Raw genomic sequence first — 72,089 nt, 5'->3', positions numbered from 1 at the left:
CTGGGTTGAGCCTTCCATGCTGAAAATGTTTTATGTGTCATTTGATACAGCATCCAGCTATTTCCTGTAAGGATATTACACCTGGAAGTGGGTTACTGCTTTTGGCCTGAACAGTGCTAAGACTCAGCACTCCAATTTACCTACTGGTTAAAAGGTCTGACAGTTCCACTATATATGTTCCCTGGCGTGGGGCTTTTTTCTGCTGAGCTGCCTGACGTCTTTTTCAACTGAGAAACCAAGCACAATCTATGAGGGTTTCCTCAATTTCTCTGTGTCTTCCCTGCATATATCTTCATGTAAGGCTTGGATATTGATGGTGGAATGTACTTTGTTCCTGTTCTGGGTCACAATGGAATTCAGTGGCTCAGGTTGCAAGTCCCTAGCTGCCACCTTGTAAAACCCACCTGAAAAAGAAGTCCTGTTATTACTCGGCTGCTTCCTGCTGATGGTCACATTTTCACTGAAACTGGCTATGTGGTTCCTTGTGTAGGTAATTATTCATGATACTCCCCCCCCCCCCTTAGGTGTCCCTTCTTGTCTGTATTTGAGATTCCCTTGAAGGCCAGTCTCAACCACATTTCCCATCAAGTTTTACTGGCTGGCCTTCTGTTCTATGGCATCTTCCTCTGGTGCTACGGATTTTTCCAACAACCTTTTCTTAGGGGTCTCTCATGGTTCCCCCTGGGGTTGGTTGCTGCACTTGTAAGATAGAACTGACTTTCCTCCATTAAAGCAGGTTTCCTTCCTCGAATAGAATTGATCACTATGGACATTTCAATCTAGAACTCTACTAAATCGACTCTGGTGGTATGTAACTGCCCCGCACCATTTTACTTATTTTCACAAAGGGTTCAGAGAGCTCTGGATCAAGAACTGTTATTCTATTTTTTTTTAATCTGATTTTCTATGCATTTTTAAAATCATGCTATGCAATTCTTCGATGGTGAATGCATTTTAACATTGCAAATAGTTTCTGTTGGCTATGTGTTTAAGTCTTTTTCCCAGAGTTGAATGGCTAAGGTAACTGTTGCTAAAATGTATTCTTAATTATTGTCTGTCACATGTATGCAAATATCAGAAAGAGCTGGCTCATAAGCATCCTTAGTGATGGCGGGAAAAGGCACTTCAGGCCTGCTCGCACATGTGTACTCCTGCGTTCGGAGGTGTGAGTCGCCTTCTCCTTGGACTCACAGGGCCTGGACATGAAGAAGCAATCTAATGATTACCTGCTTTGCTCATCATACTCTGCCCCAATCCACTATGCATAGCAACCTGGGCTGTCATGTTCAAGTATGTACTTCACCTGAAACTTAGATATGATGAGCTAAAGATAGTGGGCCTCATTACGACCCTGGCGGAGAGGGTATTACGCCAGCGTAGTGCATGGCGTACCTCTCCGCCATACTACGAGTTCCCGTAGCGCCATGGTGATTTTTACGGCTGCTTTTAGCAGCCGTAGAAATCCATGCCGCTACGGGACCTTCGTGTTAATTACGCCACCGTAATTTACGGTGGCGTAATTAACGCCTTCCCCACTCCCATTATGCCCTATGGGGCAAAAATGGGAATGGGGAAGTGTAAAATGGGGATTGGGGACTTACCGCCCCGCCAAGGTCGGAATGGGGCGGTAAGTCCGCCAACCCCCATGGCGGTATTTTCCGATTTCCGCCAGGTCCATGGTGCTAATTGCACCATGGACCTCCGCCTGGGTCGTAATGAGGCCCAGTATGTTTGCTCCTCATCAGAGCACGGTATTTTATCTTCCTGTGTTTGCCCTTTATCAGTATTACATTGTATATAGTAACTGTCAATCAAATGCATTTTTTATTTAATGTTCTCTTAATAGTAGTGTTCTTCCTCTGTAATTACATTTTATCTGAGATATACCGTAAAAACAAATGTAATCAATGCACTTTGTTCATCATATTCTTCTTTCAGGAGCCGATGGCACAGGAGTTCTTGGTCTCATGTGGTGTGCCACAGGGATCTTTTGTGTCGCCAACATTGTTTAACATATTTACGCTCCCCTATTCGATCAACTGGATGCAGCTGGCATAATCTGTGCAAATTATGCAGATAACACACAGTGCCTGGTGCGGCATTCGGGGGACTACTCCATTGACTCCACCACCGTGAACCTTACCTACAGTCTCATGCAAACCTAGATGCGTGCCAATATGCTGGCACTCAACAAATCTAAAACTGAGTTCACGGTTGTAGGTACAGCAGCTCAACTGCGGAAGCTAAGCCAAAAATATTGTCAGTTCAATATTGCAGGCTGTACCATCAAGACTCTATCCATGGTTAAGATTCTCAGAGTCACCCTGGATCGAGATCTGTCCATTAAGGCACAGGTGAACAGCTTGGTTGTGTGTATATCATACCATCTCAAACTGCTGGCACAACTTCGGCCCTTTTCTCCACTTCTTCCACCTTCTCCTCTCTAGTTCCAGTCTCTACATTATGTGACTGCTTTCACCAGATGTGAACTCTCCCCGCTCATCCCATGCCACTCTTACACTGTAGTTTTCTTCTGTCTCTTTGAATTCTACTTCCTCTTACTCCAGCCTCCACTTCAAGCTTCTGCGTTTTCTCCACCTCTCCCTTGCCCTTTCTCTTCATTGGCTAAAGCCCTCACACTAATTCCATCCTCGTCCTTGCTCTGTCTCTCTTCACAGCACCGCTTCACCTACCTCACTCCTATCTCCATCAACGTAGTTCTGACTCTGCCACTTGTATACCCAGGTCTTTCCAGGACTGGGGAACTACTTGGTTTATTCTGTCCAATTGCACCCTAATGGAATGTGATTGGTTTGCAGGGAATTGACCTACTCCTGAACATGTATGCTTTGTGTGTTTGATCACATGTCAAAAGACCTGTGGCTCTACAGACTGTGATGATAAATAGGGGATACACAATCTTGCAATCGGGTGGGCCCATAATGGTGGCTGCCATATTTTGTCAGGGCTTCTACCAGCTCTCCTGTGAGTCCCTTGTCTCCCCCTTAACCATCATTCTAGCCTCTCCATTCACAAGCATCTTCCCCATCTGCCTAGTGCAGAGAACAATTGGTGTGTTTGCCTCACCTTGTCAGTCCTGTTGTTGGACAGAGCACACGTATGCCAGTTCTCTGCAGTGTCCTCTGCTCCTATAGTTTTCAGATGTGAGTTCTCTGCACTTGACACCTCTTTGAATGGGTATATGTGCTGGTTAGGGATGGTTGAGAGATTCGGGGCTTCCATATGCCATCTCTTGGGTCAGCATCATGAAGTCAGATCTGTTCCCCAGCCCAATTAGTGTTTTTTCACCCACACGCCAAGCTGCTCACGTGTGGCATAAATGCAGATCACATTAAACATTGCTTTGAACATTGGTTAAAGTCACCTTGCTCATTGTTTCATGCATATTAATTACGTTTTATAATATAAATGATTATTATACTTTTTTAGCGTGTGGGACGGGGAACGCTGCATGTCTGTGCTGATCTGGTCAGTGTATATGTGATTTTTGGGTGTATGCTTGTGGATGTTCTTGCTTGTGGATGTGTGGAATACAGTGCTGTACGTGTTCGTCTGCATGTGTTTATACTCCATATATGTGTTTTTGTAGTGCGTGCATGCACACATAGTTTAGCTGTGTCTTTAGTATGGGAATCGGTTTTGTGATGTGTTTAGGGGGCGTGGTATTCGGTTGTTTTCCTGTTGTTTGTAGGTTTTGACCTCACATTGCCATTTTTCTGCATTCTTTCTTTGTTCATATCTTATATGTCGTTAGGTGTCCCAAAAGGTGCATATGTGTTCTTCACATGTAAAAGAGTATTCTGACTTTTTCCTCTTTATTATGGACATTTTGTGCCAACAACATGTATAGATGGTTGTGGATGCTTACAAATGGGAATCAGTCGGATCTGCTAATTACAATTTTTCAAATTTAAGTATAGGCGTGCACTAACAATCTCAGAAAATTGCATAAGACATTTCTAAAATAAATATTCTGTTACAGTATTCTTTATTTGTCTTGGGTGAACCCCATATTGAAGAAAAATGGTGTTTTTCAATTTTGTTTTATAAGGAACACATGCATGGCATTACCCCTAAATAGGCTGGTGTGTTCAGAGTTGGCCTAACCATCTTTGTGCCACATATGGTGACGTTCTATGCAGTAGATCAAGTGATGCAGATGACCAATGTTCACACTTTAGATGGGTCACGAAAGTTCAAACAAAGCCCCACAATTTGTGTCCGCAAATGGTTTAACATAACTAACTTAGGACAAGTTTGAACGTCGATTTGGCAGTGAAGAAAAGGAATACCAAACGAAGTTTGCTACTGGGAACAAACCAAACAACAGCACCTTCAGTCTGTCTGGTGCAGACCTAGCCAGCTGTTTCAGCTGTGAGAGAAACATTTCCCAGAAAAACACCCGGACAAAACACTATTAAACTTTTCCAAAAATGCAAAGTCTGATTTGTTTTTGTTTTCAAAATGTACATGCAGTTTCATAAAACACCACCAAGGCTATGATCATATCAACACGTATTCTCACCATGGGGAGTCCGCCCCACTACCGTTACAGAAGAGCTATCTAAAAGGCCTAAAGTCATCTTGCCAACTGTTCCGCGCTGGGTAGAATAGGAAACGGACAAAAACAGCAATATATTGTAATCATATTCTTTGTTCTCTTGGTTCCTAAAATAAACACATTAAAAAACACATTACAATTATTTGAAAGTATTCAAGTTACGAATAGCTAATTACCCAATGGCCATGAAAATATCGCTTTCATTCCACATAGTGTTATTTGTCGCAAAATATAGGGATCGGGCAGACATTAAAATTCAGATTCCTCCACTTTAGTTATGAATAGTGAACGATATTGTCCCTGTACACAATTTTCAGACAACATTGCATTATCCTATTTTATGATATTTCTTGTGTGTTGGGAAGCATGCTTCCGTCAAAAGAGTTCTGTTCCTTTCAATCAGATACACATCTTGTGCTTTTCCGAGGCTTTCATCATTTAGCCTTGAAGTAGACATTTTCTGGAACCATACAATTGCATGTAAGCAGAGTGTTCACAAAAAATCGAAACAAGGCAGACCAAAGCCTTGGGGTAAATACCAAACCAGAAGCAACATTTGATGGCTGAATTCCTTATGTGAGTGAAGATGGAAAACAGCTTCTGGTGTTCAGTTGTTCGCTGGTGAGATTTGACATGGGAGATCTTAAGGGTGTCAAAACAGTTTATCAATAAAAAAAAATCTCATTCAGAAGAAAGGATGATTTATTGCAAATACATGGCACATGTGGACTAAAATGGAGCTAAATAACCAGATTGTAGTGGCAGCTATTATTTTACTGCAGAACAAAAGGTATTTAATGGCTTTTGTTACAGAGGCTGCAATCCGGTCCCATCGACAGTCGCTCAAGGACATCATTTGTGGGTTACTAATGTAGGAAGGTTTCCACCGTCAAACTAAGGATTAACCCTTGCAAATGTTCATCATTGAAAAACCTGAAATGGCACACATGGAATTATGCATGACTTCTTGCGCTTTGCACCTTTTTGTAAATATATGTAATAGGTCCTGGAATTACTTGGAGACCCATAACTGAACAATGGTGAAATATGAATGGGTTTATATCGAACTTAAGCAGAACGTAAAGTGTTGCTTTGCCACAATGGTTTTCTAGGCTGTACGGTATGGCTGAGTGATCTAAACTATGCCACAGGCTTTCTGTGACAGAGTGTAATCTGGTGATTGTGGGGAAGCTCTGGAATGTTTATATAGTTATTAATTTAAAGTGATGCAGGTTATTCCGCTTTTGAAAGGGAAGTCTGATAATAAAAGCACCTCTTGTGAAGCTCAATGCCAAATGTATAGTGCATGCATGAGCATTTACTTCACCAGTCTCCTGACAACTGTAGTGCCTGCTCCTTAGTGGCACAGCACAGGTTCAAAGGTCACATGTGCATACCTGACAGCTGCTGTGGCCAAACATCACTTCAGACAGAGTCTGTAATTAATATCTGCACCTCAGTTTCAAAATGTAGTATTTGCTGCATATATGCATCTAGTGAACTCTAAGAATAGCTCATACATGGTGTAAAGGCTCACTTCCTGAGTCACCAATGCAAATTCATAAAATATGACACCTCCCAGTAGGGAATGAGACTAGGAGAACAGGTTGCAAGATTAGCAAGGTTTTTATATAAATTTGGCATCCAGAGAACTCTGCTGCCCCGAGAGCGCTCTGGCAAACAATACAGTTACATAGAAATATAAAGAAAAAAATCATCATCGGTGATGTCATTAACATCGGCGGTTACATTAGTACAGGATTGGTTAGGGGGCGATGTAACATATATTTCTTTAGGTTCTGCTTTCTGCAGATATTCTGCCCAGTTGGCGGGAAGGTGAACGTCATGAGGTCCAGCTGCCTTTGTCCAGGAGGGGTGAGGGTTAGGTCATGGCGAAGTGGAGTTGACACTAACTAAGCTGGCATGAGAAACTACCACTAGACGTATACTAAACAACAATCATTAGTATACCTTTGAATACATCTTGAAAATCTATACATTGCATACATGTGATTACATCATCTTTCATTGGGACTTTTATGGGGTACAAGGCTTAGGGGGTTTGTCCTCCACGATAACCAGGGTGACTGTGTGCCTTAGCACATCAAGGCGAGTGGGGAGTACAATCACATATGTTAGTTTTAGGGCACAATATACTGCAACAGAGGTCTGCTTTTAGTGGGGCACTTTGGGGTGGGCCGCACAGCAGGGTCACACTTCTGGTACATTGAAAGAATACCTTAGGAGGGCACAGGGTTACATTGGTAGTACTTTTCCAACAGCGGGGGCAAGAGGGTATGAGCAGGTTTGTGGGGCTGGATGTGCTACAGGGCATGGTTCGAGCCAGTTCACACACAGATAGTGATCACAGTAGAAGAGTGAGGTGATACAGTTTATCATTTGTTGCAAGTATTCCCAGCACATCCGTGAGAAAGGGATTTGTGAAGCTTTTTCAGACAATGGAAGAAAAGGTGGGGGCCATGAGCATGCTGTGCGCGGTGCTGCAGAGGGGAGAGAAGTCTTTTCATATTATCGGAGTGAGGCATAGTCCAAAGATGGATTTGAGGGTAAACAAAATGCAAGCCAAGTGTATCCAGCAATATCCCCAATTATGCTAATGTTAGCACAAGGGCAATGGAGGCAGCCCCTGCCTATTCGTAAGCAAGTGGTCCATATAGTGGAGAATATGCAAGGGGGGTCCAAACGACCCCTTACTCCAACACATTTCCCCCTTTAGTTACATCTAAAGTAACAAACTAATCCTTAGAGTGGTTTTCTTTCCGATAGTACTCTTCTTCTTGCACTGCCTCATCCCATGCAGGCGTCCCTTTAATTGGCATCCAAGCCCTACAAACACTTCTTAAACTCTGGCCTCTTCTAGCATATTAATCAGGTGTACAGGTCATATATATTCCCTCATCCCCATCCAGATATTTCCAGACCTCTCTATACCATTGTAGTTCCTGTGGTTCCTTAATTGTGGAGTGATATAAATTATCCACCCTATCCCCAGGATGACGGTATACTGCCGTTGTGTGGTACTTAGAGGGACCTGACTCCCCAGTTTGGATTTGTGCATCTTTCATGTTTGCTACCATTTTCGGTTTGCCCATTGTTACCATCATCATTGCAGAACTAGGCATTGATTTTGCACAACATTGAATGCCCACCTGACACACACAGAAAAATAGCACAAAAACGATGAGAGGAACAAAAATGTTCATCATCACACTGAGCCAAGACGGTATCCAATTAAAAATGTCGTCAAGCGTTGCTTGGCTCTATTCCTACTTCCTTCTGCATTCTTTCCCCCAAATTATGTACAGCGATGATGACGAATGTACAGCAGGCACTCCCAATTTTTCAGCAACGCCGCCTTCCATTGCTGTGAGGACATCCAGGACATACCGGTTCGGCATCATCATTAACCGTAGTGCATGGAGTTCCACCTTGATCACATTGAATCCCTCTTCAGTGTCATTGGCCAATTGGATTAGCTCCCAGCAGACGATCTGCAGCCATTTGGCATTTGCTTGCACCTGAAGACCTGGTGCCAGGCGGGAAGCAAAAAATGTCTCGACGGAATTGAAGAGTTTATATTTATCTGGAATTTCGGACAGGAGCTCTGATGATTGGCTGTAAATGTATTTGAATGACCTTCTTTTGCTGGACACTCTGTCTTGTAGTTCGTTTTCAGACAGAATGTTGTATGCGGCAGGCTCTGTTGTTGCTGGCTGAGGTGGTGTCGTTATGCCAGCCGAACCTCTCCACCCTTGGATATTACTTTCTGGAATCACCATTAGTTCCAAATGCAGTGAGTCCAGGACGCTGGTGCCCCTCCATGATGGCGGAAGATGCAGGTATGCTTGCTTGCCACATACCCAATACACGTCCATGAGTGCTACTGTACCCTTTTTCATGTCTCTAGGATGATGATCATTTTGTTGCATTGTCTGTTAGAGCCCATTTGTACCTTCCCTTCGCCATGGAAACAAAGTTCATGTTCAATTTCTTTTTGTGTTTTGATGGGTTTCTTGAAAGCTGTAACCCACGTGAGCTTTGCGATGTGTTATGACCAAATCGGAGTGCATGTCATTTTGACCCATTGAAAGTTCTCCTCAGTAAGACCTTGCAGCGCCTCTGCCTTGCACCTGATTGTCTCATCATGCCGTTTGTTTTCTGTGAACCATATCCCTCTGATAACGAAAAATGGTTCTTTGATACAAATCACTCCTTCTGGCTTACTCAAACACGTTTTTACATTCTGTAGCAATTCTATTGTAACTGTGTGTGACTGGAAGGTGCTTCGAATCCTACACAATATGAGATGAACTAAACATTGGGCATCCAACAAGGGCACTTCTTGAGGTATAAGGACTTTGGTTGTGCCAGAGGCATGAGGAATGAGAGAGCAAACATAACAGCTCTCATTCGTTGCTTGTTTGGCTGTTGCACACATGTCTGAGTACCATTTGTTTGTTTGATCTGGGTGTCGGGGGTCTTCAATCTCATCTAATCCTAGGCCATGGTCATGATAGCTTTTCCCTCCTACCCCCCTTTTCTGTATCCTCCTCCCCCTTGACTATCATCTAACATGTTCACTCTCTGGTACTTTATGGGAAAGACGTTAGCCCACATTGCATCGCTCAGTTCACTAGCAGCTTGCCAAGATTGTGATACTAGGTTCTGTGGTTGCATGTACATTTGTATACGTCAGGTCAGATGCACCAAACAGGGTATAATCACCATCATATTCGTTAGTATCATTATCATTATCAAAACGCATAGCAGAAGATGGAAAAACAGGGGTTTTGACAGTTTGGTTTTTACACAATGTTTTGAGATTATCATTTGAAGAGCCATTATGAGTCCAAATCATCTTGACTCTCCAGCCCATGTAAAGCTTGACCCCTTTCGTATCAGGTTCACCCACATGTTCTTTCTGGAGAGGAGCGCCTGCTACCTTTTTTGAAATATTTGAAAGGAATTTGGGGTTTGTGTATGGGGCTTCTTTTGGTACTCTTGTTCAGAGAGGAATTGCCATAGCATTTTGGTGCTGGACTGTCCATGTGGGTGGGACAAAGACTGATATGCAAATGGATATTTCCCATCGGTGAAAGGTACAGTGAGCAAAAAGTGTGTGCTGCAAACTCTCATCTCAGAACAGGTTATCATGCCATGTTCTTTCTGGAGAGGAGAGCCTGCTAACTTTTTTGAAATATTTGTAAGGAATTTGGGGTTGGTCACCCTGAGTTACCTGTGGGCAACCAGACGTGGACTCCCTGCTCACTGTGCTTAGAGAGACAAAGCTTCACCTCACTGATGAGGCCCAACAAGGCTGAAACACGTGTATGGGGCTGCTTTTGGTACTTTCGTTCAGAGAGAAATTGCCATAGTATTTTGGTGCTGGACTGTTCATGTGGGCGGGACAAAGACTGATATGCAAATGGATATTTCCCATCTGTGAAAGGTACAGTGAGCAAAAAGCGTGTGCTGCAAACTCTCATCTCAGAACAGGTTATCATGCCATGTTCTTTCTGGAGAGGAGCGCCTGCTACCTTTTTTGGTAAATCGAACATAATTTGTGCTTTACCCCCAGCAATGAGATCACTTACTTGAAGAGGTAATTTACAAAATGGGTGCCATTACCTGACTTTATTACATTGCATATGCCCCACTTGGAGAATACTTCATGCACTAAGAACCTGCACACTTTGCATTGGGATGGGGGCATGGCCCATGGCCCATCCTCGACCCACCTTGAGAAGGGGCACATTATATCTCACCCCATTATATCTTTCTCCCATACCGGCATATTCAATATGGAGCTCTCTGAAAGGTCCTACAGGGCATGGCAGTGTTCCCCTTAATGTCCTGAGCGTTATACCTGAACTGTATCTCTGGCATGTTGTGCATTCTATTGTTAATTTTGATAAATGCTCTTGTAAATTGGGGACGAACCATTCCTCATGAATGTCTGTTGCAATGTGTTGTTTTTTTACTTGTGTTGGAAAATGTAGCTATTGAAATGCTATTTGTAATAGTTCCACAGGCATGACAAATTTCCCTGTCATTTCTTGATGCCATATTAAATCTGTCGGCGACAGTTTGCATCCTCCTTTTCCCCATAACTCTTGCTCTTCTGGAGGTGCACGTCTTTGTAACTCTATCACATGCAAAATGGGTGTGCAGTTGTATCCTTCCTCTTGTACTTTGTGACTGGGCATTTTTACAATACATTCTAATGGTTGGGGACATTAAAATATGCTGCTTCTTTTGCAGCGGCATCTGCTGCTGTGTTCCCAAGCAAGATCGCGTCCATATTGTTGGTGTGTGCCTGGCATTTTACCAATGATACCAGTGACGGTTCAGCTAGTGCTTAATTAAATCATTCAACAGTGCTGTGTTGTTGTACAGGTGAGCCATCTGCTCTGCTGAAACCTCTTCTTCGCCATCGTGACAACCCTGAATGTACCATTGTTGTCACGTATGCTGAGTCAGAATAAATTGTCACTGCACATCCTTTGGCCGTATGCAGCACTTCAATTAGTGCAATCAACTCTGCTGCTTGTGCTGAGTATGTGATGGGAGTCGTTTCTGCACCATAACTTCGTACTCCTCCCCTTCTATTCTTACCACTGCTGCTCCTACATGTTTTTCTCCTGTCTCACTGTCGATTGATGCTGACCCATCCACAAAGTATATTTCCCTTCCTCAAGGGTGTTTATGCTTGCTTTTGGGATGTCATCTCCCTCCCCCTCGTATGTGGCACAATCGTGTTCTTGCATATCTTCAGTATCTACAGTACAGAGATCTTTAATGAATGTAGCAGGGTTTACACTTTTACATCTAACTACATGGATGTTTGGGCTGGATATTATGATCTCGTAAGCTGTTGCTCTTTGTGTTGTGAGTGTCGATTTTGATCTTTCCATAATGGCAAATAGTGAATGCTCTGTATACAGTGTTACTGAGCATCCCATTGCATTGGTGGTGCTTTTCTCTATTGCGAAGGCCGTTGCTGTCAGAGCTTGTTCGCACACAAAGTGGCCCTGCATCACTGAATCTAGTGTGCTGCTGTAGTAGGGCAATGGCTTGTGGCCTAGTGATGTCTTTTGTGTTAGCACTGCTGTCATCAATATCCCATTGCAGTGTGTAAAGAGGTAGAACTCCTGGTCATAATCAGGGTTTGCTAATACTGGGGCGTGTATGATGAGATCTTTTAATTGGAAGAATTATGTCATCATTTCCTGTGTCCATTTTATCGGGGTGCTGTTCTTCTGTGCTTCTTCTTTCAATGCGTGTAATAATGGGCTTGTATAGGCTGCATAATCCAGAATCCATGCACGGCAGTAATTGCATATGCCAAGACATTTCTCCATGTCTTTCACTGTTTTGGGGATTATTGCATGGCAAATTGCTGCCGCTCTGTCAGGTATGATTCTTTTACCATTTTTTGAAATCAACTGTCCCAGGTACAACAACTCTGCTACACAGTATTGAAGCTTGCCCTTGTCCACTTTGTACCCTTTCATAGCTAATAAATTCAGCAATTTAATAGAGTCTGCACTGCACTGTTCCTCACTTTTGCTGCAGATGAGATCATCCACATATTGAATTATCGTGCTTTCTACATCCATGTTACAAAGGTCTCTGTGTATACAATTCTATTAAAGATGCTGGGGCTCTCACAGTACCCTTGTGGCAATCTACAATGTTCATATCTGTTTCCTCCAAGGTTGAAGGCTGTGAGATACTGACACCTGGGGTCGAGTGGCACAGAGAAAAAGGCATTTTTCAAATCTACAACTGTGAAACACGTTGTTTCCTTTGGGATACTACACAAAATGGATGCTCTGTTAGGTACTAGAGGAAATTCATTCTGTATGATGTCATTAAGTGGCCGGAGGTCCTGTATCATCCTCCAAGCCCAGCCCCTTGCTTTTTTGATTGGGAAAATTGCCATGTAGCAAGGTGAATTTGATGCCACTATTATACCCTGTTGTAGTAACGCATTTATAGTTTCTTTTATTCCTTCCTTTGCTTCTTTTGATAATGGGTATTACTTCACTCTAGGTGGAATTGCACCTGGTTTAAATTTTATTTTTATGGGCGCGACCTCTTGCAAAAGCCCTACATCGTGTGGACCTGTTGTCCATAAATCTGACAGCACCTTTTCCATATCCTCATCAAATATAGTGGGTGGTGCACTGACAGTAGCCATGAGGGTGTGTTATAAGGCAGAGGAAGAGAAAGGAAATTAGAGTCAAGTCAGGTCCCTTTCCTGTAGGCAGCAATTCAGCCAGAGAGTAAATGGGTGATGTCATGATAATGAAGCTTGTGCATGGTAGGGTGCTTTATTCTATTACTGATGACTTTTTCTGATCTCTGTTTTAAAAAAAAATATATACTGTATAGGAGCTGACAGCTCAAGAAGACGAGCTGCTGTATGAGTGGGCATATTAAGAAGGTTGGAGGCCCGTAAGAGAAAGAGATAGTTTTATGAGTTGCACCTGTTGTGCGTATATTGGAGGAAGCTGTTGGCTGTGTTGGAAACAAAGTTATTGAAAACTGTATTAAAGTTAAAAAAAAAAGAGACTGAAGAGTTCGGAGCGACAGGCTGAAATCAGCTGGCAGCTGTCAGATGAACCAACTGTGCGGCTTCACTGGCAGCTTTGCTCCTAGCCCCCACCTCTCAGGAGGAGGAGCCATTGCAGCAGAGTGTTTCTCTGTGTTACCAGGCATTGAGAGAGGCCGGGCCCATGCGGCCTATCGGGAACAGCCAGCTGACGCAGGAGACGTAACAGATGATCGCCGGCCAACTGAATGTGAAGGAAGGGCCCCACCTCAGGCAAATCAATGCGATGTGGAGGTGCATAATTGAGACAAACAATTAAAGTAAACAGAGAGAAAGTTAATGAACGTTATGAAGCATGAACGCTGAATGGATCGTTCGTTGCAGTTGGTCCCAGAGGTGTGTAGCAAAACACAGAGGGAGAAAGAAAGAAAACAACCTCCCTAACAATTAACAAAGTAACTGAACTGAAGAATACTTGCCCTAAAACCCAGGGTAAATATTCCCACAATGGAGAAAGCGGAAGAAGAGAAAGTGGAAAATGTTCAAGTTCTTTTCTAAGACTCAGAGTAGATAAAGGTTCAGAATTGGAGATGCAGATGATTTAGATGGGGAAAAGAACATATAATAATTTATGAGACTATAGAAGCTGAACAAATTTTCTTCACGTTATCTTCTACTCGTCCACGCATCGACTCACAGGAGGAGGAGAGTTAATACCAGAACAAGAGAATTCTTCAATTCTTCCAGTATCCTTTTTATGTTGTTTGTTGAGAAGCTATAATTTAGTGAATTAAATACCCTTAAACTTCATAAGTCTGTCTAGTGGTCTGTCTCCCGCCTTGAGGTTGTGACAGGGGGTTATGTATTTCTCTGTGCTGAATCATTATGTCAAATGGCACACTTATCTCCATTATAATTTCCCCATCTGTATCATTGTCAGTGTACACCTCTCGTCATCAGTCAAATCACGTAAAGCTACATTTCGATCTATGCACAACACTGTTCTCCATTCGCATCCATGCCTGTCCAGTCCTATCACTGCAATACATTTGCTTGATACCTGTACCCCTTCCAAATCAACGGATATAATTGTGCCTGGCCCAACATCTGAGTTTACAATGGGGCGGAATACAAAATCTGATGGCACTCTCCATTCGTTGCGTGTTATCTCGGGCACCACTCTAGCAAGTACATGTATTCCATAAATGAACATGTCAATATTGATGGGCACCCCTGGTACTGCAATTTAATTTGTTATCGTGCTGATCATTAACATGGCCCTTACTGGACATACCCCTGGGGTAGAGCCCAGGGGTATGTCCCCCTTTCTGTAAAGGAGATGGTCATATTCAATTTGCTCAGGAGGTCCCTTCCCAACAAATTTGTTGAGCGAGTCTTCATGGTACAGTAGGGGTTCTCACACTGTCTTCCCTCCCACCGTTATGTCGAAGTCTTTTGTGTAAGGAACTTTCAAAATAGCCCAGAGAACCCCTGCATTTCCAAAAAATTTCCCGAGAGCGGAAACCGGCCTTCAATGAGGCATGTTTTTCAACTCCCGAATCCACCATAAAGATGAACTGTTTGTTGCCTACCTCTGCAGCCACCAGTGGTTCCTCTTCTGCACGTAGGGTAGTTGATAGGACTGGACATGCAAGTGCTTTCTATGGGATCTCCTAGTCTGGATATGTTTCTGTTCCGGGCACTGAAAAGACATTGTCCCCTACTACAGCTATGCCACAAAAAGATGCCGGTGCGCCATTGGCAGTTGTTGCAAAAATATTTGTGTTTGCATTTCCCATTGTGTTTTGACGTGCTACTTGTTGCTGCATGCCTTGCTGTTGGTGCTGCTGCCTAGGTACCATGTTTTGGACTCTCTGTTGGGGTTCATTACAATACTGTCCATGTTGTCCACTCCCACCTATTGGTAAACCGTACGGGCTTCCTGGATGTGGGTGACCAAATTGCTTCTTGTTTCCCATGGGAGGGGCCCTTGGTAATATCCCATTGGTCGCATTTGGCATTCTCTTGAAAAATGCTCCCATCTTCCACAGTTCCAGCATGACCCTTGGGGTCCTCCCCTTATTCCTTGTCCTCCAAACCCTCTGTTTGCCATCCCCCCAAATCCTCCTCTCTGTCAACGGTATCCACCTCATCCTATTGTGGGTCTGCCCTGCCACTGGGGTCCTTCGTAGTGTTCCTCTCCTGCCTATTGCTCTTGTCCGTTTGCAGACCAAGTTGCTGCCATTCTTGCTGGTATGTTTCCTATCCCCTCCTCCCCATCTCAGGGCCTCTCCATGGATAGGGCTGCTTTAATCACAGCAACCTTCACCAATTTATTCTGAACAAGCTTTGCTTCGTCTGCCAGCCTTCTCTGGGCTATCTCTTTTTCTCTTTCTTTGATCCTCCTATAATGATGTACTATAATGCTATGAATCTCAGGACACCCTTTAGCTTCTATCCCATCTATTTTATCCAAGGCCTTCTGCACCTCCTTTGGGAGCCCTCACTTAATTATAAAGTAAAATATAATCTGCTAGATTGGTCCCAAGCCGTCCCCATTTCTGATCTCCACAAGTCGTGCACCCGAAGAATGAATGGCACAGCCTCTTCTTCCTCACCCATAGTGCATTGCATCACTGAATGTAAATCAGTGGTGTCTGGGAAGGTTCTCCGCAATGCATCCCACACCTGCGCCCTCACATTGTTCAATGATGACCCATTATTATTATTATTATTATGGTTACTCCCGGGAAACCTGCCTTCACCCACACTCCATCCGCCTGATCTCCAACTGCAGACACTAACAAAGGTTTTACATCTCCTATTGCCAAGGGCACCCCTGCTGTGTTTCATTCTCAAATGTGTGTATCCATTTTCCCACTCCAGCCAAACGCGGAGGGAGCAGTATCAACAAGTTGTATTTGTCCATCTGTGCCCATGTTATGTAACTGGGCCTCCCCGCTCCCTTATGTATCAGGGCCATCTGTAGTTTAGCCTTACTTCCTTTTTTACTTACAACTGCTTTCTTAGCTTTGCTTAATGACATGTTTCCTACCCTCTGCCTCAATCTCGCTTGCCATCTTGGGAGCTCATCCCCATCTTCCGGGTCCTCCCTTAGCGGAAGATGAAATCCTGCCGCTGCTACCCCTTTTTCATACTCATCCAGATCACTCCATACTTCATCTATCTCTTCGTCTGACTCTCTCTCTCCACTCCCTTCTCCCTCTTTGTTGTTTGCTATTTCTGCTTTCACTATTCTTATTGGCTTGTCATTTAAATGGAAGGAAAACTCCTGATTGGCACTCATGTTCTGGTCCTTTAGGCACATTACCTTGTGGCGGTGGGGAGGGTGTAGACCCCCATGCTGTGCTGGGTGGAGGCGTCAAATCACTGGCTGCAATGGTGGTACCTCTCCTCCCCCTGGCAACATCTGTGCCCTGTCACACAGTTCTCTTAGCCGTGTTATTTCCATCTGTGTACTAGCAAGTTGTCTTTCTAAGTCCCCAGTAAGCAGCACTATGTCTACTGGAGGGGCACTCGTGGGCCCGTATCATCCTCTTGGTATATAAGGTGGCAGCGCCGTGGCAGCTGCGTTTGTTAGGGCACTTGACGTGGGTCCGTACCTGGGGTCGCTGTACCCTACTGCAGGCCTCATTAATAAGGGGTAGAGCCTAGTGAGGTCATTTTCTCCTGTCTTTACTGTACATTCTTCCACTGTTACTCCCTCTCCCCTCGTCGGGGCGGCAGGCCCTTCCGAGGACACTTCCTTAGTTGTGTCACTGCTCGCGGCTGTTTCCTCTAACATTCTCCATAAATGTAATACTTCCCGTCTATTTTGCAGTTGCTTACCTTGGTACTTTTCTAACAAATGGGTTGCCATCAAGTCTAACACTCTTTTCTCAAAGGACCCTCCTTCTGCCTTCTGGACATATTTGGGAGGAACCCTCTTTTTCTCTCTGTAAGCCATTGCTCATGATATTTCTGTATTTGTTCACTATACAAGGTGAGGTGTTAACAAATATGCGCTAGCGGTGTATCACCCCCCATTATATTTTACCTCAATAATTTTTGTCTCTATTTCTTATACTAGGTATATTACAAAATGCAATAAAATAAACTCTTTCCAGTGTTATGTTCAGTATTTGTTTACCCACACCACGTCGAACATCAACACCCTTGTTTACTTACATCTTAATTTATGGAACCTCAAAAAAGATTTTACATCAATACTTATTCCATAAACAACATAATACACACATGCTCTATCGACGCCCAAAAACAAATGACTTCAACAACATTGAACATGTAACATGTAGTAACTTCTATTAATTGCCCCTCTGTTTTTTTCTAATCTCTAATTTATTATTCTTATATTCTGATTCACTCCCCACCTCTGAGCCCCTTGGCTTCCTCCTTAATAACTTTTACTCACACTGAAAAAGAATATTCTAAGTTACTACTCTGAGTCTACTAAATATATGAGACTCCTACATTTTATTTTCTTTATCTTCGCACCCACTGTTTCCCCACTTTACCCCTTATTTTTGAGAATCTTGCAACCAGTACTTACGTCCCCGGGTTGGTCTGAGAGCCTCCATTCACAGTCTATCCACAATCAGGGCCGCACCCCAACAAAGCCGTGACCCGCCTCGGTGAGCAGTTGGGTATTTGCAAAGATGGCGGGGACCCTTGGAACCTTTCTTTTTGTGTGCGCACACCGGTCAACCGCAGAGGCAATGGTTTTGCAGGGGGCATCGTGGATCTCGCCGCATGGCACAGGGGTCTTCCTTGGCGCACCCTTCTCGATCACGTCGCGGCGGTCACCAAATGTAAAGGCTCACTCCCCGACTTACCTATGCAAATTCATAAAATATGACACCTCCCGGTAGGGAATGAGACTACGAGAACAGGTTGCAAGATTAGCAAGGTTGTTATATAAAGTTGGCATCCAGAAAACTCTGCTACCCCAAGAGTGCTCTGGCAAACAATACAGTTACATGGACATATAAAGAAAAAAAGCATCATCAGTGACATCATTAACATAGGGGGTTACATTAGTACATGATTGGTTAGGGAGCAATGTAACTTTTATTTCTTTAGGTGCTGCTTTCTCTGGATAGGCTGCCCAGTTGGTGGGAGAGAGAGCGTCACAAAGTCCCGCTGCATGTGTCCGGGAGAGGTGAGGGTTAGGTCATGGTGAGGTGGAGTTGACATTAACTAAGCTGGCATGAGAAACTACCACTAGACATATAATAAACAACAATCATTAGTATACCTTTGAATAAATCTTGAAAACCTACAAATTGCATACACATGATTACATAATCTTTCATTGAGACTTTTATGGTGTACGAGACTTAGGGGGTTTGTCCTCCGCAATAACCAGGGCGACTGTGTGGGCCTTAGCACATCAAGGCAGGTGGGGAGTACAATGACGTATATTAGTTTTAGGGCACAATATACTGCAACAGAGGTCTGCTTTTAGTGGGGGAACTCTGGGGTGGGCCGCACAGCAGGGTCACACTTCTGGTACATCAAGAGAATACCTTAGGAGGGCACAGGGTTACATTGGCAGTACTTTTCCAACAGAAGGGGCAAGAGGGTATGAGCAGGTTTGTGGAGATGGATGAACTACGCGGCATGGTTTGAGCCGGTTCACACACAGGACAGTGATTACAGAGGAAGAGTGAGGTGATACAGTTTATCATTTGTTTTGCAATTATTCCCAGCACATCTGTGAGAAAGGGATTTGTGAAGCTTTCAGACAGTGGAAGAAAAGGTGGGGGCCATGAGCGCACTGTGCGCGGTGCTGCAGAGGAGAGAGAAGTCTTTTCGTATTATCAGAGTAAGGCCTAGTCTAAAGATGGAGTTGAGGGTACACAAAATGGAAGCCAAATGTATCCCACAATAGCCCCAATTATGCTAATGTTAGCACAGGGCAATGGAGGCGTCCCCAGCTAATGCATGAGCAAGTGGTCCATATGGTGAAGAATGTGCGAGGGTGGTCCAAACGACCCCTCACTCCCACACAATGGTTATGATAGAGGCGATGTGTATTTATGGATGCATAGCCTTCTACACTGCTCCCAGTGAGAAGATAGGCAGAATGCTGTTTCCTTTGACTGCCTGCTGCACTTTAACCAGGCTCATCACTGGAGGTGAAGGCACCACTGCAGGTGGCAGCTAACTCCCTGGAAAGCAAAGTGTAATAACGACTTGCCTTGTCCAACTGCAGATGGATTCATGTTTGCACAGTTTCAAACAACCTTCATAGCCCATTTTACACCCATCAATTGGACACCCAGAGTGGTTCCTTTGGCACTCCACAACTTTAAACTGTTTCACCTGCATCTTTGAACTAGCTCAATGCTTGATCACATCATTAGCACTAATTTCCACCTCGGTTTGAACACCGTTTCACTTGTGTGAAAGCCTTCATAGCTGCAGTTGTGCAATGCATTGACCTGGAACCATGCCCCAACCCAACTTGGATCTCAACTAGAACCACTGAAAGCCGTTTCATCACACACCAACTCGATCCAGCCATAACATAGTCTTGGACCGACTCAATACTTATTACAGTCTGCTGTTCACTTTGAACTGCACCGCTTTTAATGCCACAATGAACCACACAAAACCTAACACATGCAAAATAATATAGATATTTACAACAAAGTACTGCACAATATATGGTCTAAAAAAAGTAACCACATGAAATACATTGATTTCAATTAATCACACAATCGTTAATTTGTTATTAGAAAATAATCATAAAGCACATCTAATAGCAGCAAATGTTAACGATAATTGTTTCCCCTTTTCAATATGTATACAGAAATGTATATGTGATAAAACACTTGGATCATAAAACAAAATGACTAAAATATATATCCCGTAAATTAGGACATGAAATAAATGTTCAGGACGTTCAAGCATCTCAGTATTTCAATATCCTCTACACATTTTTGGTTCTAGGTCCCAAAATGTAATGCGTAGGAAATAACTTATTTGCTTGAAAAATGTTTTTCCAATTCATACTCCCAAATTTAAACAAGTATCTCGGAACAATAGCCAGTCTTTTCTCCTCTCGATTCAGCTGGTAAAACAATGTATATACATGTTACTGCTTCTCCTGTGTCACACCAAACCCCCACTTACATAGCTTCTATTTTACTGCCCCTAGATTAGTTAACAATAACACCAGTGAGATATTTATTTTAATGCATAATTTTTTCACATCTATACGCCCAACTAGTAATTCCATTAGATAGCTTGTTTTCCACAGCATTCTTGATATTGGTGTAAACAGAAGCTTGTAGTACAATAATACCCAATCTCCATTTGATCATAACTTGCAGCCGCAACAGTCCCAACTCATACTTTTTCACAGCTATTGGTGTACAATTAGGCAGTAATAAAACCTGTCTCAATAGGAGACCGTCCAACACATTTCAAAGGGCAAATCTTCAAAATGAAGAATTTCAGGGACATACACCAAACATGGGACCACAATCATTTTATAATAATTTATCACAGGAAGTAATGAGAAACAACAATATTTAGTGTTAATTTTCTTCACAATTAGAATATTCTAAAGAAATATTAGTAATAAAACCTTATTATTCTGTCTCTTGTAAACTGGTAACCCCAAATATGTCAATAACAATAAGGCCCGAACTGCTGGTTAAATGATTCAACAGAATGTTTTTAAAAATAATCATTCAGATATGCAGTGTATCAAATGGTGATATCACTAGAGAAAACAAATTTGGAGGCGTTCTCAGACTTTGAAAGCAATCAGACAATATTGAAAAAGTAGAAAGGGTAAAAAAGGAAAACATTTATTTTGATAATTGTGTTACGAAAGTCCAAATTGGACCAAAGAATCAGTAAAAAAATACATATGAAATCAGTGAAAACATTGTGACACTTATTAGACAGTCTAGAATTGTACAATAATCCGAAAAACAGAACAAATAAAAATGTTTTTTTAAACATTAACAAGAAAAAAACAAATAGTTTTTGATTTAAGAAACAATACATATCTCCATAATTCAAATTTGGGGTCATTACGACCCAGGCGGTAATTACGCCAACTTTACCACCATGGTGTAAACTACGTTTACACCATGGTGGATGGCGGATTTACCACCCCATTCCAAGGTGAGTGGGGCAGTAAATCCCCATTTCCCATTTCCCTTCCCCATTCCCATTTTTGCCCCATAGGGCATAATGGGAGTGGGGAAGGCGCTAATTACGCCACCGTAAATTACGGTGGCGTAATTAGCATCATGGCGGGTTAGCTAGCAGCAGGTTAGCTAACAGCCGTTAAAATCGGAATCAGGCGTTAAGGGTTAACGACGGCGTTAACCCTTAACCCCTGAGTTGTAATGAGGCCCATTGTAACTTAAAACAGGTCTGTTACAATTTGAATTGTGGAGATATATATTGTTTCTTAAATCAAAAACAATCTATTTTGTTTTTCTTGTTAATGTTTAATTTTTATTTTTATTTTTTCTGAATCATTATTTTTAAAAACATTCTGTAGAATCAGTTAACCAGCAGTTCTGACCTTATTGTTATTGATATATTGTTGGCCCACCCCACTGCTGCGTTTGGGACACTCCCCCAATTTTTTATTTTGAAGAAAACCCCAAATATGTCAGCCAATCCAAAACCTCGAATTTCATATTATTGAGTTTGCAAACAAAACGTAATGACTGCCACAAGTAATTATCTGACTGTGCCACATTTCTCTCAAAATCATTGGTCTTCAAATATAAATTGAGGGCATTAAAATACAATTATAAACTAACCGGCGTTACTCAATTGTTGGCATATGAAAGCCATTGGAATGTTTCTATTGCTAGATGGGGTGGAAATGAATGAATGCTTCCAAGATCATCCCCCAGATTAAAAACATAGAGTCTAAACAGGGAGGGTCTAAAACACAACTCTGTCACATTCCTCCCTAAATCTCCATGCTGAAGGACATAGTCCCACTTTTGTCTAGTCTAATTTGCACAGTGGTGTTAGAGTGCAAATTAATCACTATGCGCAAGTACGATTCTTGAATACCACACTTGGCGAGATATAACCATAGTCTGGCTAAATTGACACAATCGAGCATTGCTCACTGATAGATTAATGAAAGCTACATACATTGTCAAATCCTTGTGCCATGAAGTCTTTTAATGGAAAAAAAAGTAGTAGACCATTCAGCAGCAATCCAAGGAATTCAGATTGAAAATTAATTTATTCTGCCACTGTTAATGGCCCAGGTCTCCAGGAATATGTTACTGCCAACATTAATAAGAGCAATGGACCAATATGTTATGTCTATCCCATTTTTCAAGATTGGATATTTTTAAGATGTTTTCCATATACTGGGCATAGAGTCTGCTGAAACCTTTGCTTAAACACAATGTTGAAGATATTCTCCCGAATTAACGGAGTACCTTTTATTGACAGGTTTTATTTTTATTTATTTCATTTTGCATGTATTTGCAGCACACATTAGCCATAGGTATCTAAGCGCTAGTTTCATTGAATTGTGGAAGTGCAGGTCATTAATAACACGCTTGATTTTGTCAAACGCAGATCCTGGATTTGAACTTGTGTTTGCTCAGCGTGGTCTTGTTTCAGCTGTGGAGGCATTTGCCTTACAAATATGCTTCAGACACCATGATCCAACTGATAACACCCTCTATTCCCTGGTAACTCATACATTTTACAATGCTACTCTTTTAATAAGGCTCCAAAAATTGCGAGATTGTTTTGGGTAACTATTGTCGACATTAACTCACCACCCTTGTGCCACATAAGTTGTTAATAACCTTTTATTCTGTGTTTACATATTTCTTTCAACACAGTTTGTTGGAAATGGGCTTCCTGTGACCTATTCTTATGAATTAGTCATAAGCTGCATCACAGCTCACGTTTTTTAAGCTGGACTCTGTTGTTGAACCCAGTATTGTGATCTATGGGTTTGAAATTACTTTGTCAATAGACACGGTTTGAAGAGACTTGTGAGCAATTATAAAAATACTGTAAAATGTTGTAGGAGACATCAATTCAATTAGTTGGTCTTTTGTGAGAGAGCTCATCATCTTGTGTACGTTCTGACTAGATTAAGTCACTGTGGTGAGTCTTCATATAAGACCATTAACATCCATATTCATTGTCATTGATTACCTAAGTAGAAATACTCTGCTCTGAAAGGTACACATAAGGGGAGAATGGTCACTCACCTTAGTAGTAACAATACTCATCCCAGTTGCAACCATTTAAAACCATGATAATCTTAATATTGTTACATATATTTATTACTGTGCCTGTGGTAGTGGGCCAGTAGTTATGGTTAAATTGCTCATATGATAGGAAGAGCACTTTTTGGGAGGTTTATAACTTCGCTCCCCCTGGACGAATCCTCACCAAAAAAAATAATAAAGTATATGGCCCACTCGGAATTATTTTGCAAAGTTTGGTGAGGTTTGGTCCAGGGGGAGGCAAAGTTATAGGGGGGGTCCCAAAATTATTTTTTTTCCCATGAGTGAATGGGGAAAAACTAGTGATATCTATGTCCGCTCCATTGACACACTTCTCTGTTTGCTCTGTGGACAGGAAACTGATTGGATAATCGGCTTACATCATGTCTGCAGACAAGGAATGTGTTTGCTGATTGGCTGGGGTGAGGTGTGAGGTGCGTCACATTGTTTTGACGCGCCCGCCATCTTGTATCCATTGCAATTTCAGGGAGTGTGTTGATGTGTAGGATTGTTTGGGGAGGGTGGGGGAGTAAGAGATGGGTCAAATGCTGTATTTGTTTAGGTGGCAGGTGCCCCTGATGTGTTTGCAGTGTCTGCAGTCACAGCGGCTGTCTGCAGACATACTAAATGTTGGGCACACTACTGGCTATTTTACTTTAGTATGATGTTGGTTTTGGGTTGTTAATAGAGAATTGATTGTAATTAATATCCCCTATAAGCAGCCCACATACCACAGTCAACATTTTTCTCTCTAGGGCCTGGCCACTACCACCGCAGCTTAACACACCCATGCTACCAAACATTTTGACTGTGGTATGTGGGCTGCTTATAGGGGATATATGTTTTCAAACTTTTGTGTACTGTTTCATTTGTACAGTCTGTATGTGAAGTTTTGGCTAGACCATGCAGTTAGGATTGTAGAGTTTGTAACAAGCATTGCGGCATAAGATACCCATGGAAGTAAACATTTTGGATTGTGGTGTATGGTTAGATGTTTTCTTGAATGGGTGTGTTATGCAGCAGTGTTTGTGAGCACATTTATTATATACTTACTGGTTGACTTTTTTATGGTTGTATGCAGTTTTTTCATGACATGGGTAATTGGAGCAGGCATTCTTTTTCGATCACTGTGATAAAAGAAAAGATCATATATTAGTGTAGGTAGTTCAGAATGAGTTATTGCATTGTATAATAGATATTTCTGTATTTCTTTTACCCTTATATTTAGTCATTTAAAAGTACTATAGTTCAAACCAGTGTACTGCGCAATTTGCTCAGTTTCTGTGTTTGTTTTTTAAATCATTGGGTCTGTGGGAAAAAAAATCCATGCTGGATTTAAACAAACCCTTTTTTTGGTATTTATTTATCTGTTTGCTTGTTGCAGAATCTTGAGGCAGTTAGATAACTGTTGGCGTATTCTAACTGTGTATAGTTTTGAAATTGAAGTTTTATTAATGTTTATGCACAGATTAGCTAATACATTTTGGTTTTAAGAATATTAAATATGCGTTTACAAGATTTTCTGGTAATCATTTTAGAGTTATGGTAGTATCATTACATTCAAACCATCCACATTTCTTTTTTGTGTATGCAGTGTAATGACCTGCATTGACTGTGGCTCCTGCGTGGTCGATTATACCTATTGTTGTGAAGGTTTTCTTACCAAGTGATACTTGAATATGTTCGAATCCAGTCAGATTGCAGTTGTTTTTAGCACCATCTGCATTGTAATGTAAAAGCATTACTATTACGCATTTACTATGTGTCTGTATTTGTAAATTGGAGCGATTATCTGAATTGCAGGTAGTACATAATCTGCCATGGTTTTCATTTTGTACAAGTTGCTGAAATGGAATGGATTCACAGTTAGGTATGGATACATACATGCAGCTTTCATTAGGGAATTGTTCCTGTGCCACATGGCTGCAGAGAGTGCACATATGTTTCCATATGTATGAAATCTGGCAGATTTCATTTATAGGTATGTTTTTGTTTTCCAGTACTTGTAGTAAGTGCATTATACATTCTTGTGGATCTTCTTGTGAGTTTATAGTGAATGTCAGCATTCCAGCACAGTAGTCTAACTCTTGCCTGACTGTAAGGGTTGTCAGGATTGTTGGTTGCATTTTTATGAAGGACTAACATTTGCAAATACAATTGGTCTGTACTGTGTAAGTAAATGTTGTCAATAATTGGTGGCAATTGGAATAGAATATGTATTGCTACATTTGTGTAGCAATGTACACCAGTTGTATTTGAAGATTTGAATGGACCTGTGTCCAAGTCCTTTGTTCAGAGTGTGTGTTACTTCTTTGAAGATGTAGTTGAGTTACTTTGGGCAGTAGATTCTTGCTTCTTTGTTTGTGGTACTTGATGAAGTATTAACTTATTTTAATTTCTTTGGAGGAATTGCAGTGTGATCCTGTATCATTTCAGTCTGAAGTAGTTTTCTTTTAAAACAGTTTGCTTTTTGCGGAACAGGATACGTTTTTAGATGGGGAGTGAACACAGTCTATTGTATTCTAGAATGCAAGGAATATCAGCATTTACTTTACTTGCATCAAAGTTGATTAGAAATAGTCTTTCAAGTGTATGTAAGCGTGAAAGTGCTACATAGCTCATGCCTTCTTTAAAGACTGTGCTACCAATATCTATCAATGCTTTATCTACGGTAAGACCTTGTGATTTGTGAATGGTAACTGCGTATGCTAGACTTAGTGAATATTGTTCTCTGTGTACACACATGTCTTTGAAGAGAAAGAAGCGGGCTGTTGAGCGTCCTATCTTTTTATCTTCTGATAGTTTGTAAAAGAGAATATTGACAAACTCAATGCTGTTGTCATGTGGGTATGTTTGAAGGCCAACAACTGTACCAAGTGCTCCATTACCTAGTCATTTCTCCACGACAAGGTTTTGTTTAAGCATTACTCTACTGTTTAAAGATAATTTTTAATATTTTCTTCAAACCAACTGTGTTGCAGATAGAATTTTCTAAAGTATGTAGTCTTGTTGACAAATGGGTAGTATCATACCATGTATGTCCAGTTTATCTGTGGACCAAATTTCAATTATTGGTTGCATTTCTTTTTTCAAAATTGTTTCATTTAATATTGAACAGCTTGCACGAGTTGGCATCAAGGACGTACAATTGACATATTTCTGTGCTAATTGTTCCATGACATCAGTAGCACATGAGTTATGGCCATAGAGTGCATGGATGTGGCTAGTTTTTTTTTAATATTGATTGTGCTTCTTGAGATACACCAACTCTAATACTTTTTAAAATGTTGGTGTATGTGAGGTCTGCAGACTGGCGCATGTTTTCAGTTAATTCTCTCACTTGGAAATGTTACCAAAGGTTGGCATTTCCTATGCTGCCAAGAGTTTTACGGCACGGTTTTTGCCCTAAGGTTTTAAAAATAGGTACACTTTTACTGGTGTCAATTGAAGAAGATCTCCAAAAACAATAATATGTTTTCTTCCAAAGAGCTCTTCATAGTCTGTTTTGAGTACCTCTTGTAATCTGAGGTGAATCAAAGACAACATTAGGTTGAAGACCATGCTCACCTCATCTATTAGTCGCATTTTCATTTGTTTCAAAACTCTGCATAGTTCCATTGAAGATTCTGTAGAAAGTTGGTAACAGTCTAATTCGTTTTGGTGTTCTACTGGAAGGAGTAGTAATCGGTGTAAAGTGACACCGCCAATGTTGTAGGCAGCTAAACCTGTGGGGGCAGTTAAAACAGCTGACAGTTTGTTGTTTGACAATTGTTGGAGGAACTTGCTGATGATTTTGATTAAGAATGTTTTGCCTGAACCAGCTTGACCACTGACGTATAGCAGTATAGGTTTGTAGTCTTTGCAGGTACAGTTTTTATTTTCCAGTTGCACACCATGTTTAATTTTGTTTTGTTACTTCTTGGAAAATGTTACGGTGCTCATTGTTCAGTTCTGATTTCAGTAAAGAGAAGTCTTTTGCAGCTTGTTCATACTGACACATGGTGTTTTCTACTTCTGTCATGGCTAATTCTGCCTCATTTGCTATTAGTGGCTGTCAGAAATCCGGGAGCCTGGTTCCGTGTTGACCCGTTGTGCAGTATATATTTCTTCCTACCAATGTAATTCTCAGGAGTACGAAAGGACAGTCTGAGAATTCAATTGATCGGAAGATGGTGTAGAGTCGTTGGGATCGTAGAGCTGAGCGGCCCGCAACTTCCAGATAGGTGATGGTTCCAGATTCTGTCCAACGACTGCAGAATAATATACTGATTACAATCAAACACAACCCTTTCTAGAGAACACGTAACAAAATCTCAACAGACTAACCTGCAGAAAACGGTTTAACCAGAAGAGTTTCATACAAGACTGTCCTCAATACTGGGGTAATCTGGAGACCATAAGAAGAAAAGAAGACAATAAGTACCAGATAGTGAGTGGTAGATAATGGTAAGGAAAGGTAGTTTTCTTACCCTGGTTTCCCTGGAAGGGAGCGTCTCTGACGAGTCCTTCTTCTTTTCTGTAGGAACAGTGTGATGGTATCTGCCCTCTGTACGGTGGACCAAATCCTAAGGTGCAAGAAAGTCACTAGTCCAGCAACCACCTATTCCCGCCGGCACGAGGACGCCTAAAGTTGGTGCTCAGGAAGTCTCTAGTCCAGCACCTTGACTATTCCCGCCGGCACGAGGACGCCTACAGCACCCAGAGGAAGGACAAGGAAAAGGATAGGAGGGGAAGAGGAGGGAAGGAAAGAAAGTAGAAAAAGGTCCCCAACCTTCAAGGTCCGAATTCGACAAAACCAAATCACCAGGCAAGAATATCCAAAAACAATCCGAGGTCAAAATACAAGAACAGGTAAGGGCAATCCAAGAGCAATCCAGTAAACGTAATCCGAGATCAAGAAAAACCACAAAAATCCAAGCAAGAAACACCACTGTCACTATTGGATCAGAAGCAGCGAGAAGCGGGCGCCAGATCCTTAAGTACCTAAAGTACCGGCAACAGAATGGACACGTGACCCAACACGTTTTCTATCACGTGGAAGATGCTGCGTCCACTGACGTAGTCTCCATGGTAACTTCCACGTGAGACGTCGGGAACTACGTTCCCGACGCAAATGTGTACCGAGCGTAGAGCGTGGAAACCGCAAGCCCGCCTTCTGCATGGTATTAGATCGGGACAATAACTTTTGTCGAGGCTGAGAAACGAGAACCGCAGGGGTGGTAACCGTCCTGGGGCGTTTTCTGACAGTATCCTCCCCCAAAGGACCCCCATGACCCCGAGATGCCAGAAATTGGGAAACCAACAACGGGGCATGTACATTCTGCTCCGGTTCCCATGTCCGATCTTCCGGACCGTAACCCTTCCAGTCCACTAGGAAATACCTGGTACCACGAGAAACCCTAGTATCGAGAATGGATTCGACCTCATACTCTTCCACCCCTTGAACCATTATCGGAGACGGAGAAGCCGGTATCCTGGTACTGTCTACACAAGGCTTAACCATGGACACATGAAAGACCGGATGTATCTTCCAAGAGTGTGGAAGTTCTAATTTGACCACCAATGGACTCAGAACGTCCTTTATAACATAAGGACCCACAAAGCGTGGCAACAAGCAACGTCGACCTGGAATGCGAAGATTCTTTGTGGACAACCATACCCGTGAACCTGGAATGTAGACGGGCGCAGGACGGCGATTCCGATCGGCGTACTTCTTCGCCTGTTCTTGTGCTTGATTCAAGTGTTCCAGCACCCTATCACGGACCAGAGAAAGATCTTTGATACATGATTGAACTGCCGGACAATCTTCAGGTAGCTTCCAATCAAGAGGAAGGGTGCGTGGGTGTTGCCCATACAAAGCATAGAAAGGCGACGTTCCCGTAGATGAATGGTTGGAATTATTGTACGCGAATTCCGCTAAAGGAAGAACTGCTAACCAGGATTCCTGATATTGGAGGATAAGACACCTGAGGTACTGCTCCATGGTAGCGTTAACCCGCTCTGTTTGACCATCCGTCTGGGGGTGGAACGCTGTGGAACACCGTTCATCCACCCCCAAAGAGGACATGAGATGCCTCCAAAAACGTGACGTGAACTGGGACCCCCTGTCAGAAACCACAATCTCAGGCAACCCAAAAAACCGGAAAACATGTCGCAAGAACAATTCTGCCAACTTAGCAGCTGATGGCAGACCTTGGCAAGGCACAAAGAGAGACATTTTAGTAAAGCTGTCAACCACCACCCATATGGTGTCAAAACCTTCAATCAAAGGTAGCTCTACTACAAAATCCATAGTGATCATCGCCCAGGGTCTGACTGGTACTGGTAATGGTTGTAGTAACCCCATTGGTTTTGCTGATTGAGACTTACACTGGGCACAGATGGCGCAGGTCAAGATAAATTGTTTGACGTCTCTTCGCATGGAAGGCCACCAACACCAGCGTTTAAGAAGTTCAAGAGTCTTCTGGGAACCAGGGTGCGCTGCGATAGCAGCGTCATGACACAAAGAAATGGCTTTACACCGGGTATCCTGATCAGGCATGAAGACACGACCCTGGACATAAGGAAGACCATGCACAATATCCATGTTATAATCCGCCAGTTCTGCGGGCTCTTGATCAACCCAGTTCTGGAGCGTTGACTTCAAAGTGGGTTGTAGAACACAACTACAAACCACTTGTGTAGGCAATAATAAAGACCCATCCTGTGGACGTGAAGCATCATTACCCAAGCTTCTGGATAGCGCATCCGCCTTAGAATTCAAGACACCAGGGCGGTAAGTCAAAGTAAAGTTGTACATGGAAAAGAACTCATGCCAACGGGCATGTCTCGCCGTGGTACATGTCAGGGATTGCAACGCCAACAGATTTCTGTGGTCAGTAAAGACCTGGACCGGTAATTCCGTCCCAAGTAGATGATGACGCCAAACCATAAATGCGTCCCTTACGGCCAACAATTCCCGTTCAGTAACGGTGTAATTACGCTCATAAGGCGTTAACTTGCGCGAATGGTAGGCTACTGGATGCAACTCCTTGGTATCAGCGCAGATCTGGGACAAGACAGCCCCTACTGCAACATCCGAAGCATCAGCTTCGACAACAAAAGGACTTTTGACATTCGGGTGAAGTAGCACTGGGGCTGTAGTGAACGCGGCTTTTAAAGACTCAAACGCTATTTGGGCGTTGTTGTTCCACACATAAGGTTTCTTGTTACTGGTCAATTCGGTGAGGGGTGCAACAATCGAAGAGAATTGCCTAATAAACCGCCTGTAAAAGTTAGAAAACCCTAGAAATGATTGCAACTCTTTCCTTGATGTTGGTACAGGCCAGTTTAAGACAGCTTTCACCTTATTGCTACTCATCTGCACTCCCTTGTTGGTGATGTCATATCCAAGGAACTCGACCTCACTCGCATGGAACACACATTTTTCCAGCTTGACAAAAAGATGATGCTTCCGCAAGCGTTGTAAGACTTGTGAAACATGACGTACATGTTCTTCCATAGATGGGGAATAGATGAGTATATCATCTAGATAGACAATAACAAATCTGTCGATCATGTCGCGTAGAACGTCGTTGATGAAATTCTGGAATGTGGCCGGGGCGTTGCAAAGCCCAAATGGCATCACCAAATATTCAAATAGGCCATATCGGGTCTTAAAGGCTGTTTTCCACTCGTCCCCTCGACGGATTCGGACCAGATTGTAAGCACCCCTTAGATCTAATTTGGTGAAAAATTCTGAAGACCCTAACTGATCCAGCAAGACAGAAATCAACGGAATCGGGTATTGGTTTCGGACAGTACCTGCATTGAGTTCCCGATAATCAATACAAGGCCTTAAGTCACCCTCCTTCTTGGGTACAAAAAATAGCGGTGAAGCAAATGGAGAGTGAGAAGGTCGAATAAAACCTAACTCGAGGGCTTTGTCCAAATATTCCTTAAGGACGACTTCTTCCTTTTGTGTAAGAGAATAGATACGTCCCGATGGTGTCTTGGCATCCGGTTTGAGTACGATTGGGCAATCATAGGGCCGATGAGGCGGCAGGATCTCTGCTTTCCCCTTGTCAAAGACGTCCTTATAACTTGTGTATTCGACAGGCAATACAGTATTGACAACTGCTCCAATTGTAATCACCGAGTTCAACAATGCCTGACTAGGAGCTTCAGGCTCTTCATACATGGACTCTAGTGAACTGCATGACCGAAGACTTTGCTGAGCACTGAAAGCGATAGCCCCGGTCTCCCAGTTAACGACCGGGTTATGAAGCTTGAGCCATGGTAAACCCAGGATGAGTTTGTATTGCGGTGCCATAATGACGTCGAATGTGATGGTTTCCGAATGCTTGGCGCCAATCGTTAACAACAACGGAATGGTATTCTCTGTAACAAGTCCAGAAAGAAGTGTTGAACCGTCAACAGCATTGACTACCTCTGGTACACTTTTAGACAATAAAGGGATACCCCATTTCCGAACGTATTGGGCATCAATATAGTTACCAGTTGCCCCTGAGTCAAGAACAGCAGCAGAACTCCAAGGAGTAACCTGATCGTAGCTCAACATGACGTCAATATAGAAAGGCGTGGACAACGAGGAACCCGGCAGGGAAGAGCTCGGCGTAGGGGTTCCTTCTACGACCGGGCCTTGGCGTTTCCCGACTTGCGGGGTCTTTTAGGACATGCACTAAGCTGATGAGTAGAGGAACCACAATAAAAGCACAGATTGTTCCGTCTACGATGTTCTCGTTCTTCCTTTGTTAACGGGCCCCTTACTGCCCCAATTTGCATAGGTTCGTCACCGCCAGAAACAGGGGTCGGGGAAGTAGCGGTATTGACCGGAATCGCTCTCTTCTCCCCCTTCCTTTCGGAACGTCGAGCATCAATCTGAAGTACCAGATCCAAGAAATCAGGAAAGGATGTAGGAACCACCGGAACAGTAGCTATAGTATCCTTTAACGTATCCGACAGTCCTTTATAGAACAGAGCTGCTTTCTTATCTTCTGGCCAACCAGTTTCAGCCACCAACTGATTAAACTTAGCCAAATAAGATAATAAAGGAGTGTCCCCCTGACAGAGATTCAGCAATTCCAGATCCGTGGCTTGTGTCTTATAGCGAGTATCAAACACCCTCGTCATAGCACTGATCAATGCATCGCAGTCGAACAATAGCGGACTGCCTTGTTCCAACAAAGGATTCGCCCAAATCGCGGCCATACCTCCAAGGTTAGATAAGACAAAGGCTGCTTTAGTAGTCGCATCAGGAAACGAGGTAGGTCGACACAAGAAATGCAGTCTGCATTGATTAATGAATGTCCGAAAGGATTTTGGATCCCCAGTAAATCTTTCTGGGGGAGCAAGCGGGAACTGAGCGGCCATGTACACATGCGTAGAATCAGGTCTGACCGAAGGCCCTGCCTGACCTGAAGCGGAAGCGGAGGCCAAGGATGGAGACCCTGTAACCACTTCCCTGATACCAGCTTGCATTTCATCAATACGCCGGTGGGTGTCGGCCTGGGCGGCCGTCATATCGGCACGTAGGTCGGCCACTAACTGAACCAAAACGGCCAACGGGTCATTCGCGGCATCCATGATAAGGCTTCTGATTCTGTCAGAAATCCGGGAGCCTGGTTCCGTGTTGACCCGTTGTGCAGTATATATTTCTTCCTACCAATGTAATTCTCAGGAGTACGAAAGGACAGTCTGAGAATTCAATTGATCGGAAGATGGTGTAGAGTCGTTGGGATCGTAGAGCTGAGCGGCCCGCAACTTCCAGATAGGTGATGGTTCCAGATTCTGTCCAACGACTGCAGAATAATATACTGATTACAATCAAACACAACCCTTTCTAGAGAACACGTAACAAAATCTCAACAGACTAACCTGCAGAAAACGGTTTAACCAGAAGAGTTTCATACAAGACTGTCCTCAATACTGGGGTAATCTGGAGACCATAAGAAGAAAAGAAGACAATAAGTACCAGATAGTGAGTGGTAGATAATGGTAAGGAAAGGTAGTTTTCTTACCCTGGTTTCCCTGGAAGGGAGCGTCTCTGACGAGTCCTTCTTCTTTTCTGTAGGAACAGTGTGATGGTATCTGCCCTCTGTACGGTGGACCAAATCCTAAGGTGCAAGAAAGTCACTAGTCCAGCAACCACCTATTCCCGCCGGCACGAGGACGCCTAAAGTTGGTGCTCAGGAAGTCTCTAGTCCAGCACCTTGACTATTCCCGCCGGCACGAGGACGCCTACAGCACCCAGAGGAAGGACAAGGAAAAGGATAGGAGGGGAAGAGGAGGGAAGGAAAGAAAGTAGAAAAAGGTCCCCAACCTTCAAGGTCCGAATTCGACAAAACCAAATCACCAGGCAAGAATATCCAAAAACAATCCGAGGTCAAAATACAAGAACAGGTAAGGGCAATCCAAGAGCAATCCAGTAAACGTAATCCGAGATCAAGAAAAACCACAAAAATCCAAGCAAGAAACACCACTGTCACTATTGGATCAGAAGCAGCGAGAAGCGGGCGCCAGATCCTTAAGTACCTAAAGTACCGGCAACAGAATGGACACGTGACCCAACACGTTTTCTATCACGTGGAAGATGCTGCGTCCACTGACGTAGTCTCCATGGTAACTTCCACGTGAGACGTCGGGAACTACGTTCCCGACGCAAATGTGTACCGAGCGTAGAGCGTGGAAACCGCAAGCCCGCCTTCTGCATGGTATTAGATCGGGACAATAACTTTTGTCGAGGCTGAGAAACGAGAACCGCAGGGGTGGTAACCGTCCTGGGGCGTTTTCTGACAGTGGCTGTCCAAGTGCTTCTTGGCTTCCTGTCACATAAAGGTTGACTGCTGTTGGGAGTGTCCATATCTAGTTGGCCTGGAGTTCTTATTCATGTTGCTGTTCATTGTGCAACATTGTTTTGTACTGTGTAAAGTTTACATCTGTTATATTATTTGCTTTGAACGCGTCTTCATAGGAGTCATAAGTATCTAGTAACTCTTCCTCTTTTCTCTATGGTTTAAAAGGTTGTAGCAGGGACATGTAATACAGTTATTTATTTTGAGGAGTTTTTAATGACAATTTGATATGATTAATTAAGCTTCATTTGGTAAGTTTCACTAAGCTGCCTTCACAATTTTCCACTCTGTAGCTACCTTTCTTTTCATCTGGTTTCATATTATTTTTATATGTGAAGTTTTGGGCTATGTGTTATAGACACATGGGACCTCATTACGAGTCCAGCGGTAACCGTGCTGGAAATTCTGGCAGGTTATAGCCGGAATCATATTAACATTCCCCCTCCGTGATTGTAGGAATCACTGGGGCATTACAACCCTGTGACCCGGTAATTCTGGAGGTGGAAATCGGTAAATCCCCATTCCCATGGACTCCCATGTTTCCATGTCCACCTGCAGGTGGGTGGTGTTCAACCTGCCAGGTCAGACCTGGTGGGAGTGACACCTCCCGTCTGCAGGACTCTTAATTAGCCAGTCTGGAAAGAACAGTGGTGGCAGATTTACCACCACCGTTCTTCCAGACCAGCAGGGTCGTAATGAGGCCCATGGTTTCCAAAGTGGTACTCCTGTTTGGGTAGTATTTGTGTAGAAAATTGTTTTTCAAAATGTCTTTGCTGTTGGTATCATTGTTGGCTATTGTTTCTATATCCTCATATGATTTGAGAACTATTTTTCTACATATAGCAGGACCAGGATTTAGCCATACTATATTTTCAGATTTTCCATACAAGGCAGTACAGGTTAAACAGTCTGCAGCTTCATAGCAGCCACATTCTTTATGAGAGAGCATTTTCATGCCTAATCTGTACAATTTCTGTGATAGAGTTTTGTCAGATGATATGCCATCCCAGAATTCCTGAAGCTCTCTTTTCTCTGCTTTGGTTAAGTAGAATGTGGCATATCGTGCAACTGCAGTGGAATTGTCTGCAATGTACTGCACATCTATGTTTTCATTCCATATAAGGGCAATGATTTCATTGTAATCATTGATATATTTTGATTCTTCTCTTCTTTTTATATAATTTGTGCTTTTAGGTGATTTACCTTTGACACTATGTCTAACTGAAGACATTAAGATGTATACTTTACCTGTTGTTGTAAATGCTCTGGGAAAACCAAAGCGGCATTTGGTGTAACATTTCCCTTTGTTTTTGTATTTGCAACAACAATATTTGCCACATTTGTGTCTTTGAAATTGTAAAATTTGTGGATGAAGGTCACTATGGGCCTCATTACGAGTAGGGCGGTAAGGAATACCGGGTACCTTTAAGGAGACCGGTGGCGGTAATCCCTTACCGCCCTACTATGAGTTTCCTTAGCCGGTCCCTCCTTCAAATCCTGGTTTACCATGCGTTATGGACGGAACCCGCTAAGGGACTTCAGAGTTAATAACGGTACCACAAATTGTGGTACCGGTATTAGCGCCTATCCCATTCCCATTGAGCCATATGGGGGCTCAAATGGGAATAGGGAATGGTTTTTTCAATGGGGACTTACCGGTCCCGCAAAGGTCGGACTACATCGGTAAGTCCCCATTGAACGAGACTGCTGCCGGTACCATTATTGGAGGCAGTCATGACTACCTCCAATCTCGGAATGAGGCCCAATGTGTTGTTTGTGAAGGAATTTCACAGGTGAAATATTTTTGGATAAACTGCAAAACAGTGGCATCACAATTTAGGAGCATCTTTAATCCATAATAGCATGTGTATGTGTGGTGCTCTTCTGGCTTGGTAGTCTTTTCTCCAAAAGAAGTGTTGCACTTTTCCGCAGGGAGGATCAGTCTTATTACAAATAAAGTTCAGCATAGCAATGAAGTGATGATGGAAATATCTTGATACATTTACAGGATCTAGAGAGAAGAGTTTTCCTGGTGTTTTTATATCTATGTTTGTTTTGTTTTTGTTTGCTATGCATAGGAAATCGTGTAAATCTTCCCATGAATATTCTGCACAACTTAATATAACAAACCAAGTGGGTGGGTCAAGGTTTTATATCATACAGTGTACATCTCTGTGACGCCGGCACTAGTATTTTTATGTACCACGCATGTTTGCTAAAAGATTTGTAATACTTGACTGTAAAACCTCCTCTTTTTCTTGCACTTTTTGTACTAATTGCGTAGCTGACATATTTTGAAAATGGGTACCTGATTTTAATGTATGTGCAACTCCATGTCATAGAGTTGCTAGTTCACTTTCAAAGAGAAGGTATATGTTTTCCACGTTTTGTCTGACTCTGGGGTTGTCAGAATACATTTGTAAAGAGCAATATTCTGATGCTGTTATCTGGTGGGTCTATCATCGTACCTTCCTCATTTTCCAGTTGGACAGAGTAGAGGAAAGGCCTGTGCGTCTATACATTTTTCCCATATGCTGATTGGAGATCCTTTGGCTTGCCACATTTGGTATGTTTCCAGTGCATCATCTATAGTGTTTTCAGAGTGTAATGAATGAATTATATAATGGTCTATAATATTGGATTCTGTAGCAGGATCTAGAAGTTGAAATTGACCCGTTTCTGGTGACTATTTATTTCAATGCTTTCTCTCAGGTTTTCCTCAATATTAATTTCTTTGTAGTATTCATTGTTGTCTTTTAGATGTTGCAGGGCTTGTCTAACTTTATGTATGTCCACAAATTGTTGACTAATTGTTTTGTCTTTCGTAGGTACTCCATTTACTAAGACCATTAAAAATGTATCTATTGGACTTTGCACTCCTACAGTGTGTACATTTTCTTTAAGATCTAATGGTAAATAAACTACTTTGCCAGGAATGCCTTTCACTAATTCAGAGGGAGGTCATTTTGATGTTTTTGATTCAAGGCGTATCATTGCTTGAAATGGGTGCACTTTTTGAATTATGATACTCTCATATAAATTGAGTTGTTGCAGGGGTTTTGGTAGTGGGAATAATTCCAAGTTATTTGTGATAGCACGTGAAGGAGTTTGGTTGTTGTCAAGTTTTGCAGTACAGTAACTGCAAAGTATTAAGGGATCAGTAATTTCATATTTGTTTTCAGCTATACGGTAGAGAGCTAATTGGAACCATTTGGAATTGTCATTGTCTTCTATTTTGTATGTTATGTCTACAGTTTTTGTGCTACTTTTATAAAAAGTCCTGCAGCAACACACACACACACACACACACACATGGTTTGGTACTTCAGCGGATGTAGTTTTAAACTTTAGTATTCCTTTTTGTATGTGTATAATTGAAGGTTCTTATTTGTACAGTAGTTGCTAGTTTGTTTTAAAGCTATTACATTTTGTAAGTGGCTTTCACTTCCAAAATATTTTCTCTGGATATGCTCTATTTGTTCGAGTAGTTGTTTGGCTGTAACATGTAAAAAAAAATGTTATTTAAATTGGCTAGTGCTAAAGCAGGACTTTAAGCATAGTTGAGTTTATGGGCCAGATTTCTTATAGTTAAATGATTTGTTGATATAATTTTGATATGATGGAAGGTGCTTTTACAAGTAGGTCCTGAAATGCAGGCTAATGAATGTCCTTGTAATACTGTTTATTTGCGCACTGGACAAGCATCAATATTTTGTAGTAGTTTCATTTTGAATTTGTCTTTGCTTTTTACATACTGATTCAGGAACTGACGTAAAGATTTGAAAGATTTTTTGGCAATGTTACACATTGATGTGCATGGCAATTTGTAGACTGGATGTATTGGTTTAGTGGATGGCAAGGTGCTATTGAGTTTTCTGGGGATATATTTGTGAGCAGCATTTGAGTTTGGTTGCTTTTGTCTATATGCTTCTTCATTAAAATATGGTTATGTGCTCGTGGTGTGACTCCATTCACCTCCACAGATGTTTAAGAAGCTATTTTTGTTTATATTCCTTTTATTGAGAAGTCTTTTTTGTAGTTTAATAGTTTTGTTAGTTTTTTCATTCTGTTCAAACTAAAATAAATAACTTCCTTTTGAGAAGTAGTGCCCTGTCTATGAGAGCTTCTAGGATTAATTTTCTACAGTAGGTTTTAAGTTTGTGCATGATTTCTCTCCTGTTTTCATAAGGTTCTGAAGGATTCTGTGGCAGAACATTTTTGTAAACAAATTTCTTTGGTATGGTTACTTGCCACTACATCAAGATTCATAGGTACATTGTTAGCAGTAGTAGTAGATGAAATCTTGTTAATCATTTTCTGTTTCATTTTACATTTTGACAGAGGAGGCAAAGTTTCTGTACTGGAAGCTTGTTTTGTTTGGCTTAATGACTGTATTAGCTGTTTTGTTTGATCTTTTTAAACAAAATCTGCTAGAGATGGATGCTTATTTTGGACACTTTTATTTTGATTTGATCTACTTCTGCGTTGCTTTCTACAGAGTTGCTTTTTGGTAGGCATTATTTGGGGTCTGTTGGAGAAAAAAAGAAAGTCTGGGTTGGGCTGTTGTGCATTGTATGTGTGATTTGTGCATGAGAGTCTCAGTATGATGGTACGGATGTTTCTGGAGGTGTGTGCTTGTGCAATGGGCAGCTACATCAAGTTGGAAAGGCTATTCTTGTATTTGTGTGTTACTATACTGGGCTTCAGATGACAATATAAAATATGCAGCTGGTGAGGGGAAGCACTAATACTAAATATAATGGTAGAGGGTTAATTCACTTGGTTGTTCTACAATACTAAGATGCTAGTGTGTTTGAGTAACTGTTAGAACATTATGGTAGTATTTTACTTACTTATTTGTATGGAAAGAGTGGGTTTCTTCTAAGTTCATGTCCGTACTTCAAACACTGCTGCTTTTCAGGAGAGTGGTATTCACTGCAATTGTAAAAGAAAGACGATAGCGAATATGTGTGTTTATAGCACTGTTGTTAATGTAGACTTTGATTTTTTGCAGTAGTAGTGTTTTAAGATAACTGAGCATAGTATGCACATGCACTTTCCTTTGCCTATGTGCATCCTGTATATTTTACCTAGAATCTGTTAGTTGAACATGTTTTACAAATGAGTATAATAATAGACGTATAGAGCACACTTGGCTTGTTAAGGCTATGTTATTGGATGTTAGGAGATAGAAGAAATAATCATATACATTTTTTGTTATTTTTACAGGGTAAATGGTAGAAATGGTAGAAATTGTACAGAAACGCATGCAATGTATGCATTTGTGAAGGTGTGGGAAATAAAGCAGAAGGATTTGATGTAGAGACATTGGTGTTGTTTCAGCTGGGATTCTTTCTTATGATATTGTCTATGTGTATGAATAAAGATGCATGTCCTCATCCTGGCTGCGTGTCATTTTATAATACACTACAAAGTCTTTTTCCACAATTATACTGTTATTTCTCCCATCTTTTAATGTGAAATTACACTTTTTTAGATAGCTGTGTGTGTAAACAAAAGTTTGGCGAGCAGACAGTTTGCAAGTCACACTTGATCATAGCAGACGGGAGAAATGACAGTAAGTTAATTTTACAGGATATACAGGGTAGGTGGCAGTTACTCTGTTTATATGCATTCATAGATGAGCTGTACACGTACTGTGCATAAAATATTCATACCTGTATTCTGTGTTCATGCATGTGGATGTGCATGAATCTGCAAGTAGAAATCTTGGGGAGTTTTATAGTAGCTGTTGCTGTAGGTCCTTTGCAGTCACAGCCCGATTGTACTGAGAGTGATCAGTAGTACATCTAAAGTGCTGATCTGTAATGATGGAGTTAGATGTAGAGTTCTTGGATGTGATTGGTTGATGGCTGTGTGACTGCTTAACAGTAGCCAATGAGGCAATGGTGCAGAGAGTGAAGTGGAAAGGGTAGAAGGGCTGCCCCAGTGTTACGCATTCTGTGGAGACCGTGGCTGTGCCACATATGGGATTTTTCAACATATCTGGCATGGAAATAGGACTTTAGGGATCAGCCAAACAGGTGTTGAGGTTGTGGTTTGTGTTGAAAGAGGCTGTGTGTAGTGAAGATGTCAGAGGTGGAGAAAGTCAGGGTGTTGGTGGTTGGAGATATGTTTGTGCATGGTTTGGAGCAGTATGCTAAATGCAGCAAACAATTTTGATGTTAAAGGAGTGGAGGTGGTGTGGAGCACTGTGCCTGGGTCCAATGTGCAGGGAATTGTACACGTTTGTGGAGATATGCGGTTGTTTTGCACTGTGGTGCTTTGCATTTGGGCTATGTCAGTGCCCCTACTGTGTTGGAAGATCTGGAACACTTGGTTCAGGCAGTAATGAAAGTACTTCCAAATGCCAAGGTTATTTTTTCTGGTTTAGTGCCTAGGGCAATATGGGACAATAATTCAGTTTTCTTGTCATCAGCAAAATATTGCTAGGTGTGTAATCAAACAAGACAAGTTTGCTTTCATGCTTAGAGCTGGCAAGATCTTTTGTAATAATGAGAAAATTGATTCTGGTAATGTTGTTTATTTTAAAGAAGATGGCATTTCTTTATCTTTTATTGGAAACGCCATGCTCTTTTGGAACATAAGGTTTGCTTTGGAGAAGCTAATGCGAAGATTTTTGGAGGAAAATAATGAAATGAAACAAAAAAAGTACAAAATAAAAGGTGTTTCTGAAGCATCTTAAAAAAAGGCTCTTTTCAGAGGCAACCTCAAAGGGGAAATGGGGCACACAATTTAAATGTTCATTCCCCACGCTCACATTTTTCGATTTGTCCACGGACACCGTGGTTGTTCGCGGACAGCGAGTATTACACACGGGGACTTTGGGGTTGAGAGGCATGCAAATGAGACTGAGCAGAGCAAGAGATTGGTCAATATGTTTTACTGGGTGTGTTGTGTAAGGAGAGAGTTTGTCGGAAAGTCTTTTTCCTGAGAGGAGGGCAGATAACTATGGCTGTGTGTTTCAGAAAGCAGATTATCTGGATTTTGGGAGACTCATGGATAAATTGGTTGGAGGCACATGCAGATCGCTGAGGAATGGCTGCACATCTTGGATTTCCTCATGTGGAAGTGCACTGGCATGGACTGCGTGAAATGAAGTGGATTGATTTGGTACCTCTTTGTGCTACTTCGGTGAAACAGTGTCATCCAGATGTTATTATTATTAATTGTGGAGGAAACAGTTTAGGACATGTGTCTGGAATTTCTTTGCAATTTGCAATGAAAGAAGGACTTGGGAAGGTCATGAACATGTTTCCAAATTCCCAAGACATTTTTTCACGTATTGCGCAAAGACGAATGTGGCTGCGTTCTTCTTCATTCGGTCCACAAATGGAGAAAGCGAGGCGCAATGTCAACAAGGCTGTTTGTGCCTTTTTGAGAGATTTTGGCATGTCCTCTTTTCATAATGAAAATATTATGTTTCGTAGCACACACATTTTTCGTAGAGATGGAGTGCATCTTGCTTATGCTGGCAATCAGATGTTTCTGTGAAATATACAAAAAGCATTGCAACCCTTTTTGGAATTACAGAAATCCATTTTGCAGTAGGTGTTAACCATTTAAAGTTTTTGAAACACAAAAAACTCTACAAAAGAAGGCTCTTTTCAGAGCCACCACTTCCTCCCATAGAAAAGTGCAATGGTTCTGATAGGGCAGCACCCCAAAACATTATAAAAGTGTGAAAAATGCCCAGGGCCCTGCACTATTTATTTGACACTTCTATTTTTAAACTCTGAAAGGCGGCTCTGAAAAGAGCCTTTTTTTGTTTTTGTGGTTTTATTTTTTGTTTTGTTTTTTTAAACACAACACACAAGGAAAGGAGGGGAAGAAGGGTAAGGAAGGGACACCAACCACAGGGATAAGAAAGGGCAGGTGGAGAGAAGGAGATGTAGGGTGGGCCTTATTCAGGTAGTGGGCAGTCCTTCTCTTGCTCCTTGGCCGCAGTCTCGAAAGCACTCCGAAGGTTCTCCCCCCTGCAGAGTACTGTGTCCCAGTACATGCACAATATTGTGACCCTCAAAAGGTAAGGGTCAACAGTATCATGAATGGCCTGCGAGGCAGCTGGAGGGATACGCTGTCCCACAGGATTGTCTCTTGTGGTGGCTGGAGCGGAAATGGAGGATGCTGCAGAGGAGTTCAACCTGCTACGTTTATCGCAAGGTACAACTTTACGTACAGCCCGACCATGGAACGACCTTAGGTGTCACTTCATTGATGTCGTACCATAGCTATCTGAATCAGGCTTGCCACGACTCAGCACCAGGTGGCACTGAGTGCAGATCACCTTGTTCACACAAGCTTTTGGCAGTCCATCAAGAGTGGTAAACAACATCCACACCCAAGAATCACGATGAGTGCTAGTAGTAGGGACTTCCACTACCTCATCCTCTTCATCCTCTTCATCAATCTCCTCTGCATCCTCTGGCCAGTTCCCCTCTGCAGTCCTTTGGGGAGGTGTTGGTGGTGGAGGGGGTGGCAGTGGTGCTGAGACAGAAGTAGCACCAGCAGCAGCCATCACTGCCATCAGGTTAGCTGAAGCAAAAGCAGAAAGAGCAGCAAAAGCAGCAAAAGCAGTTCAATCTGCAGTAGTAGAAAGACAGAATGAGGATGAGCTCTGGGGTGTATCCTTTTATAGAGGTCCAGGTGCTTCCTTCGTGGACACCCGTGCTGTATTCAGACACGTAAAACACCAATAAAGGGATCAAAAAGTTCCAAAATGTATGTAGATCGGCAGGTCAATATTCAAAAGGGCATCTGGTTGATGCCTTGCTCTGCCCAGTTGGGTAGTATCATATAGAAAACAAAAATGAGCAAGGTCATGTGAGTCTCACTGATGGAAGAAGAACAACAAACTCCTGAATTCGTCGCACCTTGACGTGGTGGACACAGAATCATACACACACATTTTTGACAGGAAAATTCTCTAAACTGCAGTTCAGATTTAATTTGTTTGCAGTGAGTGTTTCAGATGCACTTGAATTTCTACAGAAGATACCTCAACATTTATACATTTTCATGGTATAGTGCCTAAGTTACATGGACCGAATATTGAATATTTGTAAAACACAGTTCTATTGCTTCTACTTCCACTATGGAATACTTTGGGAAGGAAACTATAGAACTTAGTGAAGTAGTAACATAGTAAACAGCGTAATTTCGTTGGAAACAATGTAGGGTTGACCAACAACAACACACAAAAAACAAGTCAACACGACAGTGTTTTGGCCAAGGGGTAAGCTAAATGAGCTTTGGTGGTATAGGCCTTCATCAGTACGGGATATTTGTATGGAAGAAGTATCCTATGGGGTTGAATCTGTGGAGCACAGTGGCCCAATGCGTCTAAGTGTCTATGTACACTGAGAGGATTTCATTGTCCATGCTTAGGTTGCCGACCTTCTGATGTTCCTTGACCGCTAACACTACATCTTCCTCTCTCCACCTGTCCTTTCTTATCCCCATGGTTGATGTCCCTTTCTGACCCTCATGAGCCCTCCTTTGCCCTCCTTTCTTTGTGTGTCGTGTTTAAAAGAAATTATTTAATTTTTTTAAAAGCTCTTTTCCGAGCCGCTTTTCACAGTTTAAAAATAGAAGTGACAAATAAATACTGCAGTGCCCTGTGCATTTTTTAGAAGTCCGCAGACATGTATTTTTTGGGAGTACTGCCCTATCAGAACCATTGTACTTTTCAATAGGGGGAAGTTGTGGCTCTTGTGGTGTTTTTTTGTGTTTCAAAAACCTCAAATGGTCAACACCTACTGAAAAATGGATTGCTTTAATTCCAAAAAAGATTGCAATGCATTTTGTATATTTCACAGAAAAATCTGATTGCTGGCATAAGTAAGATGTACTCCATATTGTGAAAAATGTGTCTGCTACAAAAAAAAAAGTTTTCATTCTGAAAAGAGGACATACCAACATCTCTCAAAAAGGCACAAATAGCCTTGTTAACATTGTGCCTTGTTTTCTCCATTTGTGGACCAAATGAAAAAGAATGCAACCACATTTGTCTCTGCGCAATACAGGAAAAAATTGCTCTGGAGTTTGGATCCATGACCATGACTTTCCCAAGTCCTTCTTTCATTGCAAATTGCAAAGAGATTTCAGACACATGTCCTAACCTGTTCCCTCCACAATGAATAATAATAATGTCTGAATGACACTACGTCACAAAAGAAGCACAGAGAGGTAGCACATCCACCCACTTCATTCTATGCAACCCATGCCAGTGCACTTCCACATGAGAGAATCCAAGATGTTCAGCAACTCCACAGCGATCTGCATGCTCCTCGAACCAATTTTCCAAGAATCTCCCAAAATACAGACATTCTGCTTTCTGAAACACACAGCCATAGCTATCTGCTCTTCTCTCAGGAAAAAGACCTACTGACAAACTCTCTCCTTACAGAACATACCCAGTAAACCTTCTTCACCAATCCCTTGCTCTGCTCAGTCTCATTTGCATGCCTCTCAACCACAAAATCCCCGTATTTAAAATGCGCTGTCCGCGGACAACTGCAGTGTCCGCGGACTGATTGAAAATCTGAACATGCGGAATGAACATTTAAATTGTGTGCCCCATTTCCTCTTTGAGGTTGGCTCTGAAAAGAACCTTTTTTTTTTTGCAGAGGCTTCAACACCTTTTATTTTGTATTTTCTTTTGTTTTTTATTCTTATTTTCCTCCAAAATGTTCACATTAGCTTCTCCAAAGCAACCCTTATGTTCCAAAAGAGCATGGCATTTCCATAAAAGATAAAGACATGCCATCTTCTTTAAAATAAACAACATTATCGGAATCAATGTTCTCATTATAACAAAAGAACATACCAGCTCTAAGCATGAAAGCAAACATGCATCGGTTGATTGCAAACCTAGCAATATTTTGCTGAGGACAAAAAACAAAAATATTGTCCCACACTGCCCTAGGTAACAAAGCAGAAACAATAACCTTGGCATTTGGAAGGACTTTCATTATTGCCTGAACCAAGTTTTGCAGATCTTGCAACACAGTAGGGGCACTGACATAGCCCAAATGCACAATACCACAGTGCAGGACAACTACATCTGGATTATTGAACCTAGCCATATCCTGACAAACTTCCAAAATTGCCTGCAAATGAAAACCATGCGCAGTACTCCACACTACCTCCACTCATTTTACATCAAAATTCTTTGCCACATTCCTACATTTAGCATACTGCTCCAAACTACCAACAAACATATCTCTGAGCACCAACACCCTGACTTTCTCCACCTCAGCCATCTTCACTACACACAGCCTCTTTCAACACAAACCACAACCCCAACATCTGATTGGCTGATCACTGCAGTCTCTTTTCCATGCTGGATTTGCTGAGAAACCCCGGATATGGCACGCCTGGTCCGCAGACAACCATGGTGACCGCAGGAGCGTGTAACACTGGGGCAGCCCTTCTACCCTTTCCACTTCCCTTTCTGCACCATTCCCTCATTGGCTACTGTTAAGCAGTCACACAATCATCCACCAAGCACATCCAAGAACTCTACATCTAACTCTATCATCACAGATCAGCACTTTAGATGTACGATTGATCACTCTCAGTACAATTCGGCTGTGACTGCAAAGGACCTACAGCAGCAACTACCATAAAACTCCCCAAGACTTCTACTTGCAGATTCATGCACATCCACATGCATGAACACAGACTACAGGTATGAATATTTTCTACACAGTACATGTACAGCTCTTCTAGGAATGCAATAAATCCCTGGAGCATAGCTCAGCGGAGACGTGTGCACCTTGGGAGCAAGACGACACAAAGCAACACAGGTTTGATCCTTTATCCTGACTTAGAAACCTCTGGGTGTTTAAGTGCGTTATAAATAAACAACTAAGATAAAATACTTACGCAACTTAAAAACAAACAATTCCTGTAACAGCATCACGATGCCCACGGGCTGTGTGAGAGCTTTAAAAATCTAAAATAAAATAACTGCCACTTACCATGTAAAAATTGCAAAATGAACTTACTGTCATTTCTCCCATCTGCTATGATCAAGTGTCAATTGCAAACCGTTCTGCTCTCCAAATTTTTGTTTACACACACACCTATCTAAAAAAATATTATTTCATATTATTAGATGGGAGAAACAACAGTATAATTCTGAAAACAAAAAATAACATTGTCTATATTAACAAAAGTGCTATAAACACACACATTCACTAACTTCTTTCTTTTGCAATTGCAGTGAAGACCACTCTCCTGAAATGCAGCAGCTTCTGAAGTACCAACAAGGACTTAGAAGAAACATACTCTTTCCATACAAAAAAGTAAGTACAATACTAACATAATGTTGTAACTGTTACTCAAACACACTAGCATTTTAGTATTGTAGTACAAACACGTGTATTAACCCGTTACCATTAGATGTAGTATTAGTGCTTCCCCTTACCAGTTCCATACTTTATATTGTCATCTGAAGTCCAGCATAGTAACACACAAATACAAGAATAGCCTTCTCAAAACTGATGTAGCTTTCCATTGCACAATCACACACCTCCACAATCATCCTTACATCGCACTCAGACACTCATGCACAAAGCACACATATACTGCACAACAACCAAACCCACACTTTCTTTTTTTTCTCCATCAGACCCCAAAGAATGCCTACCAAAAAGCAACTCCATAGAAAGCAACGCAGAAGTAGAGCAAATCAAAATAAAAGTTTCCAAAATAGGCATCTATCTCTAGCAGATTGTGTACAAAAAGTTCAAACAAAACAGCTAATACAGTCATTAAGCGAAACAAAACAAGCTTCCAGTACACAAACTCCTCTATCAAAGTGTAAAACAAAACAGAAAGTAATTAGCAAGAATTCAGCTACCACTACTGCTAACGCTGCACCTATAAATCTTGATGTAGTGGCAATTAAGCATACCAAAACAAATATTTTACAAAAAAAATTCCACCACAGAGTCCTTCAGAACCTTATAAAAACAGGAGAGAAATCAAGCACAACCCTTAAAACCTACCATAGAAAATGAATCCTAGAAGCTCTCATAAACAGTGCAATCCTTCTCAAAAGGGAGTTATTTATATTAGTTTTAAACAGAATGAAACCACTAATAAAACTAACAACCAAACTACAAAAAAGACTTCTCAATAAACGGAATATCAACAAAAATAGCTTCTTAAACTGGAGGTGAATGGAGTCACACCACGACCACAGAAACATATTTTGATGAAGAAGCATATAAACAAAAGCAAACACACCCAATTGCCATACATAGCAGTGGACGAGGGTATGAAAAACACAGTACATGGAGCACCATTATTGAACAAGAAACTCAAAACTCACACAAATATCCCCAGAAAACTCAGTATCACCTCCCCATTCTACTGAACCAAACATCCAGTCTACAAATGGCCGTGCACAATAATGTGTAACATTGCCAAAAAATCTTTCAAATCTTTACGCCAGTTCCTCAATCAGTATGTACAAAGCAAAGACCAATTCAGAATGAAACTACTCCAAAATATGAATGTCTGTCCAGTGCACAAATACACAAGACTACAAGGACATTCATTAGCCTGCATTTCAGGAACTATTTGCAAAAGCACCTTCCATCATATCAAAATGATATCAACACATCATTTGACTATAAGAAATCTGGTCCAAAAACTCTTCCATGCTAAAAGTCCTGCTTTAGAACTAGCCAATTTAAATAATAATCTTCTACATGGTACAGCCAAACAACTACTCAAAGAAATAGAGCATATACAGAGAAAATATTTTGGAATTGAAAGCCACTCACAAAATGCAAAAGATGTACAACAAACTAGCAACTGCTGTACAAATAGCAACCTTCTATTAAACACATACAAAAAGAAATACTAAAGTTTAAAAGTACCTCCGCTGAAGTACCAAACCATGTGTGTGTGTGTTGCCGCAGGACTTCCTATAAAAGTACCACACAAACTGTAGACATAGCATACAAAATAGAAGACAATGAAGATTCCAAATGGTTCCAATTAGCTCTCTACCTTATAAGAGAAACCGCATACAACATTACTGACCCCTCAATACTTTGCAATTACTGCACTGCAAAACTTGATAACAACCAAACACCTTCACATGCTATCACAAATAACTTGGAATTATTCCCACCATCAAAACCACTGAAATAACTACATTTATATGAGAGCATCATAATTCAAACAGGGCACCCATTTCAAGCAATAATACTCCTCCAACCAAAAACAGCAAAATAACCTCCCTTTGAAATAGTGAAAGTCATGTGTGGCAAAGTAGTTTATTTACCATTAGTTCTCAAAGAAAATGTACACACTCTAGGAGTGCAACGCCCAATAGATCAATCTTTAATTGTCTTATTAAATGGCGTACCTACAAAAGACAAAAAGAATTGGCAACAACTGGTGGACTTACATAAAGTTAGATAAGCCCTGCAATGAAATAATTCAAGAGTCACCAGAAACTGGTCAATTTGAAATTCTAAATCCTGCTACAGAATCCAATATTTTACACCATTATACAATTCATCCTTTACACTCTAAAGACACTATAAATGATGTACTGGAAACGTACCAAATGTGACAAGCCAAAGGATCTCCAATCAGCATATGGGAAAAAAGTATAGAAGCACAGGCCTTTCCTCAAGTCTATCATACTGGAAAAGGAGGAAGGTCTGATGATAGACCCACACAAATAACAGCATCAGAATATTGCTCTTTAAGAATGTATTCTGACAACCCCAGATTCAGACAAAATGTGGAATACATATTCCACCTTCTCCTTGAAAGTCAACTAGCAACATATGCTACGGAGTTGCACACACATTAAAATCAGGTACCCATTTTCAAAAAATGTCAGCTACGCAATTATTCTGAAAAGTGCAACAAAAAGAAAAGTATTACAAATCTTTTAGCAAACGTGTGTGGTAAAAAAGAATACTGGTACCGAGATCATGGAGATGTACGCTGTATGGTAAGAAACCTTGGCCCACCCACTTGGTTTATTATATCAAGTTGTGCAGAACATGCATGGGAAGATTTACATGATTTCCTACGCATAGCAAACAAAAACAAAACATACATAGATATAACAACACCAGGAGAACTCTGCTCTCTAGATCCTGTAAATGTATCAATATATTTATATCATTGCTGTATTGCTATGCTACACGTTATTTGTAATAACACTGTTCCTCCCCTCAGAGAAGTTCAACACTTCTTTGGAGAAAAGAATACCAAGCCAGAGGAGCACCACACAGCCATATGCTTTTATGGATTAAAGATGCTCCTAAATTTGGTCAGGACAGTGATGCCACTGTTTTGCACTTCATCCAAAAATATGTCACTTGTGAAATCCCTTCAAAAACAACACAAAGTGACCTTCATGCACAAATTTTACAATTTCAAAGACACAAATGTGAGAAATATTGTCGTCACAAATAATTTAAAAAAGGGAAATACTACACCAAATGCCACTTTGGTTTCCCTAGACCAGTTTCCGCAACAGGTCAAGTAAACAACTTCATGTCTTCAGTCAGACATAGTGTCAAAGGTAAATCACCTAAGAACACATATTACATAAAAAGAACAGAAGAATCAAAATATATCAATGATTACAATGCAATCATTGCCCTTCTATGGAATGCAAACATAGATGTGCAGTGCATTGCAAACAATTCCACTGCAGTTGCACGATATGTCACAGTCTACTTAACCAAAGCAGAGAAAAGAGAGCTTCAGGACCTCTGGGATGACATATCATCTGAAAGAACACTATCACCGACATTTTACAGCTTAGGCATAAAAATGCTCTCTCATAAAGAATGTGGCTGCTATGAAGCTGCTGACCGTTTAACCGGTACTGCCTTGTATGGACAATCTGACAATATAGTATGTCTAAGTCTTGGTCCTGCTAAATCTAGAAAAAGAGTTTTCAAATCATCTGAGGACATAGAAACAATAGCCAAAAATGATCCCAACAGCCAAGACATTTTGAAAATCAATGTACCAGACACATACTACCCAAACAGGAGTAGCACTTTGGAAACCATGGGGCCGATTCATGGAACAAATGTGCGCCGAAAATCCCAGTGCAAGCAGGTGCAAGGAGGCGCAAGCTTGAGAAAGCAAGCGCACGCGTGCCATTCAAGGAAGGCGCTGCACTACTTTCCCATGGGTTGGGCGCCAAATCCTTGCATGGCTCACGCAGGCACACGTCATCAAACAGCGTGCGCTTCGCGCACAGCAAAAGCGCTCATAGCGCAGCGCACACAACAAAGGTCGGCGCAACAGTGGGCGTAACACGTGGAATGGGGAAAAACGCATGAAAAAGAAGGCGTAACTGGGGGAGTACTGCAGGGAACTACAGGGAATGCCCACATGCACGCGAACAACCCGTATTCATGGATTCGAATACGGGAAACCCGTGCACGGCAAAAGACGCACACAGGCATCAACGTGTCTGCCACACGAAGGCATAAAAGTGCGCGCAAACAACAAACACGTATATACAGCTACGATGAATGCCCCATTTGTCGCTGCACCTATCGTGGGACACCGCAGGGGGAGGAGAATAGCCAGGGCACACATTTTTTTCACCAAAGACTACCCTTTTTGGGATGCCTGGCGACCAGGTCTATGGCAGGTATAGGTTTCCACCCCATATCATCCTAGACCTGGTCAGGGAGTGGGAAGATGACCTAACATCCCCACCCTCTGCTCCCAAGCATTGAGCCCTTGGAGAAGGTGCTCAATGTCCTGCATTTTTTGTCCACTGGGTCTTTTCAGCGGACTACTGCCATCATGGGTGGGGTCTCACAGGCCACGCAGTCACGCTGCCTACACCAGGTATTGGCAATCATGACAGCACGCCCCTCAGTCCGCAGGCACATATACATGCCCAGAACACCCGCAGAAAGGCAGGCCATTGTCCAGGACTTTTACAGGGTGGCACACTTCCCCAAAGTGATCCGTGCTATAGATTGCACCCATGTGGCCCTAGGTCCACTGAGCACATCTACCGAAACCGCAAGCACTGGAATTCCATCAATGTACAGGTGGTATGCGATGCAAAGGGGATCATCACCTCTGTCTATGCAAACTACACTGGCTCGACCCATGACAGATTCATATATAGAATGTCCGCCCTGAGCCGGGCCCTGGAAGCTGGGCACCATGGCGACACATGGCTCCTAGGTGAGTACAAATGCCCGTGCACATGCATATGTCACACACACACACACACAAATACACAAACCCCAATAATCACTACCATTATCACCTCTCCAGGGGACAGTGCCTACCCTCTGAGCAACCACATCATGATGCCAATCCGGAACCCCACCACACCACCCCAGGTAAGATATAACGCAGCCCATATTGCAACCAGGGCCATAGTGGAGCACACATTCGGAGTGCTTAAGTCACACTTCCGCTCCCTTGACTGCTGTGGCGGGCAGCTACTCTATGCACCCCCAGTAGTGTGCAGGATCATTGTGGCAGCATCTGTCCTGCACAATGTTGCAACACGGCAGGGCGTACCGGTGGACATGGTGGTGCTCCCACATCCCCAACCACAGGCACAGTTGCTGCCCATGGGAGGGGATAGGGCACGTGGCGAGGAAGCCCGGTCCCAGCTTGTGGCCAGATTTTTCACCTAAACTCCCAACCCTGCGGAGTGCACACAGGCCTGGCACATACCAGGTGACAATCGATGATGACAAAGAGACAGTCAACTGTCAGAACCTTACCACCCTGAGATTGTTGCCATGGAATTGCCACTTTGTGTGCATCCCTAGCTACTTAAACACAAGCAATCCTGTGTGACCAAAAGGCACACATGCAAGGTGTGAATCACACAGACCTGCAAAACAGGCCATGTCTATAACTGGCATGTCACTCAAAACCTCTCAAACCACAACATGACATGGCAAGCAATAGCCATACACCAACACAGTACCAATAAGGTACACATTGCCATGTGAAAAATGTAAATGGCATCAGACAATGATGCCTGACATGGAATCAGATGAAATGACTGACCAACAACCTCCCACCCAAAATAAGTCATACCCAAATGCATTCCAAAAGTCGTTTTTGAAACATAACAATGAATGCCTGTCCACATGCACAATGTGCATTGCATAATCAACACTGCAGCTACTGTGTGACATTTCCACCTCCTGCAACACACTGCTCAGCGCACAGCACAGTGAACAGCCATTGTGTGTGATGCAGACCCTGAGCACCACATCTAAGCGAGAAACTACATAAAATAACAAAATTAGCCATGTACAGGATCCACAAATGGTCATAGAACATTCGCTGCAGGGACATGGTGGGAACCAGAAGGCAAACAGAGTGTACACGTGGACATGTAAGGGTGGTTGTACATGTAGTGGATCTTAGTGCGAGTGTGTGGGTCAGTAGGGACATGCACTCAACATGCATGTGAAATCAAGTGACCATCACTGTCCTCTACACATCACATGTGAATATTCACCATGTGTATACCCCAGCATGTCAAACCACAATCATCCCCTCACACCTGAAAAGTAAACACAACACATGAACAGGCATTGATGAGCAGAATACATCATGTACATAGTAAAGCACAATTACAATTGCAGGGTGCCCATCACACTGCAGGGCAAGGCAACTATCAACAACAAAACACCCCCCCTCCCTCACAAATCACCACGACCCACTGAACAACTGCATCTGGGTTATTCATCCGACATCCTTGAATTCCACCTGGCCACAGGATCACCCTTCCCCTTTGTCACCATCTCCCACCTTGTGTGTAAAAATTTGCCAGAACCCTCAGAGTCCACCTAGATTTGCAAAAGCACAAAATCAAGAGAACTCAAAGCAGGACAACACAGAAGCCAAGCAAATACCCTGCAGGCAGTAAAACAAACCAGAACAGCCTCCAGTAGATGACTTCAAGTAGCAGTACGCCACAAAGGCCAAGTACTACAACAAAGATGATAACAATGTCACAACAGGATCTGAACCATGTGTGGTACATAACATAGAATGATGCAACACAAACTGATGTCTACTGTCACAGCTCCCGTGTACAGGCACAGGAGTGGCACAAAACAACCACCCCCAACGTGGTCTGGGTGCCTGCAAGGTCTAACTCACACAGGCCTCTGAGACCATAGTGGGGAAGGAGGGTCAGGGATATGCAGTCGGCACAGGCATTGTCATACTGGATTACCGGAATGAGGGGCAGGAGATGGGCGTAGGATTGACACGGGAAAGTAGGGAATGCACCAAAATGTAGTACACACATTAACACATACACAAATAGACCAAACTTGCTCACATGCACATAGCAGCAAATTACTCAAATGGAAGTCAAAGAAAAACTTATCTCTGGGGTAAGTGCTGGCCTCCTGCCTGCGCACTCTCCGGTCCGGTAACAGGAGCAGTTCAATGCTGCAAAGAGAGCCACAGTTAATAATCGGTGCATGCCGAAAACACACAAACACACCACCAAATATGCCCCAAAGTAACAAAATACTCTACAAACAGACAATCCTGTGTGGATGCTTCATACCCATATGTAACATTACCTCTGTGATGGTTCATACACAGTCAATGCATTAAGTCAGGCACCGGTGGGTGCTTGGCAAATGCAACACCAATGTGTCACGATTCACACAACATGCAATGTTCCCTGGGTAAGCAGACAGATGCATATAGCAAGGTCTGACTTCAGAACAAGTCCTGTACCACCATGACCAAAATAAAGTAGCCAGTGCATGTATCAAATTCTATTTGGAAATGAAATGCACTGCACCGAGTCTGTCCCTTGCTGTCTGTCCCTGTGAGCTGCTTCATTCCATGTCTTGCAACGCTACATGGCTAATACAAGTGCCTCAATGGACCATGGTGGAACGGAGGGTATGTGCCACTGCCCATGCAGGTGCCCCAGACAACTTTCCCATCAACTAGCCATCAGTCCACCAACACATCTGAGCTGTATTGTGCGCTTCAACACCAATATTTGTCCAAGCTCACCGTCAGTGCTGCTACTAAGCATGCATGTTCAACTGGCCAGGTGGAAGGTTTGCTGTGTTGTGACCCCCCTGTGCTGCTCACGTTGCCTGGAGTCCCTTGAAACACATCATTGTTTATTGGATGTATGATTGCAATCCCTGTGCCTCTGCTTGCGCACACATGCGCATCTCCTCACCACCAAACGTGTCCAGATTCCAGACGTCCAATGGCCCATGTCGTCTGGCAAAGGTGGCCTTGAGGCTCATCCCCCTGCAGAAAGTTCATGAAACACATGATTAATGCTTAATATTCATCTGTGTGTGTCTCTTCAGGCATTACATGAGTGGACCATGTCAGAGACGTACATAAGAAATCACACCATCAGTCCGTCTTTCACAGCAACAGTGTAGAACACACCATCTACACATGATTTTCAACAAGCACATATTCATCAAAGATAAGAAACATACTACACAATGCATAGCAATGAATGTACAAATGAATCATTAAACACCCCATCTAGCAAAAGAAGAACAGTGGTCAATTACACCCCAATCATCCCCACCAGGGGTGTTAACACAAGTTCCACAGAAGCAGACATGCCACAGATATGACAGTCCATTGCCCTTGTGTAATAGGCTGTTACACCAAACCAACCTTGCGAGCCCAGGGATAAGGGAAGCAGGAGTGGCATATGTGAGTCAAGGACCCCAAGCAGCAAACACATACACAAGACAAGCTTGAATGGCCCAGCTGGAACAGACAGTGGATGCTTTAAAAAGCCACAAAGCACCACACTGTCACATGGAAACACAATAGACTAGCAATTTTAAACTATATTAACTAATTACACTAACTATGAAAAACCTACTTTACCTATTTAAACTAACTATCAAACAGAAACTTAACTAACTAAGTTAAAAGAAAAATCAAAAATGGCCACATACGACCCAGAGGAGTCAGGAGGCACCAAGGAGGGGGGAGGTACAGGGTGCTGCTCAACACCCACATGCGATTATGCTGAGGAAAAAAAAACCTCCATGGGCTCAACGCCTGCACAGCCTGACCTATGTGGGAGATAGTCTCTTCCGGGAAAGGAGGATGTGGCACAGGAGCATGACCACGCCTAGCCGCAGCTTGCCCCTCGTCGGCAGCAGGTCTGCCGGACGGGTGAGCCTGGTTCTGTGTGATGATGACACGTAGGTCTGCATGCAGAACCTCCTGTGATACACGTGCTTCCTCTTGCAAGGTAGCACGTGTAACACAGAATTCCTCTTGCAAGGCCTGGCTGGACAACTGCTGCACCTCCCGGCAAGCATGTAGCTCAGCCAAGATGGTACGCTCAAGCTGTGCAAACCTCTCCTCTTCCCGCTCCCTCTGGGACATCAGAAGGACACCCAGAGTGGATCTGAGAGAAGCAGGCTCCTCCCTCAGGGCCTTTATGTGTGCCTCTGCGTGAGCAGAAATTGCTTGACGCAGAGATGACATTTCAGCCTGGCGTGCCCTTTCTGACGCCCCCATGCCCAGCTTGAGCGAGTGGGCCGTGGACCGTGCGCCTGCTGCTGGAGAAGCACCTGCCTAGCAGGGGGGAGCACAGATTGGGCCACACGCTCCATGCTCTCAGCGATGTTCTCCATTGCTGCCCCCTGCCGTTCAGAATTGGCAGTCATGTCTTGCTCCCACTCAGTATACTGTGGTTGTGCACGGCAACCACATTGCAGGGCTTGACCCCTGCGGGACCCAAGGACTGTGTGTCCTCGTTGTGTTGGCACCACCCGCGGCTGCACGACTACATGCCCCCGTCAACGTGATGTCCCAGGCACATCAGTGACTGGTGTGGAGGGTGACCCTGCGTCCCGATCCACCACGGGCGGAGGTTCTAAGACTGTCTGACCCCTCAGTGCAGGTGTCGCAGACAGAGGAGTGTCCACATCAGAATCACTCACCCCTGACATATGGACCTGATGCTCATCCAACTCGACATGGTCGTCAGAGTGTTCTTCAGGGCTGGACTCATAGGCAGCCAGAGACAAGATGGACTGTAGCACTTGGGGGTTTTCGTGGCCTACCACCCCACTACCCCCACTTGTGCTGGGTTGATGTAGTGATAACAACCCTGTGCCTGGCATGACAACACCATCCTCCGGCTCCATTGCGTCATCATCTGAAAAATAGAGAGAAAAAAGGTCACTACACATGTTCGAAGCACACAACACACACACACATCTGTCGGTCTAGGAAAAATGGACACCTCTCACGATGGACGGCAAACGCATTTTGGTGGCCGAAGGCCAACCGTCTCATGTACGTAACGATAGAAATACAGGTTTCCGAGTTTGACCAATGAACGGCCATTTTGATGTAACAAGGATCGCCATTTTGTTTTCTAAAGATTGCTCATTGCTTTCTTTTCAAATTGCTTCGCAGCACATTTCTGCTTACACTGCTCGACTGTTAACATTGTTGTCTGAACGTGAAAGGACAAGGCCGCAAGGCCACAAGGCTAATAAGAGTTTGTTGAAACACAAAGTAGGCAGCTCCGGAGAGGAATGTGCAGCTCCCTCCCGAATGTAGCCTTGAAGCAGAGCCACAGAGCATTTAATCATTTCACAGCTGCCAGCCAGTCTCGTTATATGATAGAATATGTTAGAATAAAGCAGCTAAAGGCTTGAATTATGCTCTTCTTACGGCCCCCCCTTTTCCGAGCCCTGTAGAGCGTGTTGGCTCCCACGACACGAATAGCACCTCATAGATAGCAAGGTCTGGAAAGTGACTCTTCCCCAGTATGTAGCTCACTTACAAGAACAGAAGCACTGTGTTCTCTTCAACAATGAAAAGATGTCTCCACACTTGCAAGGTTGCTTACTGTTGCTAGAATAGATATTTGAAGGTGTCATATTTGTCGAAATTGTCCATCATCAAACCGAGTTCAAAGAAACCCAATAAAGGGGGGTGTTAAACATGTCACAGCTGATTGTATGATATGCATTTTGTATATATGTAACTGATGTATGTAATTCACTCTCTTGTGTCCCTCGAGGTCTAGAGATACACGTCGCGGGGAGTGAGACCGAGTTTGCCAACTGAGACTATCAGCTTCCCTAGCTTTGGGAATACAACCTTGTGTCTGGCGTATCTACCGTGTGTGGTGACTTGCCGTGTTTTCATAATGCGAGGGACCCCTAGGGGCCCCTTTCAACCGACAACAAACACATCAGGCAGACATGTGACACACAAAATATAACCTTGCATGCATGCTGGGTCAACTTGGAATTTCTTCTATGATCAAACCGGTTGAAAGGTGGCAGTCTGCATTGAAGTGGGTCTATGCAGTGCAGCAAATATGTATGTTACTCAATACCTACATGTACAAGGACTCCATGGTGTGTGTCAGAAAATGTGAAGGCTGTGCAAGGTCAACTTCAGGCATCACGTGCAATGTGCATTCAATGGGTAGCATATCTACAAGCAAAGCACCCCTCCACCCAAGTGCAAATGCAGGGATGCCCAGCATGGTATCAAAAGGCTGACCATAGACCTGTGTATTGACAGACAGTGTTGACTAGCATCAACAGCTTCATGAGAGTCAAGTGACAACACTGCAAATGATGATGGGACAGTAAGCAGGACATATAATGAAACCTCTGGAGTCCACCCACGTGTGAAGAAGACCCTACACCAATTGGACAGAGTCATTGGCCATTAAACAGGCTGAGGCCTGTGACCCTCACAGATTGTCAGACCCTAAACATGTGTGCAATGCAGTACTGAGCCACAGTTGACACAGGAAGGCAGATGAAATGCCATGCACTTTGGGTCATCATGGACTTGTGTAACAGTGATCATCCAATCATGGACACATATGGGCATGCGTGGAATGCACATGGAGCATAAATGGGCACTCATGTCCCTGCAGGGCATCTGACCTCTGCACAGTCCAAGTGAGACACCCTGCATCAAGTACTAAGGAAGTACCACAATGGATATGTCTGGCAGATTGGCCGCTGGATGTTAGAATGTATACAGGAGGCATGACCAGGGAAGTAACCAACAGCAATACTGTAGCAGACCAGTGCTAAGATGGAATTGGGGTGCAGAGCAGGGGGTTGAGGGGCAAGGGAGCATGCCTACATTGGCTACCCCCTTGCAGGCAGAGGACACATGCACGTCAGTCATGCTATGCATAGTTCCTGGGCTGAGAGGAATCTCACCCCACGCTACATGCAGAAGTGCCAGTGAGCTGGAACATGGACTGGAGGGGCATACTGGTAACCAGCATGTGACTACGGTGCAAAAGTGGTGATGTGAGCAGTCCCTGTCTGCTCCACATGTCCACCATCCAGCAGAGTAGACATGCATCAGGGAAGCATTGCATTACTCACACATAATAACCATATACACGTGACATGTAGTGGCAGTCATGCACAACACATCACACAAGTAAAACACACACGTCCTCGACAAACACGCATCAACACTCACCAGACTGGGCATCAAAGTCCGGCATCTCTCCCACTCCTTCAACCAATTCAGATGGTATGAACTCTGCAACGGGTGACTCATGCGAAGTGAGGTCTTCCTCCTCCGGTGCAGGCCCACTGCCAGTCACCAGAGTCAAGTTGTAATTTGTGGCACGCTTAGCCTTAGCGCTGCATTTGAGGTCATTCCACCGCTTTTTGCACTCTTGCACCGTGTGCACCTCATGGCCAAATGTTCTCACATGTTCTGCAACTTGCTTCCAGTGGGTATCACGGTGGGCAGCCGTAGTCTGACCATTAGCACCCACTAGCATGTCACAGCTGTGTTTCCGCACGTAGCCCACGAGGAAGTCCAGTTCCTGGTTGCAGAAAGGCTTCTTCCTCAACGTGCAGGAGGTCGTTGCTGTGTGTGGGTTCCCAGCCTGTGCTGCAGGTGCAACCTTCCTCCTCTTGGATTGTGGCGCAGACCCTGGCTGGCTGATGCCACCCTGATCAGTAAGGACTGGTGGATTGAGCCAAGGGAGTGGCAGGTAGAGGGAGGACCAAAGGGCTGACTTGTGTCAGTGGCAGCTGGGTGCCCTCTATTGGACCCTGCGCATCAACATCCGCTGTGGCAGGGTCATTGACCACAACTGTCCTGGTTGGCAGACTCACAACCGGGGTGTTGTTGTCTGCATCTGCCCTTGCACTTGGCTGTTCGGGGCAGCAGATGACATTACTGCCCCAGGGACACATGTCTTGGTCAGGGCAGCCCTGTGTGCCCCTACGGTCCTGTTGGAAATCTTCCAAGGGCTCTTCAATCACCAACGCAGCCTGCGCTGGCAGACCCTGAGCCTGGGTGGTGGTGTCCACAGCTGCAACTGCAGCTACCATTACCCTTGGGCCCGTGGCAGTTGATGAAACAGACTGCCGGGTCTCACGGGCACCAGTGCCAGATGCAGGAGCAGCATCTCCCGGAACCACAGAGGGTGGTGGCATGACTGAACCGACACATGGAATAACATCATGCTCAAGTGGCACACCCCTGCCTCTTCCCCCTCTGCGGCCACCCTGGACGCCCTGGAGTCCCCCGACTCCCTGGTCACCCCGGCAACGTCCCTGAACACGCCCTCCACGAAGAGTATGCCCAGCTGAGGCACCCCTCCCCTTTGGTGGCCTCACAACCATGGCACAGATGGAGTAGTGCCGGCACAGATGGAGTAATGCCAATGGGAGGTGTACACCACAATTGACCTGGGCAATTGGGGTGAAGGGGGTGGGATGCAAGATGTTAACAGCCCCCCTGCACCTGCAAGGCTGTATGTGACCCCGGTGTTGTAGTGACGGGTCACGCTACGCTTGGGTACCCCAAAACTGCAGTAAAACCGTGCATGCAACCCTGCAGCCTACGTGCATGGACTCAACCTCCTGCAGTACGCGGTGGCACCCAGTAACACAAAAAACGTGTACACGTGGGACACGCAGGCTACTATGACCTCGAAAACGGGTGCGATACACTGGGGCACCCGCAGTGGGAAAAATAGCGTGTGCGACTCACTGTCTGACTAGCGTGATAATGAAAAACACACATAGCCACCCCCGCCAAAAAGAGAGATATGTCCTTGATCGCTGTGAAGATGTGATGGCGCGTGAAACAACACGAAGCAGCTACACACGTCGGTCTCCATGAAAGGCACTTACAGCTAACTGCTCCCCTTTAACCTGTGCTGAGGGAAACGCCTACGCACGTCACGTCACTTACGCGCGTAGGCCCTTTCCTCGAATTACACGCATTCACACGCGGACGTGCAGTTTTTTCATGCGCGCTGACCCACTATGCCCACGTCACTAGGGAAACGCCTGCGTGCGTAACGTCAGAGAAGCGCTTACGTGCCAAGGGCCTTTGGTCCAATGAAAACGCCTAAGGGCCTTTCCTCCAATTACACGCTGACGTGCAATTTTTTCACTTGCCAAATCACTCCGTATCAAGCTGGCCACGCGAAAACACACGGAAGACCACGCTCCTGCCCAAAAGGCTGAATCACTGGCCCCCACAGCCGCGAGCACGCTCCCACCTGCCATCTGCTGCTGCCAGACTGCCTGCTGCCCTCGTGCCCTGCCATTTGGTGCCTGCACATCAGCCATCTGCAGGGGTCCAGTTGCGTTGCCCACCCCTGCTGGAACAGAAGACTCCCGACTGGGATACCATCGCTCCACAGCCCAGCCCCAGGACCGAGTTGCCCACCCACACCTGCCTCGTGGGTCGCCATGTCGGGGCAAACACCATCTGATACCACTGGCGACCCCCAGCCAGAGAGGCAGAGGGTCACCAGCTTCAGTGTGAAGGAAGTTGGTGTCCTGGTGGAGCATGTCCTGGGGCATTATGATGCCGTCTTCGGAACATCACGCACCAACAAGGAAGGATGGGGGAGGATCTGGGATGACGTAGTGGTTGCCATCAACGCAGAGGGGGTGGCAACCCGCGACATCAAGCACGTCAAGAAGCGCTGGGAGGACTTCAGGTCCAGGACCCTCCACAAGGCCCGGCGCCTCGCGGAGGGGGGCCGGGTCAGCATGAGTGACATCCAGATGAGGGTCCTAGAACACGTATGCCCAGCGCTCCATGCCCAGATCCTTCGGAGGAAGACCCGTCTGGAGTTGAGCGGTAAGTATCCAAGCATTGGTGTGTGAGACAGGGCATGTTGCAGTGTGCTGGTAGTCTGATACTTGCCTGTATGTGTGACATGGGCCATGTATGGATGTGTGTGTGCAGGGACATCATGGTCATGCATGTGAGACCAGTAATGTGTGAACCACATGGTTGGTGCATGAGTTCCAATGCTGCATGGGGAGCTGTATGGCAAATGCACACATGAAAGCATGCCAGTGTCTGTTCTTGCACATGGTGGGGGTGTGAGGGATGCATGCTGCTGTCATGAACATGTATGGTGCACATGTGTGTGTGTCTGAGAAGTGTGTCTGTGACTTTGATACGCCATGGATTCATGACACATGTCTGTGATGATGTGTAGATTCACTCATGCAGTGCGGTCACCGTTGTATGCACTGTGTTTATCCACTGTGTCTGCGGTGTACAAGGCATGATGCATGACCCTCCAGTGATGTGTGTACATGGGATCAGTGTGAGCCATGATGCATGTGAGTTTGAAGGCAACATTTTGATTAATAGAGGCCCTTGTACATGGATGCTGAAGTTGATTGCAGGCACCATGCCTGTTTATGCATGTGTGTTGCATGCATTCACCCATGTGTTGTGGAGGGACAGGATGGAAGTGACGTTAGACACTGCCACTCATGTGTTATTGCTTCCTGTCTAGGGGAATATTGTACTGTACCCTGATGCTTGTGTTCTATGTCTCCCTCTACGCAGCGTCAAGTGAAGAAGTGGGCGGAGACAGCGCTCTGGAGCCAAGCAGCGGGGATGCCTCCACTGGGCGGCGAGGCAAGGCCCAGCCACCCTCCCAGGACTTGCCATCATCCAGGAGCGAGGGGGCTGGTGCCGTGTCTGCCACTATGGCTGTTGCGGAAGGGTGACCGGCCGAAGACGGTACAGAGACATCCAGGTTGGAGGTCTCCACAGAGGAGGAGGAGCCCGCTACTGAGCCGCACATGGGGCCTGGTGGGGGTAGTACCACTGGTGCAAGTGGTGCAGTCCAGGGCCAGGGTCAGGAGGCAGCACAGGTCACCGCGGAGGGGCCTGCGCATGTCCCTAGTCTTGACCCTGTGACTGCACCACCATGCACCAGCACGGATGCCATGTCCCAGGCCCGTCCGCAGGTAGGGGAGAGTGCCATGTCATCTGCCTCTCCACTACCTGCGGACGAGGGGTCCCATGAATGTATGGGCTCCGTCTTGATTGGTGTCACGTTGCGCATGCGTGACATTCGTGATGACGTGCGTTCTTCCTGGGCAGAGAACGCACGCCATCACGAACAGCCGCGTCACGACGTAGCACTGTTGGGAGGGGCCCTGGTTGGCGGGTTCCTACATGTGGCGCGCACTCTGGCGGACCTCTCCTCCTCTGTGGAGACTATGCGCCAGTCATTCTCCCTGCCGTCTTCCAGCCCAGATTCCATCAGGGCCCCTGTGGACCTGGCCTGACCAACACAGCCAGCTTGGTGGAGATCCCATCCCTGCCACAGTCGCGAGTCGGCGTTCCAGCAGGGTTGGACACCACAACTGGAGACCAGCTGATGGAGGATGTGCAGGCATCATCGGACAGGGAACATGGACAGCAGCAGCAGCAGGAGCAGGCTCTAGGTGGGAGCAGTGATGGCTCGGGGCCATCGACATCAGGGGGGCAGGCATCGGCCAGAGGGCAGGAGGACCCTGGAATGGATGTGTCTTACGTGTGGCTGCGGTTGGGCCAGCGTATAGGTGCGGAGCAGCGGCGGGCGGAAGAGGCACGGCTCACAATGGTCAGGGCGGAGTTCTCCATGCGCCGGGCATTGAGGCGGGCAGAGTGCCTCGAGGCGACTCACAGGGAGTTGGAACAGGCCATGAGTGCCTCCCTGCGAGACCTCGGGCCAGAACAGAGGCCCACCTCCAGCAAATAGACATGGAGTTCGATGATGCCCTGGCCGAAAACATCAATGAGTGAGCCGCAGGACATGCCCGTCGCCATTGTAAATAGTTTATAGTGTTACGTTTCCTTTTTTTTTATTTTGGTGCTTTTGGACTATGCCCCAAACTTTTGTAAATAGTTTTTTTGTTAGGTAGGTTATTAGATAGGTTTAATTTGTTTTGTTGGGCTCATGGACCCTTGAAAATTGTATTGTACATAGTTGGACGTTGGATTTATTTGGACATTTTAATTTCATTTCACCATGGATCAATGGATTTACCTGTTTGCGTTTCATTTGGATTTGGTTTGGTGGACAGAGAGTTTTGGCCATTTTTCTTTTGGATTACTTGGGTTTATTTGAGGATTTTTTTTTATTTGTATTTGGACATGCATTTAATTTCATGTTTGCCATTATTTTATGCTTTCAATTGGTACTTTCAATTGGTTTTCATGTTAATACATTTTGATCTTTTACTTCAATGTGTGGGATTCACTCATTGGGTTCATGTATGTTGACATGTGGGTTTACTCAATCAATGGCAACCTGTGTGTGTGTGTGACGTACATGATTTGATGTACATAGTTGACTTTTGGTTTGTGTCATGAGATGGGCATGTCACTGCTGGGTGGGGGAGTGGTTGGGGAGACATGAGTGGGACATGAGTGGGTGCCTGCTGGCAGGTGCCCCTCACTGCTGGGGGTGGGGGTGCTGGGGACATGTGTGGGACATGAGTGGGGGCCTGCTGGCAGGTGCCCCTCACTTCTGGGGGGTGGGGTGCAAGGGGACATGAGTGGGGGCCTGCTGGCAGGTGCCCCTCACTGCTGGGGGGTGGGGACGCATGGGGACATGAGTGGGGGCCTGCTGGCAGGTGCCCCTCACTGCTGGGGGGTAGGGGTGCAGGGGGACATGAGTGAGGACCTGCTGGCAGGTGCCCCTCACTGCTGGGGGGTGGGGGTGCAGGGGGACATGAGTGGGGGCCTGCTGGCAGGTGCCCCTCACTGCTGGGGGGTGGGGGTGCAGAGGGACATGAGTGGGGGCCTGCTGGCAGGTGCCCCTCACTGCTGGGGGGTGGGGGTGCAGGGGGACATGAGTGGGGGCCTGCTGGCAGGTGCCCCTCACTGCTGGGGGGTGGGGGTGCAGGGGGACATGACTGGGGGCCTGCTGGCAGGTGCCCCTCACTGCAGGGGGGTGGGGGTGCAGGGGGACATGAGTGGGGGCCTGCTGGCAGGTGCCCCTCACTGCTGTGGGGTGGGGGAGCAGGGGGACATGAGTTGGTGATCATATTGCAAGGTGGCATGTGGCTTGGCTGGGGGGCATGCCCATGGTGGATGGGCTGCCTGCAGGACATGACCAGGGGTGCAGGGTAGTCTCCTGTGGTGTGGGCTGCCTGCAGGGGCCATGGAGGGGGTAGAGGGGACAACTGGGAGGACCCACACTGCCAATTCACGTGTAGGACTCCCCGTGCACCACACTGGATACACGTACCCCGCTCTGACAGCAAAATCGCACATGAAACTTCCCGCCAACCCCAGTAATACACGTACCCTGCTCGCACAGGGCCAATCGTGTGTGAAACTTCCCGTGAGCCACAGTAATACACGTATGACGCTCGCACAGGGCCAATTGCGTGTGAAACTTCCCGCGAACCCCAGTAATACACGTACCCACTCGCACAGGGCCAATCGCATGTGAAACTTCCCGTGAACCCCAGTAATACACGTACCCACTCGCACAGGGCCAATCGCATGTGAAACTTCCCGTGAACCCCAGTAATACACGTACCCCACTCACACAGGGCCTATCGCGTGTGACACTTCCCACGAACCCCAGTAATACACGTACCCCACTTGCACAGGGCCAATCGCGTGTGAAACTTCCCGCGAACCCCAGTAATACACGTACCCCACTTGCACAGGGCCAATCGCGTGTGAAACTTCCCGTGAACCCCAGTAATACACGTACCCCACTCGCACAGGTCCAATCGCGTGTGAAACTTCCCACGCACCCCAGTAATACACATTCCCCGCTTGCCGTGTGCTGTGTGGCGGCCATGTATACTGGTACAGGGTTAGCACAGTCCTTTGCGCTGGATTGGGGATTTTGATGGCTTTTTCCTACACGAGAGGCGTTCTTGGGGGCGTAACTGGTGCTGCTGCAGGGTCGCTGCGCCACTGTGCGCCATGGCTGGTTTTGGTAGCCAAAATCCTTGAATACGCTGTGCTCGGAAATGGATTTTAGCGCACGCAGCTGGCGCAGAGATTCGCACGCGCACACTGTGCGCCAGCCGCGTGCGCCACTTGTGCGCTAAATTCTATGAATTACCCCCTATGTGTCAGTATGAAGAAGCTACAGAAGACTTTGCTGTACTGAAATCACAACTGAACAATGAGCAGCATAGCATTATTCAAGAAATAACAAAACAAACACATCCTACAGCCTCCGGCCATGCACCTAAGACTCTAGGCCCTGGCCACAACCCCCGCAGCATAACACACCTATACTACCAAACATTTTGACTGCGGTATGTTGGTTGCTTATAGGCGATATTAATTACAATCAATCCTCTACTAACAACCCAAAACCAACATCATACTAAAGTAAAATAGCTTTAGTGCATTTATTATGTCCGCGGACAGCCGCAAGGACGCAGACATGGCAAAACTGTCAGGGGCACCTGCCACCTAAACAAATACAGTATTTGACCCATCTCTTACTCCCCAACCCTCCCCAAGCACTTCTGCACACCAACACTCTCCCCAAAATTGCATTTGCCTCTGTTCACCACTGGGCTGTCAGCTTATCCAAGATGGTGGACACATCGAAACAATGTGATGCACCTCACGCCTCACTTTAGCCAATCAGTGGATTTGTTGCGTGTCCATGGACATGACGCAAGCCAATTAGCCAATCAGTGTTCTGTCCGCGGAGTGAACAGGGAAGTGTGACCACTGAGTGGACATAGATATCACACATTTTTTTGCCTTACGTTTTGGTCATTTCAAAAATAAATACTGGACAGATTTACACCAAATTAACAAAAGCACGCTTTTGGGACTAAGCTGCCGCTCGTGCCTAAAATTTGGTGGAAATCCATCCAGCGGTTTGAGCTGTAGGTGTGCACACATTTTTTCCTATTATGTATATGGGAAAAAATACATTTTGGTACCCCTTATAACTTTTCCCCCCTGGACCAAACCTCACCAAAATTTGCACAAAAACAAATTCAGAGTGGGCCTTATACTTTTTTTTGCAAAGTTTGGTGAGGATTCATCCAGGGGGAGCGAAGTTATAAGCCACCAAAAAGTGTTCTTCCTATAGTATTAGCAACTTCCGTGAGCTGTGTAATTCAGTGAGAAAACTTTGTTAAAGGGGTGGTATGGTTAGGTGGAGCTACCAAAAACCTATGAAATTCAGTAAAACAACTTTGTTAAAGGGACGTTATGGTTATGTTGCCCTACAAAAAACCTATGAAAATCAGTGAAAACAACTTTGTTAAATTGACATTATGGTTAAGTTGCGCTACTAAAAACCTATGAAATTCAGTGAAAAAACTTTGTTAAAGGGATGTTATGGTTAGAAGTAAAACCAAAAAAAAAAAGAAATTCACCAGTTATGGTAAGCTAAGCAACCATAACTCGCGTCACCACTGTGCACTGCAAAGACCTTTCCTTTACTGACATATCTAGGCCAGTAACAGTCAGGAACTAAAAATTCAAAAAGTACTATATTTGTAGACTTATAGTTCAATATGTTTTTCAGTAATGCCATATTATACAGCGGAAAACACAGACTTGACAGATAGCAATGCTTTCTGTGTATGAAGATAATCAGTAAGATTATCAACACTTTCTTATTGTTCTGCTGTGTACTTTCTCTGGATATGCTCATATTTGTACTCACTCTACTTTCTTAGGGACCAGTCCTATCATGTGATAGTTATACAAAGGTAAATAGTAGCTTTGAAGCAGAGCAATCGTTTTTGTGCATGAAGATAATCAGTTATATTATGAAGATTGTCGGATCGTACTGCTGTTTTTTTGATTAATTCACTTTCCCTCTATATGCTCATATGTGTATGTGTTGTTATCTTTTGTGATTTGTTTGCAATAATGCAATTATGTAGTAAGTGGGTTTTATTAGGTACTTATTAAATATTTACATTATGCAAAACTCTAATAAGAATGCATTTATAATTTTAGTATTTAACATGGCAAGATTATTGATATTGCACCTCCATTATGTCTGCTGCACACAACTGCTATGTTTCTATATGTGTATTTTAGTATACTGGAAAACACTTCGCAATAGACTGCTATTTCGATCAATGCATTGCTTAATGCTCTACGGACCTCATGACATTTTTTACAATGATCCTTGACACTTGTTTCTATCAACATTACAATAAGAATCCCTTGTACAGACTTTTCATGAAAAGTAAATGCACATGTGATGTCATCAGTGATGTTATCAATGAAATTTGTGATGTCATCTTTGATGTCCTGGGTGTTAGTCTTAGCTGTGCACGGTGGTGGCGCGAGTAATGGTTGCTTAGCTTACCGTAACTGGCGAATTTCTCGTATTTTTTTCGGTTTTACTTCTAACCATAATGTCCCTTTAACGAAGTTTTTTTACTGAATATATATATATATATTCAGTAAAAAAATCTTTGTTAAAGGGACGTTATGGTTAAGTTACGCTACTAAAAACCTATGAAATTCAGTAAAAAAACTTTGTTAAAGGGACGTTATGGTTAAGTTGCGCTACTAAAAACCTATCAGATTCAGTAAAAAACTTTGTTAAAGGGACGTTATGGTTCCAAGTAAAACCTAAAAACCCCTGAAATTCACCAGTTATGGTAAGCTAAGCAACCATAACTCGCGCCACCACCGTGCACTGCTAAGACTAACACCCAGGACATCAAAGATGACATCACTGATGACATCACATGTGCATTTACCTTTCATGAAAAGTCTGTACAAGGGATTCTTAGTTGCAAATGAAAAGAAAAGTCTCCAACATAAACATCCATCTATAGTAGAATTTGTAAAAAAAAGTTGAAACACAACAGCAAATACAGTCATGTAGTGAAACAGAAGAAGTTTCTAGTACAAAAACTTTACCTCCTCTATCAAAAAGTAAAACAACCCCAAAAAAAATTAACAGAAAATCAACTATCACTACAAATAAAACTTCTTCTATAAATCTTGATATAGTACAAAATAAGCATACCAAGAAAAGTATTTTAGCCAAAATGTTCTGTCACAAAGTCCTTCAAAATCTTATAAAAACAGGAGAGAAACCAGGTTCAACACTTCAAACCTATCGTAGGAAAGTAATCTTAGAAGCGTTGATAGACAGTGCAATTCTTCTCAAAAGAAAGTTATTTATTTTAGTGTTAAACAGAATGAAACCACTAACAAAATTAATAACTAAATTACAAAAAAGACTTCTCAATAAACTAAATGTCAACAGAAATAACTTCTTAAATATCTGTGGAGGTGAATGGAGTCACACTACAAGCACAGATCCATACTTTAATGAAGAAGCATACAAACAAAAGCAAACAAATACAATTGCCACACATAGCAGTGGTTGAGTTTATGGAAAAGTTAATAATACCATAATGGAACAAGAAGTACTCCTTATAAAAATATGCCCTGAAAATGTAGATTTACCCCTCCATTCAACTGAATCAGAACATCTAGTGTACAAATGGCCATGCACGTCAATGTGTAACATTCCCAAAAAAATGTTCAAGTCTTTACGCCAATTCCTAAATGAATATGTGAAAAGCAAAGACAAAATCAAAATTAAACTACTGCAAAATATGGATGCTTGTCCAGTACGCAAGTACACTGGACTACAAGGACATTCTTTGGCCTGCATTACAGGGCCTACTTGCAAAACAACCTTCCATGATATCAAAAGGATATCAACACATCATGCAAGTATAAGAAATCTAGTTTATAAACTGTACTATGCTAAAAGTCCTGATTTAGCACTAGCAAATTTTTAAAACATTCTTCTACACGGTACAGCAAAAGACCTACTAGAAGAAATCGACTATATCCAGACAAAAAATGTTGGAAGTGAAACCCACTTACAAGATGAATTAGCTGTAAACCAACTTTGTAACAATTCTGCACATGGCAACCTTTCACTACACACATACAAAAAAGAAATACTAAAATTTGAAAGTACTTCAGCTGAAGTACCAAACCACGTGTGTGTATGTTGCCGCAGAACTTTTTATAAAAGTAACACAAAAACTGTAGACCTATCATACAAAATAGAAGACAATGAAGATTCCAAATGGTTTGAATTAGCTCTCTACCTTATAGCAGAAAACAAATACAAAATAACTGACCCCATAATACTTTGCAGTTAATGCACTACAAAACTTGACAACAACCAACCTCCTTCACGTGCTATCACAAATAACTTGGAATTATATCCACTACCAAAACCCCTTCAACAACTAAATTTATATGAGAGCATTCAAACAGTGCACCCATTTCAAGCAATAATACACCTTCAACCAAAAACTGCAAAATTACCTCCCTCTGAATTAGTGAAAGGTATTCGTGGAAAAGTAGTGTACTTACCATTAGATCTAAAACAAAATGTGCACACTCTAGGAGTGCAACGTCCAATGTAACAATCTTTAATTATCTTGGTAAATGGAGTACCTACAAAAGACAAAACTATTTGGCAACAACTGGTAGATTTACATAAAGCTAGAGAAGCCCTGCAATATCTTAAAGAGAATAATGAATATTACAAAGAAATTAATATTGAAGAAAACTTGAAAGATACAACTGAAATAATTCAAGAGACACAAGAAGCTGGTCAATTTGAGCTCCTAGATCCTTCTACAATATCAAACACTTTAGACCATTATACAATTCATCAATTGCATTCTAATGACACCATAGAAGATGCACTGGAAACATACCAAATGCGTCAAACAAAAGGATCACCAATCAGCATATGGGAAAAAAGTATAGAAGCATGTGCTTTCCTCTACTCTTTCCTACTGGCAAAGGAGGAAGATACGATGATAGACCTATTCAAATATCAGCATCATAATATCGCTCATTAGGAATGTATTCTGAAGATCCCAAATTTCTACAAAATGTGGAATACATATTCCACCTACTCTTTGAAAGTGAACTAGCAACTTTATGTTACGGAGTTGCACACATATTAAAATCAGGATCACACTTTCAAAATATGACAGCTACACAATTATTACAAAAAGTTCAACAAAAAGATGAGGTTTTACAAGCAAATCTTACAAATCTATTAGCAAATATGCGTGGTACTAAAGAGTACTGGTTTCGATGTCATGGAGATGTACGTTGTATGATCAGAAACCTTGGCCCACCTACTTGGTTTGTTACATTAAGTTGTGCAGAATATGCATGGGCAGATTTACATGCTTTCCTAGGCATATCAAACGAAAACAAAACAAACATAGATATACTAACACCTGGAGAACTTTGTTCTCAGGATCCTGTTTATGTTTCAAGATATTTTCACCATCGCTTCATTGCTATGCTACATTTTATTTGTAATAAAACTGTTCCTCCCTTTGGAGAAGTGCAACACTTCTTTTCGAGAAACGAATACCAAGTCAGAGGAGCACCACATGTCCACATGCTTTTCTGGATTAAAGATGCTCCTAAATTTGGTCAAGACAGTTATGCCACTGTTTTACAGTTTATTGAAAAAATGTCACTTGTGAAATTCCATCAGAATCCACAAATAGTGATCTTCATGCAAAAAATGTGCAATTCCAAAGACACAAATGTGGCAAATACTGTCGTTGCAAATACAAAAAAAAAGGGAAATACTACACCAAATGCCGATTTGGTTTCCCTAGACCAGTTACAAATACAGGTCAAGTGAACAACCTCATGTCTTCAGTTAGACATAGTGTTAAGGGTAAGTCACCTAAAAATACATATTGCATAAAAAGAAAAGAAGAAGAAAAATATATCAATGATTACAATGCAATCATTGCCCACTTATGGAATGCAAACATAGATGTGCAGTACATTGCAGACAATTCTACTGCAGTTGCACGATATGTAACAACATACTTAACCAAATCAGAAAAGACAGAGCTCCAAGACCTCTGGAATTACCTGTCATCAGATAAAACAGTGTCTCAGAAATTATACAGCTTGGGCATAAAAATGCTGTCCCATAGAGAATGTGGATCCTATGAAGCAGCTGATCGATTAACTGGTACTGCATTGTATGGTAAATCTGAAAATATAGTATGGCTAAGTCTTGGTCCAGCTAAATCTAGAAAAAGAGTTCTAAAATCATACGAAGATATAGAAACAATAGCCAAACACGATCCCAACAGCCAAGACATTTAAAAAAAAACAATTTATTGGACACATACTACCCAAACAGGAGTACCACTTTGGAAACCATGTGTCTATACCACATAGCCCAAAACTACACATACAAAAATAATATAAAACCTGATGAACAAAACCGTAAATACAAAGTGACAAACTGTGAAGGCAGCTTAGTAAAACTCACCAAACCAAATTTTATTAATCATATCAAATTGTCATTAAAGACTCCTCAACATAAAGAAGTGTATTACATGTCCCTGCTACAATTCTTTAAACCATGGAGAAAAGAAGAAGACATACTAGATAACTATGACTCATATGAAGACGCTTTCAAAGCAAATGAA

Source organism: Ambystoma mexicanum, chromosome 9 (assembly GCF_040938575.1).
Source record: "Ambystoma mexicanum isolate Mex_15411 chromosome 9, UKY_AmexF1_1, whole genome shotgun sequence".
NCBI lineage: Eukaryota > Metazoa > Chordata > Amphibia > Caudata > Ambystomatidae > Ambystoma > Ambystoma mexicanum.
Note: the sequence above shows the minus strand (reverse complement) of the source record.